Raw genomic sequence first — 72,089 nt, forward strand, 5'->3', positions numbered from 1 at the left:
GGCTCCAAGTACCACTCTACAGCTCTGAGAGAGGTTCTTACCGCATTGGCTCCAAGTACCACTCTACAGCACTGAGAAGCTCTGAGAGAGGTTCTTACCGCATTGGCTCCCAGTACCACTCTACAGCACTGAGAAGCTCTGAGAGAGGTTCTTACCGCATTGGCTCCCAGTACCACTCTACAGCACTGAGAGAGGTTCTTACCGCATTGGCTCCAAGGAACCATTCTACAGCTCTGAGAAGCTCTGAGAGAGGTTCTTACCCTCATTGGCTTCCAGTACCACTCTACAGCACTGAGAGAGGTTCTTACCCTCATTGGCTCCCAGTACCACTCTACAGCTCTGAGAAGCTCTGAGAGAGGTTCTTACCCTCATTGGCTCCCAGTACCACTCTACAGCTCTGAGAAGCTCTGAGAGAGGTTCTTACCGCATTGGCTTCCAGTACCATTCTACAGCTCTGAGAGAGGTTCTCACCACTGACTGTTCACACACAGGCATTCCAGCCTGGAATGCTCCTCTCTGCTGCAAATAAACCAAAATAGACTTTGTGCCTCTTCGTGTGCCATCGTGGTGCTCCGAATTGTCCCTGAGGGTCAGACTGTCAGGAAAAACTCTGGGCCCTGGCTATGTGGGCACGCTATAATCAGGTTTGGCACTTAACTGGTACTTCATGGCGGTATTTATTTACCTGTTTCGCTTGTATTACTCACTCGATCACGCATCATTCATAATATAATGACGTTGACCTTCAGGCCAATTTCAGGGATTAGGTAATATCTTTCTCTCCCCCAGGGGTGTGTGTGTGTGTGTGTGTGTGTGTGTGTGTGTGTGTGTGTGTCTCTTTCTCTGACCCTGGTGTCATCCTGTGATCTGCTCTGATCTGGGGGCCTGTAAGTCTCGGAGCCCCTAATGGGTTCAGTGGGCTGGTATGCAGCAGGAATCTTTGGATCAAGGTGATTTCACGCTCCTCCACGTTTTCCCAGGGCTCTGCCCAGTCTCTGTTACCTCTGTGCGACTTGGACTGTGTGATAGTGGCTGACACGTGTTATCATTAGACACATGCACACACAGCAGCACTGAGCAAAGGGAGCTTTATCTGTCTGACACCTCCGTTTCCCCCAAGGTTTGGATTATGGCTGCCTGGTATGAGCATGGCAGCCAGGGTTCCATACGGTCTCCAGCTGAGACTCATGCACACCATAACTGAGTTCGTCAGCTTGTTCCCCCATAGGCCTATATTAATTGCATATCTCTCTGACCTGAAAGTGGAATGCAAACTGAATGCATTCATCCCTTTGTTGTAAAACTAATCCAAATAACCTTGACATTCCCATAGAGACAATTCTCCCTCTCTTTCTGCCATTCTGTTCTCACAAAAACCCCGAAGATGCTGCATATTTCATTTAGTTATTTTTGGTAATGATTGTGAAAGAGGACATATGTGTAATCATCCCAGTAAGATGTTGCTTTTTCAGCTCAATGGTTTTTAGTTCCTCTTTCAACGGTATAGGATATTGTTCTATAAACATTGAGTTAGTTGAACTAAAGAAAAGCTTGCAGTTTAATTTGCTAGATCCCAAGCGCTTGATAATTAACACATTAAGTGCCAATTAAGAATAACCTAGTCATATTCGTTAGCCGTAGTAGAAGCAGTAGCCTGGTTAAATATGACAAACTAAGATATAAGAGATACAGAAACCTCACAATGCTACTGTGATCGATTAGGTTCATGTCTGACATTTCTTTAGCCTAATGTTCGATTTCACTGCATCAGCGCATGTGTGAGACCGGAGTTGGGGTGGGGAGAGGGACAAGTTAAACGAGTGAGGTGGCATTCATCCGGTTCCTGCTTCTAGCAACACAGCAAAAGATAGATTGTACAACAAGCGTTTGCTCTATCACTATAGCCTAACCAACTATTGTGCAGAATGAGATATGCTTGCATCATAGCCTACCCTGCGTTTATTCAGACTTCAATAAGCGGCAAGTAGCCTAAAGCCCAGGGCAGAGAGGAAACAGAGGCTATCGAGAGGCAGGACTACGCTGGAATAAACCCTGCAGTCTCACCCATGCTTCCTCTCGAATAGCCTACTTCTCCAGCCGTTTTACACTGTCCCCACTACTGTTTTGACGTTATTTATTTTTTCTGCAAAGGAAAGAACCGAACCATGGAACTTCTTTGCTTCGAGGACAAAGTCGTGCTTGCCCAAATTGACCCCAACATTCTCTATGACGACAGAGTATTGCAAAGTCTGCTAACCATAGAAGACAGGTTTCTACCGCAATGTTCGTATTTTAAATGTGTCCAGAAGGACATTCAGCCACATATGAGGCGAATGGTTGCAGGATGGATGCACGAGGTTTGTGAGCGTTTTTAGCCTACATGTGCATTGGTCAGGTATAGTGCTGTTTTCAAGGCATTTGTGCATTGGTCAGGAATATTGTTTGAAGGCATATCATGTACTTCTCTCACGCTAATAAGTGTGCTGTGTATAATACGATTTGATTTCTCTAATACAAATGAGCCTACAGGGGTCTATGCGTTGTGTAAGAATGTTGCATGTTGAACATAGGAGCATGTTCTAATAACTCTGTAATACGTTTGTCTATTTATTCAGATGGTTTATTAAAGTTTCATAGCATGGTTGTTTTGATAGCTGGCATGTAGCCGAATTTCTACAATTGAATTCACTGAGAAATGACCCATGCAAGGCGTGTGGTGCCTGGGAAGTTCCAGCAGGCTAGCTAAAGTCATCACCATGCGTTTAAGTTAGCTAAATGTCAATATCTTGGATTGTATTGGTTATGGAATAAGTTAAATTAAAGAAGACAATCTAAGCTTCATTTTCATGTTGAATCTATCCAATTAGTCCATTCTAAATAATTATGACAATTTTTTTGAAAATATTAGTTCCAGTTCTTGCTGTCTCAAAATAGCAAGCACGCACAGGCTTCTTTAGTTTTTGCCATTATAAACTTTAATCGAAGACAAATTACTTTCTAAATTTTCGGGAATGGTTTAGGAACGGCTTATGAACATTACGCATACAATTTTCCTGCTGTAGCTAATTTATTTATATTTGTAATTATTTTTTGAAAATATGACGGACGTGGCGAAATGAGCAGCGTGGGTGTTCGGGCACGACTTCCGCTACAGGCTGTAACGAAAGAGCTCTTTGATATAATTTGATATTGTAGCTTTTAATGCGGATCCACTGACTGAATATCGACAACATAGGTCACAATGGTTTTCCCATCATGCAAATGTTGAAATGGGATATTTTCTTGTTTCTGCAGACATTCATGTAAATATTGATAAAATAATTAAAAATAGTAGGCCTAATATAATAATGTTATCTCCCACCAGGTTTGTGAAGAGGAGAAGAGTGAGGAAGACGTTTTCCCCTTGGCTATTAATTATTTGGACAGATTTTTAGCGGTGGCGCCCACTAGAAAGTGTTATTTGCAGCTTCTAGGAGCTGTATGCATGTTCCTTGCAACAAAGTTAAAGGAGAGTCGTCCATTAACTGCTGAAAAGCTGTGCATGTACACAGACAACTCCATCACACCAAGGGATCTGCTGGTAAGAAACTATTGTTTTTTCTTAATGCATGGAAAACTATGCAATTACTTAAAATATCATACATTCATGTATAGCCCAATAATTGTACAATATTCACGTTTTTTCTTCTGCCATATTTAGTTAAATATGTCAGTGTACAGTTCTGGAGACTGATTCATTCCTTGGCCATACAGTGGGCTTATGCATGCATGAGGAGAGTGCCTGATCAGGTCTGAACTAAAGTGGCCTGCGTTGCCACCTAGTGGCAGTTATCCAGTTTGTCTTGTGGTAGAAGGATTTCAACATTTCCAACATTGTGGATTAATCATTTGTAGGAAGGAACAGTAGTGCATAAATCCACAAAGGCTTATATTAATATCCACTGGTTGAGGAAGTTTATATACATTAGTTTCATAATATCCAACTGTGTTTTCTTGACCACTCTCTGTTAATTGAATGATTGGTCTCAGGGGACTGTTATTCCACAGGGGACCCCCCCCCCCCCATCAACCATTTAAAGTCTGTCAGTCCTTAGTATCAGATAAGACAATCCTCCCTACCATTACATCAATATTTCTACAGTAAATGGCATGTCCCACCCATGTTGCTCTAGTGTCCAAATATGAATCACCATAGGAGAGCTATAGGACTGTGTCCTCTTCTCCTCTGCTGTCCAGCTGCTGGGGTTGCATCATCACACCCTTGTGCTCGAGGTTTCCCTGGAAAAAGTGAATGGAAACTTATAGGTAGAGGCTGGTTCCAGATGTGTTTGTGCTGTCTTTCCAATTCCTAAGGTCACAGTAATGCTAACTCATGCTAGACGGCACAAACAGACCTGGGACCAGGCTAAGAAGAGACGTGGTGAAATTGAGATTCTTTGTCGATGAGCCAATGCTGGTGCATCAGCTGGGAGGGGAATTCAGGGGGTTTCTAGCCAGGGCAGCTGTCCAGGAAGTGAGCGCAGCAGTGACAATAGGACAGACCTCCTCCCTGCACATCTTCAGTCAACATTCTCCACGGGCTTACCATAGGTTAATCGTTTGCATGTGTGGCGCTGCACTGGTAGGAAACGCATATAGATTAATGAAGTCTCGCTGTATGGCTGACGCTTGTCCTGGCCTGCCCCTATAATCTGAGAGAGCCACTCAGAGGGGCCTGTCACTGTCCACACTAACAGAGGGGTTTCAGTAAACATGGGCGTTCCCTGCCACAGCCTCCGTCTCGGGTTGAGCCATCATCTCAAAAGAGGAAACCAGTCGCGGGATCAGTTGAATTTGTCACATTGGCTGTTTTGTTCCATTCCTTTTCCCCTTGGGGTGAGGCTGCTTTTAACATGAAAGCTCCCCGCAGCGTGCTAACCAACACGGGCGGTGCAGACCAAAGACGCTAGCTAAGGCTTGTGACAGGAAGGAAGCAACTGTGGCTGTGATGCTGCTGTCTCTGGCTGGAACCAGTGGCGAGGCTCGACACGTCACATGAAAAGCAATGAGAGAACCGTGCAGAGAGAGAGAGTGTCAAGGAAAATGTTGCTCTGGTGTTGAATGATCTCTCCTCTGAATTGAGACAGACTTGTTGGTATGCATGGTATTTCATGGCAAACAGAAGAGTAACAGGATCAACGATCCTCAAACATCCCCTCAATACCCTATAGTGCAACAGAATAAAACCATGAGTAAAAGTCCCATGATGGCAGTGACTGCTCATTACTGCTTATCACTTATTAACCATTTCACATTATTTTACTTTAATAAAGTATTTCAGTTGTGTATATTACACTTGTTTTATTTGAGGACTATTATTTTATTCCAAGTCATCTCATCTCTATAGAGCCGCAGCCTATTCTGTCTGACAAAAATCACTATTTTAGTAGTTATTCAAAGTAAATAAGGCATATTTTTATGACTGCTGATTACCAACAATCTATTTTCAGGTGGATTCCTCGCGAAGCAACAGCTGCTCTCTATATCACCTCATCGTGCATTTATCTCTCTTCCGGAGCAGGCATAAAATAAACCCAGACCGGACAAGTAGATGCGCAATGGATTATGGTCATTGTAGTTAATTACGTCGCTAAACTATGTAGAAATATTGGCCTGACGATGTGCGCATTGAGCTCACAGAAGATTTAAAAAACATTTCATTCTAATAATTGAACCGACTTCAGTCAATTAGTAGTTTAAAAACCTACATTTTGGTTAATCATTTAGCACTAATACCCTATAAAGTGTCATCAGCTTATAAACCCAGCTCATACATTTGTTGACAGAAAGGCTGAGTAAAGTGGTGAATGCATAATAATGATCCACAGGACATTGCAATTCTGCTCATGCTTTGTTTTCTTCCTTCTGTCTCTGTCCTCTAGGAGTGGGAGTTGGTGGTCCTAGGGAAGTTGAAGTGGAACATGGCGGCAGTCATCCCAAACGACTTTGTGGATCACATCCTACACAGACTGCCCCTGCCCAAAGATAAGCTATCTGTGGTCCGCAAGCACACACAGACATTCATCGCCCTGTGTGCCACAGGTAATAACAGGAAATTGCCTCAGGAGACCTTCTGCTTCCTGATAGGATAGTCTCGCCTTTTTCTCGTTCACAATCTGACATTGTGACTCATCGTTGATTTCACTCATCTGACCCGCTACTCTGCAGTCTAAGGGGAGGGACCACAAACACACATCCATCCAATGGCTGCTCTCCACGTTTCTCTTCCCATCACTGGAACACTTCTCGTAGCGTAATGGGGTCATCTTTACATTAGAACGGCTGCTAAAAGCAGATGCAAGCTGTATCGAGAGCACTTTCAGCATATAAGGCATTAATAGTATAGTTAAAGGAGGCTGGGAGAATCCTCTGTGCGTGTAGTGTTTAGGTTAGCCTCTCCCTGTGATGACAGTGGGTGGATGAGTCTCCTCGCCTGCTGTTTGGCTCCCCTTCCATCTCCTCCTCTGTGGACTAGGATGACTTGGGTGCAGCAGCTGGGTTGCTCTCTCTGCGTAATGTTTGTTGACAGAGGCCCTTCCAGGTTTCATAAGTCAGAACTGGCAGCCGGCAGTCTTCCTTCCTCCCCTAGCCTCTGCTGTGGAGCAGGATGGACTCGGATGCCGCTTCAGACCCTTCCTAAACACTAAGGGTGAATCCCAATGGGTTTGTTTCCTTTGTCCTACTGTATTTTTGTTACCTTTATTTAACTAGGCAAGTCAGTTAAGAACAAATTCTTATTTACAATGGCAGCCTAGGAACAGTGGGTTAACTTCCTTGTTCAGGGGCAGAGCGACAAATTTTTACCTTGTCAGCTCGGGGATTCGATCTAGCAACCTTTCAGTTACTGGTCCAATGCTGTAACCACTAGGCTACATGCCCTACCTCCTATGTCCTTGTTCTGATTGAATGGACTGCAGTAATAAGACAGTCCCATCTAGCTGACCTGTAGGCATCTGCTGCTCTCTTCTGTATATTACATCTTTCACGTCAGACAATTATAGAAGGGAGGAAATGCAACTTAGGAAAAAAGTCCACTTTGATATATTGAGATTTACTGCCATGTGTCTCTTTGATCTGATCTGGCCCATAAGTCCTTGTTTACTACAATATGGTATTCAAGCCATAGGCTCCTTCAATGAGGTTCATGCCCTGTGGCTGTTAAGTGCCATTTTAGTGTTGCATTTTTTATTTGGCCGTGTTTCAGCGGTCTCCCCACTATTCATAAGCAGCCCGTTTATATCACAAGCGCAAAACAGCCACAATAAAAAAAGTCTGCTGTGGTTTAGCAATAATGTAAATGTTTGGGGTTTTATGTGCTGCTCTGAATGTTGTTCTCATGACAGGGGAGCTCTCTGGCCTCTGCACAGCTGGCCTCTTGAGGAGGAGACGAGAGTGGTTGGACTACTCCCTGGGGTTGATCCAAAGCTATCAGTCGCATCCTCTTTCTATAAAGAGAGAGAAGGCCACAGCACATAGACCAGGGTCTGTGCTTGGCTGGACTGTGCTTGGGCTAGAGCTGGAGCTGAAGCTAAACCCAGTCCACTTTAGAGCCGTTTCCTTTCCTCCAGGCCTGCTTCCTCCCTCCCCCGCCAGCCGGCAGGGCTATTGTCGCTGAGGGCTCTGGGCCTGGTTGATGGAGGACAAGAGGGAGTAGTTTCTGGAACTCATTGCTCACTGAGTAGGAGGATTCCTGCTATGTTTTCCTAATCACAGCTGAGGCAGAGTGAGGGAAAACACAGGCTCCACCACGGCCATGTTGGACATGTTAGACTGTGGAAAAGTTGGTTTAAGCTCTTTAAGAACTCATATATTAAGAGATTATGAAGATGTTTGAACGTCTTTAAATGCTCAGCTACTTCATTTGGACTACATCTTGACTTGATTGTGCATCTTGTGTGAATGTGTTAGTCTGTGGGAAAGTACAGTTCAACTCAGTTCGTAACTTATATTGTAGATTTTTCCCCTCTAAATGCTTCCTCACTTCCTTTGGACTACTCCTTGACTTGAATGTGCAACTCTGATTCTGATTTGTCACCCCTTGACTGCTGTGAACTCACTGATGTTGTCTCTTATCCTCAGATTTCAGCTTCGCCATGAACCCCCCCTCCATGATCGCTACGGGCAGCGTGGGGGCGGCCGTCTGCGGCCTGCAGCTGGACCAATCAGACCAGGCCCTGAGTCGAGACCGTCTGACTGACCTGCTGGCCAAGATCACCAACACAGAGGTGGTAAGTAGCGTTTATAGCCTGATCCCAGGTCTGTTTTTAATGTTTGGCCAATTCCTTGTTATGTCAATGAATGACAAGGAGTTAGCGAGACGGCACAAACAGATCTGATATCAGGCTAGCTAAGTGCTACATGGCAGACATTTTAGGAGCATGGCGGGAAACTTTTGAAGAGATGGTGATATCAGTGTTGGCGAGCGTATAGCACAAAATACTTCATGTGTTCCAACATTGGGCACCGACACCCTCTTCGGCTGCCGGTTAGACTTAGCTATTCACCAACGTTCCTGGGCTTGGAGCACAGAGATCTTCCCGGTAAACAAGAGCGATGCTACAGTATGCCTGCAGTAGTCGCACATTGAAGCTATTTACTTTTCATGGAGTCAGAGCCTGTGGGTCTTGGCTCGGGACCTAGACTGCAGCTATAAAGAGCGGAGGCGAGGGAATGTCTTCTTGGAACCCAGGGCCCACATTCTTGTGGTAGGACACAGGCAGGCAGTTCCTTTGCATGGCTCCCACTTTAGCTCTTCTCTTATGCCTAATAGAGGCTCCATCTTTCCAGGGGAAATGGCAGATGAGAAACAAACACAGATTTCCTAACTCCTTACGATGACATGCATTGAGAGCTCTCACACCATATATATTAGTGGAGGCTGGTGGGAGGAGCTATAGGAGGATGGGCTAATTGTAATGGCTGGAATGGAATGAAAGGAACGGTATCAAACACATCAAACATATGGAAACCACATGTTTGACTCTGTCCCATTTATTCCATTCCATCCATTATTATAGCTCCTCCCACCAGCCTCCACTGATACATACACACACACACAGTGCTTTCAGAAAGTATTCAGACCCCTTGCCCTTGACTTCTTCCACATTTTGTTAGGTTACAGCCTTATTCTAAAATTGATTAAAAAAAATATTCCTCATCAATCTGCACAAAATATCCCATAATGACAAAGCAAAAACAGGTTTTTAGAAATGTTTGCTAATTTATATATTTAAAAAAAAAACGGAAATATCACATTTACATAAGTATTCAGACCTTTACTCAGTCCTTTTTAAAGCACCTTTGACAGCGATTACAGCCTAGTGTCTTCTTGGGTATGACGCTACAAGCTTGGCCCACCTGTATTTGGGGAGTTTCTCCCATTCTTCTCTGCAGATCCTCTCAAGCTCTGTCAGGTTGGATGGGGAGCGTTGCTGCACAGCTATTTTCAGGTCTCTCCAGAGATGTTCAATCGGGTTCAAGTCCAGGCTCTGGCTAGGCCACTCAAGGACGTTCTGAGACTTGTCCCGAAGCCACTCCTGCGTTGTCTTGGCTGTGTGCTTAGGGTCATTGTCCTGTTGGAAGGTGAACCTTCGCCCCAGTCTGCGGTCCTGAGCACTCTGGAGCAGGTTTTCATCAAGGATCTCTCTGTACTTTGCTCCATTCATCTTTGCCTTGATCCTGACTAGTCTCACAGTCCCTGCCACTGAAAAACATCCCCACAGCATGATGCTGCCACCACCATGCTTCACTGTAGGGATGGTGCAAGGTTTCCTCCAAACGTGACGCTTGGCATTCAAGCTAAAGAGTTGACGCTTGGTTTCATCAGACCAGAGAGTCTTGTTTCTCATGGTCTGAGAGTGTTTAGGTGCCTTTTGGAAAACTCCAAGCATGCTGTCATGTGGCTTTTACTGAGGAGTGGCTTCCATCTGGCCACTCTAGCATAAAGGCCTGATAGGTGGAGTGCTGCAGAGATGGTTGTCCTTCTGGAAGGTTCTCCAATCTCCACAGAGGAACTCTAGAGCTCTGTCAGAGTATCCATTGGGTTCTTGGTCACCTCCCTGACCAAGGCCCTTCTCCCCCGATTGCTCAGTTTGGCCGGGCGGTTAGCTCTAGGAAGAGTCTTGGTGGTTCCAAACTTCTTCCATTTAAGAATGATGGAGGCCACTGTGTTCTTGCGGACCTTCAATGCTGCAGAATTGTTTTGGTAACCTTCCCCAGGTCTGTACCTCAACACAATCCTGTCTCAGAACTCTACAGACAATTCCTTTGATCTCATGGCTTGGTTTTTGCTCTGTAATGCACTGTTAACTGTGGGACCTTTATATAGACAGGTTTGTGCCTTTCTAAATCATGTCCAATCAATTGAATGTACCACAGGTGGAATCCAATCAAATTGTAGAAACATCTAAAGGATGATCAATGGAAACAGGATGCACCTGAGCTCAATTTTGAGTGTCATAGCAAAGGGTCTGAATACTTATCTAGATAACCTGTTTTCGCTTCGTCATTATGGGGTATTGTGTGTAGAATGCTGAGGATTTGTATTTATTTAATCCATTGTAGAATAAGGCTGTAACGTAACAAAATGTGGAAAAAGTCAAGGGGTCTGAATACTTTCTGATGGCACTGTATATGTATATATTCTGTAATGTGAAAATCTATAATTTTACGTCACAGATTAAATCACTGTTTTGTTGTCTAAGATATTTCTTTATTACTGTAAGTCTGCGCTCTCGGCTTACACAAAGGAACCTGAGGCCAGTTCAGCAGCACACAGGGACTCAGGGGCCACAGTCAGTCTAAGACTAGGAACAACCCAGCAGCTCTCGATTGACCTGTGGTTATTATGTGGCCATGGCAACGCTGGCGCTCAGACTGCGGCCCATTTACGTTTTAGTTATCCGTAAGTTTCAAAGGAATGTTGGCCTCTTTGCGAGCTGTGTTCACTCTTTAGGGCCCGCGCTTTCGGCTCCGTAGAGTCAGACCTCCCACGAGAGGACGCACGGAATCAGAGAAATTACTTTTGAGATTCACCCGCTGTGTCCTGAGTGATGAGAAATGTTTCTTTGGTCTCAGGGCTGCTGTGTTCCTCTCAACCCAATGGGCCTTGGTCAAACATGTTGCACTATAAAGGGACTATGTAACCATTTGGAAGTCCAGCCCATTATTGAATTTAGGACTATTAGGAATGTTCTACCCACACCTCACCTGTGTTTAGGAGGATTCAAGGGCCCAATGAGTCACCACTCTCTGCCTGGTGTCTGTGTGCGCTGGTACCCATTGTTCTAGTGACTGACTGGTCGTGAAACAGGCACAACCACTTATCACAAGACTCATAATACCCTCCCGGTATGGCCTGCCATGCATGTGACCAAAGCTGTTCCAATAACAGTCAATGTCGATTGTGTAAATGCATGACAGCGTTAACTGTTCGTCCACAGGTGTCTGGGGTCAATCAAGAGTGTGTGTGTGTGTGTGTGTGTGTGTGTGTGTACAGCACCTAAAGTAGAGGTGTGAGTGTGTTGATGTCTCTGTGTCTGTTGCAGGACTGTCTGAAGGCGTGTCAGGAGCAGATAGAGAGGGTGTTGGCCAGTAGCCTGCAGCAGGAGCAACAGCAGCAGAGGCAGATGGCCGAAGGCAGGCCGGGCAGCAAGGCCATGGAGCAGCAAGACCAATCCAGAACCCCAACAGACGTATCCAGCACCCCAACAGACGTACGCGACGTCAACCTATGAGCTTACCACCACCATCTACAAGAGTGACGCCCACCAGCGAGCTCCCACCAATTACGTCGCTCTGTCAATCTATGGGATCTAACAACATTCGCAATGTCAAGCAATGAGCTGCCAGCACATACGCCAAGTCAACCAATGAACTCCCACCACTAAATGCCATACCAACCTACGAGTTCCCACCCTTGTTAAGTCAACCTGTGAGGTCCCACAAAGTTTGGGATGGCAATCTATGAGCTATCAACAGCATCATGCTGGAATTATCAACTGATAAGAACTTTTACAAACAATATAGAGAATAGGTTTAAAAAATTAAATGGGTGGCTCCCATCTATATTTAGCTGGTCACATATTGACATATGTGCCATATTAAATTAAACAAGCTTTTTTTAGACCCAATGTATTTGAAAACTTGATAGTGCCTTAGGTTTGCAGAAAGGAAACCTGAATAGATTTGCATCATTGAATTATTAAATATAAAAATATTAGTTTTTTTTACTTGATAAAAATACAAAATAGTTTTTCACTAAAAAAAGCTAGCAAAAACATTGTTATTCATATTATTGTATTCTAATTGTTATTCTAGATATTATCATTATTTCAATATAATTTAGTTTTATGATTATTATAATAATTGTTAATCATTAGTAAGCATTTATCAATTTCACAGTGGGTGGGTGTTTCCCTCAATTTCAAATACAGAAAGCCCCTGTAGTACTGTGTGCATTACATTAAGTACTGGTTTGGTTCTGCACAGTGTTCATACACCTTTATTTAGGAGAAGCTAATGTACAGAACGAAGAGAGCTGCATCTCCTGCCTGCTAAACTGTGCATCTGTAGCACTGCTTCCTATTTATGCTCTTATATGCTGGCCAGGGGAGGGCTGGGCCCACTCACACAGAACACAAAGAGAGCGAGAGGGGGTAGAGAGACACAGGTAAGGAGTCCTGAGGGCTTGTATATACTGCCCCCTAAGGGTGAGAGCGAGGACAGAACAGCTATCAGCTGTTAAGGTCTTGATTTCATTGCCAAGTTAATACCAAGCCAATATTTACTTTTCTAATTGAACAAAGCTATTTTTGTTATGTTATTGGGTTGTGTGCTCTGAGAAACTCCTGCATGTTATTAGAAAATGATTGAGAATCATATATATATACCTTTTATACCAGGGAGCACTGTTTAAGTCTGTCAGTAAATTTGGTGTGAAAGCATGTTTTTGTTCTGGATCAGCCAAAGCCAATGCTAGGGAAAAGGAGACTGCATGTTGGAGGGATGGTCTTAGTGTGGAGATGAGAATGAAACTACAGTTGTTTGTTAGTGTCAGCTGGATTGTTTAAAAAGTTTTGTAGAGTTGGAGTGTATGGAACATTTTAGAGCAGTGAAAGTTTGGCAAAAGTGGAGTAGCCTATTGGAGAGTGAGAGGCGATGGCAAAAAAGGGAGGTTTTGAGAATGGAACTAGAGACGGCACGATTGGTGCCATGAAATGAAGGACTGTGAACAGTTCAAATGAGGGGGAAATGGATGAAGACATGGTAGGGAGCTCTCGTGGCACACCAGAACAAGCCTGTTCTTGATTGGAAGGCCTGCAGGCGGTTGTCATTCTGATAGTTCAAGAGTTGATCACGAGGGAGCAGTTTGGTGTGATGGCACATTTCCTGGAAGGGCCTCCTGTTAAATCCAACTAGATATTTAAGTCATGGTCAAAGACTTGGATCAACCTAAATGCACTTTTAAAAACATGTTCCTTAAAAGCTGAAGGGAATGGTGATCAAATGGGGTAGGTGGGTTTTCTAATGTTTCATTTTTTTTAAAATGATTTTTATTTTATTTTAAGTTATTTGATATTCTCTGGGCTGGATTCCCACTTAGGGTGATGCACAAGGACTAGAAAGAATTTCCTGACCAATGAGTAGGATAAGGGTTTACCAACATGGAACCAAATCAATTGCAATGCAAACCTAGGAAAGCTTTAAAAATCACATCTAGACTTGATTCTTTGATTACATCCATTTAACTTGAATTTTATTTTTGCCTGCTTCATATCCAAATCAATATGATGGTCCTAAGAAAGGATTACACAATGTTTTTTCTGGTTCATAGTTTTTTTTGTATTTTGTTTTGCTCCACAGTTCAACTTGTCTTTCAGAAGAAAGAAGAAAGAAAAAAATAACATACCGACTTTAAACCTATAGGCAGAAAACTTTGCTCTTTACTTTTGGCATCCACGTTCACCAATGCAGGAAGTACTTAAAACCTATTTACTTTTTCTCATGAAACGCAATTTGCTATAAACTGAGAAAAGATATGGGTAAGCATTTAAAGTTTTGTTTGTGTTAATTACTTAAATTAATTTCTAAGTGATGAAAGCCAAAATGCATCTGTTTATCTTTATCTTTTTCTTGCTGCTATTAAGCTTTTTGTTTTTCAATCTTAGAATTGTGATATTCACTTGAGTGTGCTGCTAAATTATGAATTTTAAAGTATCCTATTGTTTCCTTGCTTTTTTCCTTGCTGTATGTAAACTGGAGAGCGGTAAAGTGGGACACGTCTTCGACTGGAAGTACCTTCTGCAGTTTTCTCAAATAGCATGTTTTACTCTTTCCATTTATCTGGTGTTCTGTCGTTTCCTTGCTGCATTCTACCATTGAAATGGTGTTGTACCTCAGGTTCATTGGACAATACCTCACAACTCAGCAGTTTTTCAGTGACTTAGTGGAATCAAATCTGACTCTGATGCGTTTTGGTAGGTTCTAGATTTTTTTTCCTGGATGAGAGGCAGGAGATTCATGTGGCACCTCCTCTCTTCAGACAACAGTAGTTCCTTGTCATCCATCAAATTACACTGATCTGTCATTGGCCAAGTAAAGGACCATATACTAGGTATTTCATATCATACCTAGTGCTAAATAAGAGATGGCTATATAAAATGTATTTGGAAAACAAAAATATATATTTTATCTTATTTTTCCTACTTCAACTTAATTAGCACATTTAGGATCAGTGTATTGAATTAAGTGGAATGCATTTTGTGAGGTACCCATTTAGTGAATTTTTTTTATATGATCAAAAAATGTTTGTGTGTAAACCTTCAGTGTGGAAAACTGTGGGATTCCAGTTTGTTTTGACCCCCACCACTGCCAACCACATGTACCTCAGAAGTGTCTGATCCACAACTTCTGTTCAATAAATTTGACCCACAAAAAAGAGCGAAGCATCTTTACTGGCTAGTAGTGTACTTCTGTTCTGTGCTGGTTAAGGGAAGGTTAACCTCGTCCCCATGCTCAAATTGCTGGTGCATAGAGAGCCAGCTGGTGGATGAGATTAAGGGAAGGTGAAATGTGTAGAGTGATTGTGTTGGTGGTGGTGTACTGTGCAGTCAAGTAACTATGCAGGCCCATATGAAGGTAAGTTAAAGCTTGAAGTTGCTAAATGGCTTCTCATTTGATTGAAGATATGCTGCACCAAAAGGCTATTTTGTGTCTGCAGCTATAGGCTTATCTGACCAAGTGGTTGTGGGTTCAAACTTCTTATGGGGTGGGATCCGTACGCCCGGACCAGAGACTCCTTCAAACGTTCTTCTTTGTAATTTTGACATCGAGAGTTGCAGAAACGCGCACACACAAGATGATATTTGAACCTACAAATTCTTGGCTGCATGGTATTGTTTAAACTGTAGAGCCACATACCTTTTCACACTTCTTACAATTCTCTTTGTATATTTTACATAGAGTTTTGGAAATGTACACTAAAGCACAAGTTGTTTGGGTATTATATCTTCTCACTAACAATTGCGGTATTGAATCATCAGAGGTGACATACTAGTAATGAGTTACTACTATATAGCAACTTTCTTTTAGATGATCAAATATACAGAGTGGTAAACAACCTATAATGTTGAAGAAAATATATCCAAATCAAATTGAATAGGCTACATTTATCACATACCATTACACACCAATGGCTGGTAGACAGGCAATCCAATTCGGATAATTTTTCCACAAATTCAGCCCCCCCCCCCCCAAATAGCTGTAGTTCATTGACAGATGTATTGCTTTTTTAATGCTTTGCCTATTCTCTCTGGAATTACATACAAAACTGTTATCTTCACCTCACAAAAGGCATTTAGTGTTCATGAAATTATTATTCTAGACAATGTTCTAAGAATTGTTCAATTGTTCAAAGAATTGTGTTTGATCAGGGAACAATCTTAAGAGTTACATTTGTATTTCTTGTTAACTACAACATTTATTATTCATTTCTCACCTTCTGCAATGCCATTGGTCTGTTAGAATAGACCTCGTGACGTTTTACGTTACGTCCACGTGTCATAGAACTAGGAAGAAACCCGTAAACATTGAGCAAGAAAGGAGGCAGAAAAACTTTTGGCTTAGCCTAAAATGCTTACATTTAGCTTGACCGTTGTTAGACAGTAAGTAAATACCACCACCTTTCTGTTTTGTGTGCTGTATGTATAATATATTTCCTAAAATGTACGTAGGCTTCTGCATTCTTGACAACCCTATTGAACCACTTCAAAGCACAGCTGTCAGTTGCCGACAATATTAGCTAGGAAGCGTGTTGCCTATTCAAATGTGTCATCTAACATTATTATTCTGTGCCAAAGTGGCTGCCTAGCTAAATCCATAGGTTTCTTATTCTGCCACCATATCGAAGCAGTGTCACCCTGAGTGTCCTCTCTCCATAGACTTTATATCTGGTCTATCTCCCATGCAACCTCCTTGAAAGACATGCAAGTGATCAAAGCTATTAACGTTAACTTTTAAGCTATTTGTGCACCTCTAGAATTTATCTGATACTCTGTATCCTCAGAAAAATGCTGTGCATGTAATTTTCTAAATGATTATCTTCTCAATTTCACAGTGGGGAGACACAATACAACAAGGAGAAGTTGCTACAAGGTATGTTGTCATTTGTAAACATTCCAACCTTGACCAGTAATGACCTAACCTCGGGAATCCTGTGTGATTTAAAAACAAAGGCTGTAAGAACCAGCTATAAACCTTTCCTTGTTGTTCATGTATCAACTAGTAGAATCAAAGTTATTGATACTCATCTGTTTCCATGTTCACTTGAGGGGGAATGTCAAAAGTATGGTCATTCACACAAACACTGACTAATACAGTTGAAGTCAGAGGTTTACATACACTTAAGGTTGGAGTCATTAAAACTCATTTTTCAGCGACTCCACAAATTTCTTGTTAACAAACTATTGTTTTGGCAAGTCTGTTAGGACATCTACTTTGTGCATGACACAAGTAATTCTTCCACCAATTGTTTACAGACAGATTATTTCCATTATAATTCACTGTATCACAATTCCAGTGGGTCAGAAGTTTACATACACTAAGTTGACTGTTCCTTTAAACAGCTTGGAAAATTCCAGAAAATGATGTCATGGCTTTAGAAGCTTCTAATAGGCTAATTGACATTATTTTAGTCAATTGGAGGTGTACCTGTGGATGTATTTCAAGTCCTACCTTCAAACTCAGTGCTTCTTTGCTTGACATCATGGGAAAATCAAAAGAAATCAGCCAATACCTCAGAAAAAAAATGGTAGACCTCCACAATTCTGGTTCATCCTTGGGAGCAATTTCCAAACGCCTGAAGGTACCACGCTCATCTGTACAAACAATAGTACGCAAGTATGAACACCATGGGACCACGCAGCCGTCATACCACTCAGGACTTTGGTGTCGAAAAGTGCAAATCAAGACCAGAACAACAGCAAAGGACCTTGTGAAGATGCTTGAGGAAACGCATACAAAAGTATCTGTATCCACAGTAAAACGAGTCCTATATCGACATAACCTGAAAGGCCGCTCAGCGAGGAAGAAGCCACTGCTCCAAATCCTCCATTAAAAAAGCCAGACTACGGTTTGTAAATGCACATGGGGACAAAGATTGTACTTTTTGGAGAAATGTCCTCTGGTCTGTTGAAACAAAAATAAAAATGTTTGGCCATAATGACCATCGGTATGTTTGGAGGAAAAAGGGGGAGGCTTGCAAGCCGAAGAACACTATTCCAACTGTGAAGCACGGGGATGGCAACAACATGTTGTGGGGGTGCTTTGCTGCAGGAGGGACTGGTGCACTTCACAAAATAGATGGCATCATGAGGGAGGGAAATGATGTGGATATATTGAAGCAACATCTCAAGACATCAGTCAGGAAGTTAAAGCTTGGTCGCAAATGGGTCTTCCAAATGGACAGGGACCCCAAGCATACTTTCAAAGTTGTGGAAAAATGGCTTAAGGACTGACCTAAGACAGGGAATTTTTACGAGGATTAAATGTCAGGAATTGTGAAAAAGTGAGTTGAAATGTATTTGGCTAAGGTGTATGTAAACTTCCTACTTCAACTGTACCTGTTGGTCTTGTGCTGTCAGGTCAGGGGGTGGACACTTCCCTGTCGGAGCCAGGGCTCCAGCAGGCAGAGGCTGCAGGAATGTACCTCAGAGAGCTCAGGTTCTCCAACGTGTTTGTCAGTAACCTGCAGCGCGCCAGACAGGTGAGTTTTCCTGAGATGCCACTGGTGTTACATGTGATGTCGTCTTAGGTTACGGTTAGGTGACACTAACCTCGTCCACCCAGCTGGCTCTATGTAGCAATTGAGCCTGGGACCAAGGTTAGGAGACCACCAGAAAGATTAACAATGCACAGCAGATGTAGGATGTAACTTCTATTTAGTTTAGATTCCCAGTGTGCGACTTATAATTGCGGCTACACTGTCACTGCCGTTCAATAGCAGAAAATGGCAGGATATGTTGGCAACTGATGTCAAAGTAAAATCATTCCTTACTACAAGACCTTTTCAGTGGGAAATTTCTCAGATAAGACATTAAAGTCTCTTCAATAATTTCTGGAACAAAACTTCTCCATTGTATATGTTACTGTGAAGGAGGGAAGAGAGCAGACAATATATTAAACCACAGACGTAGACTACAGTATATGAGAAATGTCAGCGGGTAGAACTAAACTCAGCAAAAAAAGAAATGTCCTCTCACTGTCAACTGCGTTTATTTTCAGCAAACTTAACGTGTAAATACTTGTATGAACATAACAAGATTCAACAACTGAGACATAAACTGAACAAGTTCCACAGACATGTGACTAACGGAAATTGAATAATAAAGGGGGGGGGGTCAAAATCAAAAGTAGCACTATCTGGTGTGGCCACCAGCTGCATTAAGTACTGCAGTGCATCTCCTCATGGACTGCACCAGATTTGCCAGTTCTTGCTGTGAGATGTTACCCCACTCTTCCACCAAGGCACCTGCAAGTTCCCAGACATTTCTGGGGGGAAGGGCCCTAGCCCCTCACTCTCTGATCCAACAGGTCCCAGATGTGCTCAATGGGATTGAGATCCAGGCTCTTCGCTGGCCATGGCAGAACACTGACATTCTTGTCTTGCAGGAAATCACGCACAGAATGAGCAGTATGGCTGGTGGAATTATCATGCTGGAGGGTCATGTCAGGATGAGTCTGCAGGAAGGGTACCACATGAGGGAGGAGGATGTCTTCCCTGTAACGCACAGCGTTGAGATTGCCTGCGAAGACAACAAGCTCAGTCTGATGATGCTGTGACACACCGCCCCCAACCATGATGGACCCTCCACCTCCAAGTCGATCCCGCTCCAGAGTACAGGCCTCGGTGTACAGGCCTCGGTGTAACGCTCATTCCTTCGACGATAAACGCGAATCCGACCATCACCCCTGGTGAGACAAAACTGCGACTCGTCGGTGAAGAGCACTTTTTTCCAGTCCTGTCTGGTCCAGCGACGGTGGGTTTGTACCCATAGGCGACATTGTTGCCGGTGATGTCTGGTGAGGACCTGCCTTACAACAGGCCTACAAGCTCAGTCCAGCCTCTCTCAGCTTATTGCGGATAGTCTGAGCACTGATGGAGGGATATTGCGTTCCTGGCGTAACTTGGGCAGTTGTTGTTGCCATCCTGTAGCTGTGATGTTTGGATGTACTGATCCTGTGCAGGTGTTGTTACACGTGGTCTGCCACTGCGAGGACAATCAGCTGTCCGTCCTGTCTCCCTGTAGCGCTGTCTTGGGCATCTCACAGTACAGACATTGCAATTTATTGCCCTGGCCACATCTGCAGTCCTCATGCCTCCTTGCAGCATCCCAAAGGCACGTTCACTCAGATGAGCAGGGACCCTGGGCATCTATCTTTTGGTGTTTTTCAGAGTCAGTAGAAAGGCCTCTTTAGTGTCCTAGGTTTTCATAACTGAACTTAATTGCCTACTGTCTGTAAGCTGTTAGTGTTTCGACGACTGTTCCACAGGTGCATGTTCATTAATTGTTTATGGTTCATTGAACAAGCATGGGAAACAGTGTTATTACCCTTTACAATGAAGATCTGTGAAGTTAATTCGTAAAAATCCAATTATCTTTGAAAGACAGGGTGCTGAAAAAGGGACGTTTTTTTTTTTGCTGAGTTTAGAAGTACAGTAATGAAGGCTATGTTCATTTCTAGCGTAGTAGCTGATTTGGTTGTAGGTGTGGCGATTAAGACAATGCTGTCATTGTTCACACATCCTTATCCTTTGTCAGACTGCAGAAATCATTATGAGGAACAATGTTCACTCCTCGGGCGTTGAAATGGTCTTTGACCCGTTACTCAGAGAGAGGGTAAGTCTTTCATATGCCTCCTATTGCATGTATGTAGTATATATTTGATCCAGCCCAGTCTACCCAGGGACCACAGGGACCTTAGAGTTTGACATACAAATACAATGCATAGAAAATTATCATCAAAGTGGTTCATCAATCATACAGGGTTTTGGGATCGCAGAAGGACGGCCCAAGGAGGATCTGAAGAACATGGCTAACAGAGCCGGCCAGTCGTGTCGAGACTATACTCCTCCTGGAGGGGAGACCTTGGAACAGGTTAGACTGGGATCTGAACATTTTATCAGCTTTCCCTTTGGCCCAGCTAGCCAACAGCTCAGAGCTGGATTCCATGTCCAACAGTGCCATGCAGGGGTTCAACTCGGAACTTCAAGGCAGAAGCTCAACACATCATTAATAGATTTTTTTTATTCTAGGGAGATAAGTATTATTTTAGTCCTTGAAAAATTTAAACGTGTGTCTTTGTCTCCCTCCAGGTAAGGCTGCGATGCAAGAAGTTTCTAAAGTCCCTTTACCAGCACATGGTTGACGACCACGGCTGCTCAGGACAGAGTTCTGCTGCTGTAGGGAGAGAGGCCAGGACCGGTGCAGCTGGCACAGATGGGCCCCTACCTGGTCTGCCTGGCGACGGGATGGAGGGTGTCCCTCTCCATGCCCTGGTGGTGAGCCACGGGGCCTACATCCGCGTGGCTGTGAGACATTTTGTGGAGGACCTGCAGTGCTCTCTGCCCCAGGGCCTGAAGATGTCCAAGGTGTTGTCAGCCTGCCCCAACACAGGCATCAGCCGCTTTGTCCTCACCGTGTCTCCCACTGAGTCTGGCCTGGCGCTCTCTGCTGTCCGCTGTGTTTTCACCAACAGGAAGGACCACCTGACCTCCCGTAACATATGTTACATCACACATTAAAGATGGACAAGGCAACACAAAAGGTTTAGTCACTACTCTGTTCTGTTTAAATGTTATTTACTGTAGCTAACAAACCACTGAAAGTAAAGAATATCTGGCACAGTGACTTGTCTACTATTGATGATATCAGTTGGGGGGAGATTTTAGTAGGGTCATTGAAGAACCCTAATCATCAATTGATTCATTTTTTCTTTTATACACGGTAAATAAATTAAGCAATTTTGCACAGTTTATATCTTCACCTGTTTTAAAGCTTTTTAAGTAACCTCCACGTTATGTAACCATGGTGACGTAGGCTCTTTTATGCATACGTATATTGGAAGTGCCCCAAAGTGGATAGATTTTGAAGACCGGTATCCTATCTACCTTATCTGATGTTCTTGGAGTCACTCTACCAGTCCTTAATGATGACTCATCACACACACTGTCACTCCAACAATGACGTGTAATGCTGACAGGTTTAACAACAGCAGAAATGATGCTGGCGCTGCGATGGCAATTGCACACAAAATTGTACTACCTCAGTTGTTCGTTTGCTTGTGTATTTATTTGGCTAGAGATCGGGGTGGGTTGGCTTGAGAGGTCGGCTGGTGCAGCTTGAATCGGTCTGAAGTTGGGTCCGTATCCCTGTAGTGATATCATGTATCTATTTTACATCATTTTTTGCTCCTTTGTCATTGAGGTTTGTCTGTTTTTCCCGTTCTATTAACAAATGTAATCAGAAATTGATCACGAGAAAGGAATGAATACCCGACCACAGACAAGCACACTGAGAAGTAGAGGACACAAAGTATTATGGGAATACAGGGTAAATGTTTTGCTCTCAATGGACCCTTTTTACAGTAGATCATTGCTCAGTGCAAATTCCGCAGAACTATTGGCAGGATGTCTGTATATCCTGTGTGAGTCAATTTCCCGGTCTTCCAATATTTATCCATGGAATGTTCTATGGAAACTAAACACTTCCTGTATCACAGTCCAATGAAATGAGGACTTGTTTGGAATGTTTTAGTGTGGATAATGTAATGGTTTGTTTCCACTACTAAGTCGATCATGTTGAAGATTTAGTTGTATTGTTTTTGTCATATTATACCAAAGGCAGAAAAGTGTGAGGAATGTCATTATCTTTTAAAGCCTTTACAATTCAACATGGAGTTATCACTTATTGTGGTCCCTGTCCATTATGAGGTAATAAATTATACACTGCAAAAAGTACAGCGTTACAGTATTGATTAATCACAACCAAAGAAAAGGCTTCAATATTGGTGTTTAACATGTTCAATGGCTTTGTATTTCAAGTGTCCAAAGTGGTCACAAGCTTCCTCTGATCTTGCGCAAATGTAATTGTCACTAAAGGTTGCATAAGAGGTAATAGCGTGTGCAAGTCTTGTAGTTTCTTAATGCAAAGCAGGATTTGAACCTGGGGACGTTTGCAGGTTGGGAAATATCAGGTTTAATCACCCGAGGGGCCACTTCCGAGTTACAGGCTTTCTCATGTTTAAAACCTGATAGAAATCACTTTGTTTCAGTGCTCAGGCTGAGCGTGACCGGTCAAAGAACTGGGGCAATTGAAAATAATGCGACAGCTACTGACCTGTGTCTAGATTGTTCCAGAGACAACCATGAGTAATGTTCCGAAGGCACCAGTGGCAGCATAAACATCTGTACTAAATCTGATCCGTCAACATGAATGGGTGGGTTTGCTTAAATCTTATTCAACTTGAGTGTTATTAAAGCTCTTCTTTTGAAAGAATATTGCAATGTGTGAATAAACTGCCTCAAAAATATTGAAAAATATCTAGACTATCATATCAATCTAAAAAAAATGTGCCTTCACTCATGACCGCCACTGAGATTGTTAAGCTCCTCTTAGATGTGACAGCCAGGTCAGTGTGGTTTAACCTCAAAGTAAAACAGGACAAAGATTTGTGGTCACTGTACTGTGTTCCTTTGACTAAAATACCTCCAACATGTTACTTAGTGAGAGTGAAACAAAAATAGAATGTGTAAATGTTTATTTGTAGACAATGATGGTTTGGCAGAAATTAAGATATGCCAATTTTCTCCATAATGAGATGCGTGAGACACTCAACCTTAATGACTGGAAGCTCAAAGTGAATGAATCAATGGTCAACCTGCTTATGCACTTAATGTGACACAGAGCTTACTCACACATTTAGCCTGTACTTTTATGCTTGCGTCATACATAGAAGTCTAGGATGGAGTGGTTGTGAGTATACAGTTCTTCATCCTGAAGTTCTAAAATATTGATCTAAAATAGAATATAAATTAATTAATTGGAAAAAGTAATTTTCTTCATCATAATACATTTTCTGTGACTCTGATCCTCACATACAAAACCTGTAAGTTATGAGAAGGCTTTCAGAATTCCTCTAACAGTTAAGCATCCATATAAATAGTATACTATAAATAACAATAAATGAATGGATTTAAATCAATAAATACTTTCAACTTTCTTGGAATTGGCTTTGTTGCTTGCTTTTGGTGTCCAGCCTCTATAACCTGTCGTATTTGTTCTGATACCCTGTAGAGGGGACCATTCATTTCAGTTTAAAATTAAACGTCTCATTAGAAGAACATGCATTATAACATGCAGGCCTACTGGCATAGTCAACATTTTAGTAGGGCTAATTTTAGATGAAATATGTTTAAGTTTCATATCAATAGTATTTTATTGCAGTCTTCTTGCATTGTATAACGTTTAATAAAGTGACCTCAGCTCAACTGCCTTTAAAAAAAAAAAAAGACAAAGACGCAACATTATCTCGGCTTTCAGCATGATTCTCATAAGAATCCTCCCCGTAAACAGAGCGCAATCAAATACAGAATTTGCGTCCTGGAATCAAAAATCACGGAAACCAAGAGTTACTCACTGTGCTATAGTGAAGAATGGCCGAAATAAAACGTTATAATGTGGTACTTTTTTGGCTACATATTTCATCTTATGACTACATATCAATTACCCTTATGCCCTAATAAGGGTGCCACCGTCCGACATTCACAAGTATAACATCTGTTTAAAACATTGAGGGTTGATTGCAGAACTGCTGGAAAAGACCCAAAGTGAACACATACATAGCTTACATTGATAAACCCAAGCGTACAACTGCGAGTGTCCTGTCCTCTTATCCCATCATTCCATTAATGATACCGGGGCTGGGAGGGGTTTAGAGAATGCACGTTCCACGGGTCGTCGGAGGGAGACTGAGGGGTCTCCCTGGAGATGTTGCGTCCCTCGGGGAATTCAGCCTCCTGGTCCATCTCCAAGGTGTCATCCAGCTCCGGCATAGCCCGGGAGTCCTCATCCTCCTCCGTCTGCCCCAGCATGTTGTACGGATCAGAAGAATCAACCACCCGGTCCCTCTTCTCCCGGTGCAAGAGGCGCTCCAGTGGCACCGTGTTCTTCTCCGATAGGAAGAGGGAGGTTTGCGGTAGATTCTGGCCCACAGTGTACACTTGCTTTATCCCTTCCAAGTTGAGCAGAATACCAGTTCTGCAAGAGTAGTACATGTTGCGGTGGTTTTCCAATAACTTGTGATTAAAAAGACAGTCTTCCTTGTGCCAAACAGTCTATAAACAGATTAATAGATTAATTTACGCAAACAGACCATTTAGAAACGTACATAAATTAACTTCATTTTCAAAGTGTTACTTGAGTGCTAAACACAAGAACACTTCGACCAATGTAAAAATGTGATACTATATTGGCTATGTGTTTGGATAAAAGTGGTCTGAAATCCGTGCGTAAAAGCGCATTTTTGGTAGGCATATGACAGAAAGAGCTCAAATTAGGAAACTTCTCTCACGAGTCTTATTCTAAATGTTAAGAAAACATGTATTTCAGTTCAATGGATAATGAAAATGGGCATTTACTTACAGAGCTGAAAGGGTTTCCCAGGGCATCCATGCACAGGTAGCGGTTACTTTTGATTCCAAGTATCGCCACGCGCTCTCTTGTTTCCGCCTTCAATAAAATCACACCTGTTGACAAAATCAATTGTGTTAGCCTATAGAAGCAGATTAAAGACAAAAACTTAAAACGAAATTTCAATCAAAAGCAAAGGCAAAAATGTAATAAGAACTTACTGTACATTTTTTGTCATCTTTGAATATGTTTTAGTTAGTTCGAAATGTAGTTTTGCGCAAGTGGCCATTTAAACTGATCTCAAGGTAGAAATTGTTCACGTCTGAAGACGTCTGCAGGTGTACGCATCTTCTCGGATTCCGCCAGCTGGATCCCAGGAGAGGTGATGGGTTTGGAAGGGCATCCACAAGTCGAAATCCCTGAAGAACAGCCAGTAAGAGCACAAGGACGGCGTCCCTCATCCCAGATGTCTTGGTTATTTCCATCTTTTACCCAAAGAACACTGAAAATGTATCACAGAGATTTCGGATGTAGCTTTGAATTCTGCAGCAAACTGTTTGCAAACTTCAGCTGATCTGATGGTCCAACGTTTGAGGACGGCTCTATTTAAAGGGACCCAAATGCCACTCCTGCTCACATCCTTTAGCCTACGCAGCGCTCTCTCGGCGGAAGGAAGGGGGTGCATCTCCACCTGACTGTTTGTCTATAGGTATTGGTCACCAAATAACGTAGTAGTCTCATTGAGCAATGTCTGTACAAAAGTGACGTCGTATTTTTTTTCAAACATCAGCACTTTCATAATCATGATCCTTGCACTAATCTTTAAAGCGCATATGTCATCACAGTGTGTGCAATATAACCCTCTGTCCAGTAAGCATATTATAATATACCTATATATTTTTTATAGATACAGAAACATATTCATAATTTCACATTGAAAAACTGACTATAGATAAGTCTATAGATAATCTATACAACCAATTCTCAAGGTTTTCTGTCCCTAATCTATACAACCTATTCCCAACACCTTTCCAATGTTTTGAAAACGTAATTTTATGATAGTAATTGAACATTATGGTACAATCTGTTTGAATTAAATGATAAGACAACATCTTAAACTTAGATAAATATTTGACCATTTAAAAACACAGATCTAATGTAGTGCTGTATTTCTATCTAGTATTTTCTATTTCATTATAAAACATAAATCCATGCCTGAATAATACTAATTAAGCTCCAAATTAACATTACACTGTGTGTATATGTGATGATGACTGGGGGAGCTAGACTTACCCCAGTCTATTGTCCAATAAAACACCTTGTGTAGAAACAACACTGTCGCTTCTTGTTTAGGTTACTTCCTACATGAATTGCACAACCATTGTCCTGTCTTCCTTTTGATTCCTACACATCTGTAATGGAACCACTTCACCATGCAGTCTTAGTTTGTGCAGCAGATGATCTTGCCGAACAGATGTCTATTGCAGGAGCAGATTGCTGCTGATCCCTCCTCCTATTCATTCAGTACCATTTGCAACTTCCTTTTCTGCAACTCTGGAATCAGGTGATGTTCAACAAAGGCTTGGGTTCTGATCAACAGGTCTTGAATGAATGGCTCATCTCGGGGAAGATTGATGACAGAAATGCCTTGCTGTGTCCAGACAACAAAGTTACCCTGCTGACATCCTGTGGCAAGCAGTTGTGTTTGAACTTGAGTGAAGTACTGGTTCTTTCTCTTCAACCAATTGGTTTCCAGGCAAAATGCAGGATCCTCCAGTTGAACTACAGTACCACTCAAAAGTTTGGACACACCTATTCATTCAAGAGTTTTTCTATATATATATTTTTTTCTACATTGTAGAATAATAGTGAAGACATCAAACTATGAAATAACACATATGGAATCATGTAGTAACCAAAAAAGTGTTGAACAAATCAACATATATTTTAAATTTGAGGTTTTTCAAAGAAGCCACCCTTGCCTTGATGACAGCTTTGCACACTCTTGGCATTCTCTCAACCAGCTTCATGAGGTAGTCACCTGGAATGCATTTCAATTAACATATGTGCCTTGTTAAAAGTTAATTTGTGGAATTTCTTTCCTTCTTTGAGCAAATCAATTGTGTTGTGACAAGGTAGACAAGGTATACAGAAGATAGCCCTATTTGGTAAAATATCAAGTCCATATTATGGCAAGAACAGCTCAAATAAACAAAGAGAAACAACAGTCCATCATTACTTTAAAACATGTAGGTCAGTCAATGCGGAACATTTCAAGAACTTTGAAAGTTTCTTCAAGTGAAGTCGCAAAACACATCAAGCGTTATGATGAAACTGGCTCTCATGAGGACCGCCACAGGAAAGGAAGACCCAGAGTTACCTCTGCTGCAAAGGATAAGTTCATTAGAGTTAACTGCACCTCAGATTGCAGCCCAAATAAAGTAACAGACACATCTCAACATCATGTTCAGAGGAGACTGCGTGAATCAGGCCTTCATGGTCGAATTGCTGCAAAGAAACCACTACTAAATAACACCAATAATAAGAAGAGACTTGCTTGGGCCAAGAAACACGAGAAATGGACATTAGACCGGTGGAAATATGTCCTTTGGTCTGATGAGTACAAATTTGAGATTTTTGGTTCCAACCGCCGTGTCTTTGTAAGACGCAGAGTAGGTGAACGGATGATCTCCGCATTTGTGGTTCCCACTGTGAAGCATGGAGAAGGAGGTGTGATGTGTGGGGGTGCTTTGTTGGTGACACTGTCAGTGATGTATTAATAATTCAAGACACACTTAATCAGCATGGCTACCACAGCATTCTGCAGCGATACGCCATCCCATCTGGTTTGCGCTTAGTGGGAATATAATTTGTTTCTCAACAGGACAATGACCCAAAAGAGACCTCCAGGCTGTGTAAGGGCTATTTGACCAAGGAGAGAGACGGAGTGCTGCATCACATGACCCGACCGCAACCCAATTGAGATGGTTTGAGATGAGTTGGACAGTAGAGTGAAGGAAAGCAGCCAACAAGTGCTCAGCATATGTGGGAACCCCTGTCCAGACTATTGGAAAAGCATTCCTCATGAAGCTGGTTGAGAGAATGCTAGAGTGTGCAAAGCTGTCATCAAGGCAAATGGTGGCTACTTTGAAGAATCTCAAATATAAAATATATTTTGATTTGTTAAACACTTTTTGGTTACTACATGATTCCATATGTGTTATTTCACTATAATTCTAAAATGTTTTAAAATAGTAAAAATTAAGAAAACCCTTGAATGAGTAGGTGTGTCCAAACTTTTGACTGGTCCTGTATGTCCATTGGAGGCAAGTCCTTGTATTTGTGGGGACACTTGATCTCGAGTACCGTATACCCATGGCAGTCATCCAGGAAATCCCATCAGGCGACTCGGCTAGGAAGGGTGGGCGTGGTAAACAACAACACCTGAGGGTTTCAGGTGAAAGTTGATGTGCTGTTCTGTCTTCTGTCGACAGCATTCCTTTCTTGTAGTTTCCTCATGCTCAATGTCCCATTTCACATGGGACATGGCACATGGGAAATGCTGACAGTGTCATACTACATGACAGCTGACTCATTGTTGTAGTGAAGGATGTTGTACATATTATTGACCTTGTGCAACAGTCACCCTGTTGAAGGGTAGGGTGTAGGGACTTTCCTTGGGGGAATAACTTCCATCTTTTGTGACTTGGGCCAACCAGTGTCGTACTGATGGGTAATGTTCCCTTAAAGCTGCGCACATGCATGGCCTTGCAGCTCCCCGGGACTGCCGCACAGAAGAAATATCAGCCTGCGCAGAGAAGTATGAGATTGAACTTCAATACATTTTCAGAGCAGTATCCCTATATGCAAATAGACCATTGCTATATATGGATCTGTGCCGTTCACTTTGAACTGGACTGTGTTTCCATCATGAGTGGTCAAGAGTAGATGTGCTTGTTTTGAGATCAAAACAATGTGTGCACATTTGTTCATATTGTTTGCTAATAATTTAGTTATTAGCCCAGTTAAAGCTAATTTCTAGTCATCAATGGGTGCGTGGTTGCTTCCTACAAAAGCACAAAACCTATGCATTTCTAGCCCTCTTTGAAGTGAGTCAGGTAAAGCACTTTGGGGCAGTGTTGTACTTTGAGACAGGCTTGAATAAGATAAGTAGCCAATAGGCAGGGGGTAACATAATTTGTCTGATTCTCTGTAATAATTCTATGGGATTATTGCATCAAACACATTTTCAGTCACCTCCTTGTCTGAAGGACAAGTGGATAAACAGTTTAATGTCAAGCCCTGCATGTTTTTTCCAAAAGTCTCATGGAATATAGGCCTACATTGAACACCACACATTGGCTGCTACTCTAGGCTGAATAGCTATTTCCATGTTAAAATGTTGTGGGATGTATTTTCTCCATTGTTTTTAATGGTAGGCCACTCTGGTAGGCCTACATTATGATCAAATAGCCACAGTGGCCTACTTGACCACTGTTAAAACTGTAACTTAAAGTGGGTACAGCCTCAGTGTTCACAGTAAACGCCAGAAGTTGCACAGAATTTTCACAACTTTCAAGTTTGCGTTCAGCAGACCTGAAATTTGCTCGGTGCCCAAATTTTTTTGAGGGAACATTGCCGTTAGGTGTAGTTCATATTCTGACTCAGAGGCCTTGTCTGTATCACCCTCACTCCTGACTAAAACCACTGCTGAGGGCAGAATCTGATGCAGCTGAGCAAGAGCTTCCTGCTGTTCCTCATTGGAGAGGCCGGGTGGATTTTGCCGTTTCCTACATTTGCAGGTGACCTTCTCGCCATGTCTAGGTTTTCCGCTGCATGGCTTGTTACATTTCTCTTCTGATAACCTTTCCACATACACTTAACATCAGTGCATGAGAGCTCTCTATTGGCAGTGGCTTGTGTGCACCCTTCAACAGCAAACAAAACAGCAGCTATGTACCTGCAGCACAAGTGCAGTGGTTTGCCACTGCATAGCCATTTTTCGTGTCTAGACACAGCCAAGGTTTGTATGGCAGTTCACTGACTCTCTGGCCTGGGTCCACTGTGGCTGCCACAAATGTGACTGGGCTTTCTTCAGATAAGTCGTGGCCTGATGATCTTTAGATGACCACACACATAGTAATTGTATTCATCAAGTGATTTGTACTCATGTAAGGCTTCACCGGTGCAGGGACCAGAGGTATTAATTAGGTAATTATATATGGACATACAGTACCAGTCAAAACTTTGGACACACCTACTCATTCAAGGGTTTTCCCTTATTTTTTTTAATATTTTTTTTTACATTGTAGAATAATAGTGAAGACATCAAAACTATGAAATAACACATATGGAATCATGTAGTAACCAAAAAAGTGTTAAACAAATCAAAATATATTTTAGATTTTAGATTCTTCAAAGTAGCCACTCTTCGCCTTGATAACAGCTTTGTACACTCTTGGCATTCTCTCAACCCGCTTCATGAGGTCAGCTTAACCTTTTATAGATTATATTGAATGAACAAGGGGGGAAACATATCACAATTGAAAATTGATTAATGTTTAAATTTAGTATTTGGCTGTTTTGGGCTGCCAGAGCCAGTCTACCGCTGAAAATAACATAAGGTTGTTGGACTTTAAGGAGTAATGGTAACGTTAGGCTCCTTAAAGGACAGATCGAAATGTACTAGGGGGGAGGGGCTGATCCACTCAAGGTGTCATAAAAAAAATGCAAATGCAAAGTTACAAATATTTCCACATGACCCTCCCCTTATACTTTAAAATAAATTGAACACCCCCCCCCCTCATAGAATTACCTCAAAATAATGTTTACGACCACAAATAACAATAACTGTAGCGACTTCGGCATGCTTTTGTGGCAGAGTCGATGCCATGCAGGGCTACGGGCCAGAAGGTTGAGGGTTCGCCGACTACCACAGACGAGCTCACTTTTCCTGCCTGTTTCATTACATTATAATCAGAGCTGGCTGCAGACAATGATCAGCTAGGGGGAAATAAGATTTTCAACAGTTTGATGCCATTTATAATTATATAAAATATACTAAACAAAAATAGAAATGCAGGGCCTCCCGAGTGGCGCGGTGGTCTAAGGCACTGCATCGCAGTGCTAGCTGTGCCACTGGAGATCCTGGAGACCCATGGCAATGCACGCTGACAGGTGTACAGTGCTTCCTCCGACACATTGGTGCGGCTGGCTTCCGGGTTAAGCGGGCATTGTGTCAAGAAGCAGTGCGGCTTGTCTGGGTTGTGTTTCGGAGGACGCACGGCTCTTGACCTTCGCCTCTCCCAAGTCTGTATGGGAGTTGCAAAGATGGGACAAGACTGTAACTATGAAAAAGGGGTCAAATATATAAATGTGACATACAGCAATTTCATTAATTTGCAGTACATAGGAGGAAATCATACATTTATTAGACCCTAATCTATGGATTTCACATGACTGGGAATACAGATATGTATCTGTTGGTCAGAGATACCTTAAAAAAATATGGGCCTCACAATGGGCCTCAGGATCTCATCACAGTATTTTTGTGCATTCAAATTGCCATCGATTAAATGGAACTGTATTCATTGTCTGCAGCTTATGCCTGCCCATACCATAACCCCACCATCACCATGGGGCCCTCTGTTCACAACAGTGACATCAGAAAACCGCTCGCCCACACGACACCATACACGTGGTCTGCAGTTGTTAGGTCGGTTGGACATACTGCCAAATTCTTTAAAATGATGTTGGAGGCGGCTTATGGTAGAGAAATTAAAATACAATTCTGGGAACAGCTCTGGTAGACATTCTTACAGTCAGCATGCCAATTGCACGATCCTTCAAAACTTGTGACATCTGTAGCATTGTGTTGTGTGACAAAACTGCATATTTTAGCATGGCCTTTTTATTGTCCCCAGCACAAGGTGCACCTGTGTAATGCTGTTTAATCAGCTTCTTGATATGGAGGTGGATGGATATGTCAGGTGGATGAATTATCTTGGCAAAAGAGAAATGCTCACTAACAGGGATGTAAACAAATTTGTGCACAAAATTTGAGAGAAGTAAGCTTTTTGTGAGTATGGAAAATGTCTGGGATCTTTTATTTCACCTCATGAAACACTTTACATGTTGCATTTATATTTTTGTTCAGTGTACATAGATACAGACACATTACAGAAATAAAGATGCAAAATAATCAACCTCCGGATGAGTATGAGGGGGGAGTTTAAGTACAATTCTTACAAGCTTGTTAGGCTGGTAGCTTATTCTTTAGATGCTTGGGGCTGCTGGTGAACCATGATGTGCAGATATAATCAAAGTGACACATGACTAGCACACTTGCCAGAGACTTTATGGTGTTTACAGCTAGGTTTCCATCCAGTTGGTAACAGATTTTCATGTGAACATTCAAAAATAATTGAATAGTTTCCTTTATGAGAATTTGGTGCCGGACAACATGACAGGGGAGATTTTAATTTACCGAACATTTGATGAATTTAATGGACATCCATATGCATTCAGATCCAACCTGGCGTAGCCAGCGCCATCAATAAATGAGGGATGTTGGCCAAATAAGCCACATTTACATGTCCTTAAAAACAGCCTATAACAAATGACAAAAACAGAGATTTGAGCACTAAATGTATCAGGACATCGCATGCAAAGTCCTATAAACAAACAAAGACATCGAAGTAGTCAATGATAGGGAATATGGTGAATTGACGTCTAATTTATTTTTGTTTGATTTCTCGGTAGCAATCAGCTTGTTTGACTGTAGCCAGCTTTATGCCCACTGGTGCGATTACTAACCTTTCAAACTGCAACACACAGCAAGTTAAGTTTTAATGTCAAATACACAAGTACAGTGAAATACATTTCTTGCCAGCTCTAAACATAAGAAAAATAACACATGAAAAATCTTATATTGCTGAATATGGGATTTATTGTCATTTATATAATTACAAAGTCCCTAACGTTGTAGATTACTGTCAATATCAAGTAAATTCAGACGATTCAGAAACAAAACAGAGTACGCCTTTTTCTCCACCCAGAACTGCATTTGCTTGCTATTATGACATCATGGGGATCTCAGGTACGCAGTTTTTCCATCCTTAAGTACTAAAATATTTATCTAAAATATAATCCCAAAAAATAAATACATTGAAAAAAGTCATATTTTGTTCATAATCATTTATTTTTCAAGATAAATGTCACAAACACTCACACACAGCCTACTCACAACTAACCTAATGTAGCAGCCATAAAGAAACGCCTGAGCTGAGTCCCCACATCCGGTTTTCTGGGGAAACAGAAGCTATATCCCATCAAAGGCCAACTCAGAATTCCTCTTTAACAGTTAAAGCATCCATATAAATACTAGAAATAACAATAAATGAATAGATTTAAATAAATAAATACTTTCTTTCAACTTTCTTGGGATTGGCTTTGTTGCTTGCTTTTGCTGGCCAGCACCTATCACCAACCTATCCTTTCTATGTGTTCTGATACCCTGTAGGGAGTAGGCCTGCCATTCATTCACGTTTTAAATGAAATGTGTCACTGCAAGAAAATGGCCTAGAACATGTAGGCGTACTGGCATATCCAACATTGTAGTAGGCCTAATTTTATATGGAATATGTTTAAGTTTCATCATTATAATCTGTCCTTGTACTCTTTTAAGTACTGTGTTCGACACTGTTGACCATGATGTCTTCCTGGACAGACTGGAGAGGTGGGTTGGCCTCTCCGGTCCAGTTCTAAATGGGTTTAGGACCTATTTAACTGGTCAAGAGTTCTTTGTCACCCTTGGTGAACATAACTCGGAGAAAATACATATCATGTGGTTCCACAACGTTTGATTTTGGGTCTGATACTGTTCAGTTTATATATGCTACCCCTTGGCAGCGTTATCAGAAAGCCAGTATTGATTTTCACTGCTACGCAGAGGATACACAACTTTACATTTCTGTGTCACCAGAGGATTTTAGCTCCACGTATAAATTATTATTTAAATACTTGGTTGGCTCACATCTTCCTCCAGCTAAATCAAGAGAAGAATGAGGTACTTATTGTTGGAGCCAAAGCCCAGAGAGAGAATCTAGCCACACATTTTAATTCACGGGCAATAAAGATAAAACAACCAGGTAAAAAAAAAAATATGTGTTATTTCAGATTCTGAACTAAATTTCAAATCACACATTAGGAATGTGAACCAAATAGGTTTTTACCACGTGAGGAACATTGCCAAGGTGTGGCCGTTTCTCACTCAGGCTGATAGAGACTCATCCATGCTTTATTTCAAGCAGGCTTGACTACTGTAATGCTCTCCTGTCTGGTCTACTCAAGAAAGCCATTGGTCAACTGCAAAACAGTCAGAATGCTGCAGCACAGGTACTGACCAAGACCAGACGGAGAGCACACATTACACCGGTTTTAAAGGTCTCTGCACTGGCTGTCTGTGAGTTTTAGAATTCATTTTAAGACTCTTCTATTGGTTTTTAAATCTATCCACGATTGTGCACCTCAATACATGTCAGACATACTTTTATGTTAGGTCCCTCAGGTCCAATGGCACTGACCTTTTAACTATCCCAAAGCCTAGGACCAAGAGGCATGGAGAGGCGTGCCAGACAACCTGAGGGGGGCCGAAACTGTGGACATATTTAAAAGAGATCAACTGTGGACATATATAAAAGAGATCTTAAAACACATATTTTAGCTTTGCTTTTGGTTGGGGTCCTTTTTTGTTGTTCAGTTTGTGTCATCTTTTGTTTTTTTTATCTCATGTTTGTTGTTTAGTAAATATTTCAGCTTCTATTTTCATAGTTTTTTTTACAGTGTTTTTCCTGTAAAGCACATTGTGTTGCGTTCCATGTCTGAAATGTGCTGTATAAATAAACCTTGATTTGATTTGATAACCCGAGTATTTTCTTGTAGGCTTCTTACATTGTAAAACATTTAATAAAGTGACTTCAGCTCAACTTACTTTTTTCTTCGAAGAAGACGCACAAATATTTCGGGTTTCAGCATGATTCTCATAAGAATCCATCCCGTAAACAGAGTGCACTCATGTGCAGAATTTGCGTCCTAGAATTAAAAAGCACGGAAACCAACAGTTACATACTCACTAGCTACTGTGCTATAGTGAAAAATGAACAAAATACAATTTTCCGTCTTATGACTATATACAAATGACTAATATGCTCTAATAAGCCTGTCACGGTCAGAGTTTCACAGGTGTAAGAGTTGGGGTTTGTTTCCAGACCAGCTGGAAAAGATCCAACGTGAACGCGCACACAACTTATATTCTTAAAACCAGGTGTACAACGGCAAGTGTCCTGTCCTCTTATCCCACCATTGCATTCATGATACGGGGACTGGGAGGGGGGTTTAGGGAATGCACGTTCCACGGGTCGTCGGAGGGAGACTGAGGGGTCTCCCGGGAGATGTTGCGTCCCTCGGGGAGTTCAGCCTCCTGGTCCATCTCCAAGGTGTCATCCAGCTCCGGCATAGCCCGGGAGTCCTCATCCTCCTCCGTTTGACCCAGCATGTTGTACGGATCAGAAGGGTCAACCACCCGGTTTCTCTTCTCCCGGTGCAAGAGGCGCTCCAGTGGCACCGTGTTCTTCTCCGACAGGAAGAGGGAGGTTTGCGGTAGATTCTGGCCCACAGTGTACACTTGCTTTATTCCTTCCAAGTTGAGCAGAATACCAGTTCTGCAAGAGTAGTACACGTCGCGGTGGTTTTCCAATAACTTGTGGTTAAAAAGACAGTCTTCCTTGTGGCAAACGGTCTGTAAACAGATACATTTACGTAAAAACTGCAATTTAGAAACGTATATCCATTAACTTAATTGTTTAAGTGTTGCTTGAGTGCTAAACACAAGAACATTTTGACCAGTGTAAAACAAAACAAAAAGGGACAAGTTATAGGCTGTGTGTTTGGACAAAAGTGGTCTGAAATCCGTGCGTAAAAGCGCATTTTTGGTTTATGTCAGGAAGGGTTCAAATTAGGAAAAAGTGACATTCAATTATCTCACGAGTCTTATTCTAAATGTTAAGAAAACATGTATTTCAGTTCAATGGATAATGAAAATGGGCATTTACTTACAGAGCTGAAAGGGTTTCCCAGGGCATCCATGCACAGGTAGCGGTTACTTTTGACTCCAAGTATCGCCACGCGCTCTCTTGTTTCCGCCTTCAATAAAATCACACCTGTTGACAAAATCAATTGTGTTAGCCTATAGAAGCAGATTAAAGACAAAAACTTAAAACCAAATTTCAATCAAAAAGAAACGGCAAAAATGTAATATGAACTTACTGTATGAGCTTCGAAGTGTAGTTTTGCGCACGTGGCCATTTAAACTGATCTCAAGGTAGAAATTGTTCACGTCTGAAGACGTCTGCAGGTGTACGTATCTTCTCGGATTCCCCCAGTTGGATCCCAGGAGAGGTGATGGGTTTGGAAGGGCATCCACAAGTCGAAATCCCTGAAGAACAGCCAGTAAGAGCACCAAGACGGCGTCCCTCATCCCAGATGTCTTGGTTATTTCCATCTTTTACCCAAAGAACACTGAAAATGTATCACAGAGATTTCGGATGTAGCTTTGAATTCTGCAGCAAACTGTTTGCAAACTTCAGCTGATCTGATGGTCCAACGTTTGAGGACGGCTCTATTTAAAGGGACCCAAATGCCACTCCTGCTCACATCCTTTAGCCTACGCAGCGTTCGCCCCCAACGCAGATGTGGGTCTTTCTCTCCGCGGAAGGAAGGGGGTGCATCTCCACCTGACTGTTTGTCAATAGGTATTGGTCACCAAATAACGTAGTAGTCTCATTGAGCAATGTCTGTACTGTGACGTCTTTTTTTTCACGCAAAAAAACGTTCACAATCAGGATCCTTGGACTCACGTACCCTCTGTCATCTCAGTGTGTGAAATATACCCCTCTCTCCAGTAAGCATATTATAATTACCTATATATTTTTTTAGAGGTATAGAAAAAAAACAATGAGTCAAGGTTAAGCCCTTTACTGGGTCCAGTTTTACCCATTTTATAAGGCTAAAGATAATCTATACAACCAATTCCCAAGGTTTCCTGTCCCTAATCTATACAACCTATTCCCAACACCCTTCTAATGTTTTGAAAACGTAATTTTATGATAGTAATTGAACATTATGGTACAATCTGTTTGAATTAAATGATAAGACAGCATCTTAAACTTAGATAAATATTTGACCATTTAAAAACACAGATCTAATGTAGTGCTGTATTTCTATCTAACATTTTCTATTTCATTATAAAAACATAAATCCATGCCTGAATAATACTAATTAAGCTCCAAATTAACATTACACTGTGTGTATATGTGACGATGAGTGGCCCCCTTAAATAAAGTATGGTCGTTGGTGCCAAGTGCCCATCACAAACAATTCCACCATTACAGAGTTTGACCAGCAGAGGGAAGCACAAGGTAATCTATGCCACAATATGGACGGCACAGGGGGTCCTAGTGTCGGACCAAATAAAAATAAAATGACCATAACTATGAGTCATACAATGAGTCATAACTATCTTATTTCATATATGTAGCCTATAGCACTTACAAATTCATTTAATTATTCTGTTTATATGTTTTATGTACTTGGTCTTTTTAAGCACCTGACTAAATGAATTTCCCACTGGTGGGACAATAAAGTTGATCTAATCTAATCTTCAGACATGATGATTTCATGTTAGACACTTTTCCAAGCATAAACTACTGCAGGTTTGCCTTTGTTGTTGGTGCTTCAACATAAGAAGTGTCAACATTCTATAAGGGGGTTCAGGGGTCACATTTTGCAGAGCAGTGCCCCTGAACCTTAAAATAGTAGATCGCCTTAAGTATTGCAATAGGCTGTCGAGGGCATAGTGCACTGGTCAGTGTGCATTACACACTATATGTTTGGTAAGTCACTCATCTTTGTGAGTGAGGTGCTAGGAGGAAATCAAGTTGATCTCATCCTAGGTGACGTGTACATGATTCTCTGTCATGTTTAACAAACCCATACAGCCCCGGGCTCAATAAGAAACCAAGAAAACAACAAGTATAAAACAAACGTTTATTGGTATCTCAGGAATACAGTAGAATGCTGTGCACAGCACATACGTACAAAAATAAAAGGAAAAACATTTTCAATATATTATTATTCTTACGTAGCCTCATCAGTTTTTCAGAAATAAATGATTGCAGAAGTCTACTATTTTACAATCGTCATAACAAATTAAAACTAAGGCAGAAGGTGAGGTATATGTTAACAGAGAGAAGGGGCATAGGTGGAAGCTCACTCCCCTTAGTGCAGGGGTACAAAACCAAGAGAAAGAAAGTTTTGCCGAAACACACAAGGGATACACATGCAGACACACTCCCAATCAGGCTTGGTGGGCTTCAGACAGCTTTTAGAGTTAGCGGAGCATGATAACAGGATGCCTTCTCTGCTGAAGTTCATTGACACATTTCACAAATCATTTTCAAAAAGAACTAGAATTTATTGCGGTCGTATGTTTTGGTCAAGTCTGATAGGGAACAGAATATCAACCTGTAATCTTTAGGCTTCCAGCTTTTAGTTGCCTCACTATCCCATTACCATGCTCAGACATTGGAAAGACAGCATTTTATAAGCTACTTTAAGATAGCAAAATTTCACTTTTCACAAGCAGCACTACTTTCAATATTTTCAAGATCTCTGATAAGGTGCACCTTTGACATCTTGTTGACTTTGAGGGAGGGCGTGCAAGACTCTTACACACACACACACACACACACACACACACACACACACACACACACACACACACACACACACACACACACACACACACACACACAGGTATGTTGACATGAGGATTTAGCTGTTCAATGAACTCACATTGAACTTATTAAATACATATTTGCCTCACTTTTATCAGAACAATGTATCTGATTATTTTTCGTTTTTACTTTTACCAATGTCAATAAGTATCCCAGAACGTTTTCATGTAATACCACATGCAGTCACAGCGGCAATACGTCTTTAGTCTGATCTCTGACATCACTCTTTAACCAATAGACAAACAACAGGATTTACTTCCAGTACATAGATTCTCATTACAACAAGTTAGGAAAAGGAGATTTGATCCAGGCCACTATACCGTGTGACAGATTCATTGTATGTCCATAATAATCCATCCTAGTACGTTCCTGTCGTACACCACTAGTAAGTGTACAGGTAGGTAGGTGCTGCCCTTTAGAGAAAGCTTCCATCAATCCTGAAAATAACCTCAACGGACTCTTGTAAACTGTGGAAATCATTTAACAGTTACTCTGCAATATGAAACTCCCCTGCAATACTCCAATGTGCCACTAAAATCTTTAAATAACCGTTCCAAGACCTCTCTGTAAAGACTGCGAAAGTGTAAGGGAAGGGTTGTTTTAGACAGGATTGGAAGCTCTTGTCCACAGTCTTTTGGCATGAGAGCCTTGGTTCTCAGGCAGAGCCAGGTGATTCCTGAAGAGCAGTTAGTTGGTTGACGTCACAATGGCCCACAAGGTCTGCTGTAGAGACACAGAGAACTGGGAGGATAGAGAATTGCAGTGACTTTGCTCTTTGTCTCAAGTACTGCATCAAGTCTGCAGAGGTCCCCCTCCCTGGAAGTATTCGGATGTAGGCTACGCACAAGTGTGTGAGGAAAGGGGTGTGAGAGGAGCAAAAATGATATCTGCATTCACATTAATGCAGGGCAGACGCATCAAACCAAAAGAAATTAAAGACATAACTCAAACAACGGTAGATCTCAGACACATGCATTCTCAGCCAGGCAATCAGATATGAAAAGTGACAATGACAGGTGTATATATAATTTTTTAAAGCTACAGTCTATGATTCGAACAACAAAACGCTGCCTAGCCCCTAGTTTTTATAGTTTTAACCAATTTTTAATCCACAGTATTTGTTTACAATTACATTGTTCACAAACAGTGGAATAAACCAAGCTTATATTTTGGGTTATGATGGGGTAAGACTGTTTAACCAAGGTCATGAGGCATTTCTAAGTTATATTCTTTAAGAATAAATGGCTATAAAGCCTCATTACATTACATTTAATGTCCAAAAATGGATGCACCAATCACAGACTATAGCTTTAAAGCCACGCTTATAAGAGCAATTAAGGACAAGATGGAAGTCTTGGAGGCCACTGATGGTCTTTCTATGGAGACCATTCAAACAGTGCATAAAGAATTCCATAAATAAAGAATCAACCCAGCACAGCCCTGTATGTCCCTTTAAAACCGATCAACTAGCTTTACATCAAATTCATTGCAAATTCATTAAATAGAGAGATAATACTATCAAATAGAGACAAACATTGATTTGATGGGAGGTGACCCAAATAGCAGACCACCCTAGACACAGAGTCAGGGTCAACACTGGTCCATGACTCTGACCGTGAACTAAAAAAGGACTAATGCAGGAGAGGAAGCTCCTGGGTAACTGCTGGAATCCCAAGGTCCCTCCAGCCCCATGGGTTTTCACAGGGTTATCTGACGACCAGGGTGGAACTGGTTAAAGGGGAGTATTTGGGGAGCAGCCAGTCATCCTGGCCAAGACACATTCTTGCAGGGGATTCAACAAACAGAGACAGCAGGCCGCATCCCATAAGTCTTTCCTAGGTTAAAATAGTCCTGCTCCTCCTCGGCTCCACCAAAGAGAACATTCCCAGAGGGTGACTTGGGGTCGGGTAGAATGAGAAGCCTCAGTTTTCAAGTAAGCAGCCGCAGAGGAAAGAACACTATCAACTATGAGGCACTGCACTGTCCTTCAGTCCGGTGCTACACATTGACTCTAGGAACTGAGCCTCCCGTAATTACATTTAAAACCATCCAATTACAGCTTCCAACAACTTTCTGCCACGGCAATGTTGCTGCAGAGCACACTGATCTGGGATTTCACCAAACACATTAACAAACAACTAAATAAATAATCATGTATGGGAACGATTCTCACCAACATAAAATACATCAGGCACCATCATGGATGGTCACTGTGCAACCTGAACTACGCCACTTGTTCCTGGTTCTTTTTCCTGTTTCACATTTGTCAATATTTACATCATTTTTCATTGGCTTAATAGACATGTTTATGTATGGCGATGCACAAAAGCTTGCAGTTTTACATTTCACACACTTACCCAAAGCCAAACGCTAAAGCTTTTGGGTATGTCAGCAGTATCCCAGTTTGTGAGCAGATACATGTTTTATTGTGCGTTCTTATGCTAGTCCCTTTTTCAGTTCATTTCAAGCCATGAAATAAAATAGTTCTGAGACAAAGGAGGTTTGAATCCAGTCTGTAACACATAACTGCCCCACCATGTTTAAATGACCTTGCGGAGAGACTGGAGTCTCACATGGGGGTTAAACTTCTACTGTGGGTGGGAACTGAGTTTCTCTACCTCCCCACACTCATGGCTGAGTTCTCCTCTAGTCTTCTCTCTGTGTACCAGAGTGTATATTACTTAATCCATCTAATAACAGAAAAAGAAAATAAACCAGAGATAACCTGCCCCCCCCCCCCCCCGACGCCCTCCTCGGAGTGTCAGCCCTATTTCTGACTACAGTGGGTGTCTCTTACATGCAAGTTTAAGGGGGCCACAAGTGGGAACACCAAGGCACCTTCACATCGTGCAGCAAGAGAAGTGCATTTAAGTAGTCTCGTTCTCAATCCCCCTTTTTGCTTGAAAATAGCAATCTTGAACACAGGGGAGTGAACCAGCAAGTGCTCAAAGGTCTCAGAGAAAGGATAAACTAAACAGGTATTACCTTGAGCATACAGTAACTCCATGCATCTCTTTATCCAGTCAAGTGGTTCTTTGAGGTAATAAAAAGTATCCATTTCACTCCTAAAAGCTAAGGATATTAGTCATCCACCCTAAAGACAGGGTGAAGCTGTCCCAGTATCTGTGAGTTAGAGATGTCTTTAATGCCCAGGAAGCTCAGATTCAAACTCCCATTAGACAGCTATGCAAGTGTTATAATGTCAAAATCCGTTTGTTATGGAGTTTGGCTGAGCAACTATTTTAATTTACTCAAGTCTACAACATCTCAATACATTGGAGGTGCCAAATATGAAAAAAATGTTAGTTGCTTGTAAATGTTTATTTAGTCCTTTTTTGGAAGTACATACCGGCTGTAACGGGATTAAATGACGATAGTTTCTCAGCTGAAAGTATTTTGACATTATAACACTTGCAGATCTGTCTAATGGGAGTTTGATTTGGAGCTTCCTGGGAAGTAGAAAGAAGACGTGTCATACTCATCGTCGACATCTCTAACGCACAGATCCTGGGGCAGGGTGAAGCGAACTTCCATTACGGCACGCACCACAGTAAAGTGAAGACTGGCAAAGCCTTACACTCCTCAATCGATAATGATACGTGATAAGCAGCAAATAATGACATAAGTTCTAATACAAAGGTAGCTATCCAAATATACATATATAAAGATAATAAATACTTGTGTAGTTTTTGCAGTCCTTTTGAAATGGTGTATATGTATATTGTATAATTCTATATTACCTGGGAGAACATCCACATGTGCAAATTAGTGAGTTATTGCCAGCTTTGATCATAATAATCGGGGGAGGAAGTGTGTGACAGTCATGGCGGTGGTGGCCTTGTTGCCTCTCTTTGCGCGGCCATGTTTGCTGAGGGCGATGTAGAAGCCCTTGTAAACCGAAGACTCATAGGCATTATAGTTGTTTGGCAGCAAGGTCTCCTTGAACTTGCACTCGTCCCGGAAGAATTTCTAAAAATGGCAAATGGAGAGACAAGGTCAACAAAAAGCTCAAGTTGGAGGACCACAGGATGAACATTACACGACAAGCGTGCTTTGGCAAAAGCTTAGATGGATGGCATAGTTCCTCTTCCTGCACCAGACCACATGACACAGTTCAGTAGACAAATATTGTTGCCTAACATTTGAGATGGATTATATTTTGCTCATTATTAAAGGGGAAGTGCATTCAAAAACCTGATTTCCAGTTTTTTTTAAATTATATTTCCAAACTATGAAGTTGAAATAACGCTCTGAAATTGTGAAAATTATTTTAGTGTAAGAGCTTTTGGAGAAAAAAAACGCCTGGAATTTCAGCCTGTTAAAATGGGATGGAGTTTTTTGCCCACAGCATGACATTATAATCTGATCTGGTTATTCTGACCAACGACCGGTCATCTTTTATTTGCATATGTATCCTCCTACTGTGAAGGGGTAAACGGGTCAGGCTCTAAAGTCTAGACGATCCTATCCACCAATCAGGGTTGTTTATGTAAATATATTTACATTTGTATCAACCCACCTACATGATCAGACATAATTTCAATGGCAAAAGTGAAATAAATTTTAAAATATATATTTTGAGTTATTTTCCATGAAATAGACATACAGTGATGATTAAAACTGTTAATTAAAAATACTGCATGCTGGCTTTAAATGACCACTTCAAACTTCTAAAACCACATGCCCTAGATTTCTGTTAAGTTCTATAGTAATCTTTTTTTTTATATTTAAAAAAAAATAATTCATGATTCAAGTATTGGGTTTTGTGCCAATCTAACATAAACATACAGACAATAAAATATTTAAAACGTTTTCAAAATAGGGAAGAAACAGGACTGGACTAAATCTGGTTAAAAAGAGTTCATGACAGCGTCATGATGAATCATTGCCTGCTAATTTACAGTGTCTTGTCAAGCTGAACACATTAAATACATTTCAGCAACTTGTAGATCTCCTCCACGGCAATCGATTTGGATGCTTACTGCAGCTAAACACTACTCAGTTCAGTCAGTTTCTAAACCCAGAGGCCCAACATCGCGAGACTTCCGGAAACCCTTGAGAAGTCAATGAGAGAAGTGAAAAATTCTTCCTTAGTTGTTCATTTCCTCGAAATCTGACACTTACATGTTGTAATTTTTGTCAAAAACAACTTTATATCAAAGGAGTGCCTTTGATTGGTGGCCTGCACATGCGCAGTTCGACACCGAACGACCATTAGTACCGATGATGTGTTTCTGCGCATGAGTTTAGCTAGCCAACGTTGCCATGACATCACCTACAAGCGTGATAGGGGATTTCTATTGGAGATGCAGTTTCTAAATACTGTAAAACTTAAATTAATAGCCAGAGCGGTTTATTTGCTTCAATCACCGAACACAACTGGCGCATACATTATAACACTTGCAGATCTGTCTAATGGGAGTTTGAATTGGAGGCTCCCATTTGAGCAAGGCATCTATTGCTCAATAAAATGTTGAAAAGAGTACCACACTTTATTATGACCAGTATGACCAGTATAAACATTATAATAACACATCCATTGCAGATCAGACTTGCAATCGCTTCAGCTTCAGCATCATTCTCTCACTCTTTGTATCCACTGTAATTGAGGCTACCATGTCAAACCACACTGCAGTCTCATCCATGGCAATACTGTTGCTCTCCTGTATCTTCTATTGCGCAATCTTTACCATTTGCACTGAAGTTCACTTGTAAACAATGCATTTAGATCCATCGTTTATTTGAAACAGGCGTTTATTTGCTGAAATGTGCGACGATGCCCGGCTATTAAAAGGAACAGGCGGCTATTTGAGACTGCATTTAATTGAAGTTTTACGATATCTTCATACTCAACCATCTTTGACTGCAGGACAAAAGCAGGGTGCAGTTTTATAGGCTAAAATGTCAGAGCCTAATGCTTGCCAATTCAGACCAATTTACAACAGTAGGCAAACACTATGGTGCAATATTTTCATTCAACAATGGGCCATAAAATCAATCTTAATATCATCAATGCTAAAACTCCTTCTCTTTAGATTAGTAGGCCTACCTTAAAAGTTTATTGATTCCAATAAATAACTTCAGACATTCAAATGCCAGAAAAGCAATCAGATGATTGGTAGACTATTAGGCTAATGTTAACTAACGAGTTCAATAAGCATCGTTAATATCGTCTTATTCAACAGATCATATTTCAATAAGAATTCTATGTTGGTTATCGTTTCCCAAACCCCTTTCCATTATTCTACACTGGCTACAGAAAGACCGTACTGAAACAAGTTATACCCTGGGCAATTGGGAATTATGAATCATTTATAATGGATTCATTCCGTGCGTCATGAATGCTCCCATCAGTGAGGTAAGATTTGATTCACAGAGAACAAAATAATGCAGAGGCTCTACTTAACAAAACCAATTATTGATCAAATATAATTTGTAATAACATATTAACAAAGAATTTAGCTCATCTCAAACACATTGCGTTTTCCTCCATCTCTGTTAGAAACAGCATGCCCAGCAATAGGGAAATACAGTTGCGCACACCTACCGTTCCATACAACCTTCCTCTGCTGTTCATTGCGACAAACAGCTCACTTCTCACCCCATACATACTTAGCACTCCTAGCTCCACCGTAGAGATCTCTATTAGACCTAGTCAAACAAAGCATGGTGTTATACAGAGGAACCTTGTCAAATTGGCAGTGTATCAATGCGTTTGATTATGGGGGAACAAAGACGTGCATAATACAGTGGTGGGTGTAACCTTGTAGGTGGCTACTCTGCGTGCATCGTCTTTGTTCTGTATCATTTGGGGAGCAACGCTGTTCATTTCCTATTGCCCAAATAAATATCTATCATAACTGCACTTTCTGACGTGCATGGCAATCCTTTTCTGGGCCACAGAAGGAGCCAGTGTAAAAATAAGTTGGCGTCTATATTGGTCCAAGCATTCATGTCATGTTTTGGCCTGGGAAGATATTTAGCACTGACTGATACAAGGTTTTTTAATAGATTTGTCTTTGCTTTGAGAGACATTCAACGTTGTCGACCCCAATGATTAAATATCATGCAAGACCGACAAGGAGCTCTCAAGTCGCCTTTACTTGGGACCGCTCATATTATATGTTCTCTATTGAATTACATTTCAGGATGCGACTCACTGTACTGGTTCTCATTGTGTACACCGTTTATCCTGCCGTCAGGGAGGATCTGCAGGTGAAATCCAATGCCCACGTTGCAGTAAAGTCGCCGCACTCTCTTGATGCCCAGCAAATAGTCACTCTCCCAGTTCATGTCCGATTTCGCCCCAGAGATTCCCAGAACAGAGCGGGAAAAGAGGGTCTCCCACCTTTGCTCCAATAAAGTTGCATTAGTCCTGCTTGGAATCGGATATGATGACACAATCCCCAATAGAGACCCCAAGAGAACAATTGCAGTCAACGTCCAGTGCGTGCTTGCCTCGTTGCACATACCGATGAAGAACCTTTGCGCAATGGCCATCCAGTTTACCTTCGGGGCACGTGGTCAAAGTTAATGGGCCTAAAAATACCTCTCTTCTTGTTTTTCTTCCTTCGGCATGGTGGCAAAGGCTTATTTTTGGAAGGCAGGTCAGGTCTTCTGGCATGAAATGACAGCCCGAAAGAGGAGTAGAAAAAGGAGAGAGCGTGACAGAGCTTGAGGTGGTGGTGCTGATCATCTTTTGCAGCTCCGCGCCTCTCTCGATAGGCAACGCTGGCTGTGGAGAATACCACACTCACCAAAAACCTATGTCACCTTGCCAGGCACTCGCATCCTTATATGACATCACTCTGACTTCATTGCTGCCCGTCGAAGTGAGCGAGGGGAGAGAGGGAGAGGAAGAAAAAGTTGCAACCCAGCAAGTGTATGCAGCAAGCGCTGAGCTGCAAATCTGATGAGAGTATGTGCAGCCGCTATCACCTCACATGTGAGATGGGGCAGGGGGAGAGGAGTTTCATTGGGTAGAGTTGAGCAATCATGGGATGCAATGAGTACTTTGACGGAGCCCAAATTGGGACGCTGGTCATATGTCTGACAGGCTGCTTCCTTATTTAGAATGAAGGTGTAAAAACAGTCCAGTAGTCACCGGAGAGCAATGGCAATCCTGTCCGCCACTTCCTTCGCTGTTTGTTCAGGAAGTTTACACAACAACATATTTCGGAATGCCTGGAAATATTTCTTATTATTATTTCGGAATGCCTGGAACCTTTATTATATAGAGAATGCACCGATTAAAAAAGGATAACCCATATTAACATGTCACAGGAATGTGAGTGATCTTTCCGTCTCCGGGTTCCTTTACTCCCCACACTTTGGGATACTGGAAAACGCGGTGTTATTGTCAGCCTTGAACAGACTACATAATACATATGCCGCGGGGAATGCCCATACGTCAGAGAGTACCATGCTACGTGGTTCCCCAACTGCTCTGGGTGCCAAGGAGCACACGTCAAGTCATACCGTGGCAACCACTAAGAGGGGCGCTGTTGCTGATACACAAACAACAGTTATATGAAATCATTGCTTTGCTTTGGCAACATTTTCAATTTGAAAAGACAAAGCATTTTGTCTGCTACATCACATTTTTTATATCTATACATTTCTTAAAATCAGAATGTAGACCAGTTTCCATGAGAAACAAGATCTTAGCTTATAACATTGTATTAACGTGTTATTACATAGCAAATATTGCATTGTATTTGTATAGGTCTACAGGAATGGAGTTGAGTAGCCTGATTTTTGTTCTTCCAGAAGTGGATATGGACTGTTCTTCTATTTGTGAAATAACATAAAACGCTCCATTACTATACAATAAGCAATGACTGTTGTTAATGTTGTAACTTCCAAAAATGATTGCTATACAAATTCTAATTGGGACAGTTGTAGTGGGGTACCAAAGAGTCAGAGCATTCCAATATTTTTCACAATTATACAGTTTAAGTGATCTACAGTTCAAGTGAAAGGGGAACAGTAGAATAGGCAAGCATGGCAGAGAGTTTATTCAGCAGGCCCTCAGTCTGCACAGAGGCCAACAAACAGTTACAGAGGCCAACAAACCATTACAGAGGCCAACAAACAGTTACAGAGGCCAACAAACCGTTACAGAGGACAACAAACCGTTACAGAGGCCAACAAACAGTTACAGAAGCCAACAAACCGTTACAGAAGCCAACAAACCGTTACAGAGGCTAACAAACAGTTACAGAGGCCAACAAACCGTTACGGAGGACAACAAACAGTTACAGAGGACAACAAACCGTTACGGAGCCCAACAAACAGTTACAGAGGCCAACAAACCGTTACGAAGGCCAACAAACAGTTACAAAGGCCAACAAACCGTTACAGAGGCCAACAAACCGTTACAGAGGCCAACAAACCATTACAGAGGCCAACAAACAGTTACAGAGGCCAACAAACAGTTACGGAGGCCAACAAACAGTTACAGAGGCCAACAAACCATTACGGAGACCAACAAACAGTTACAGAGGCCAACAAACAGTTACAGAGGCCAACAAACCATTACAGAGGCCAACAAACAGTTACAGAGGCCAACAAACAGTTACAGAGGCCAACAAACAGTTACGGAGGCCAACAAACAGTTACAGAGGCCAACAAACAGTTACAGAGGCCAACAAACCATTACAGAGGCCAACAAACAGTTACAGAGGCCAACAAACCGTTACAGAGGACAACAAACAGTTACAGAGGCCAACAAACAGTTACAGAAGCCATCAAACCGTTACAGAAGCCAACAAACCGTTACAGAGGCCAACAAACAGTTACAGAGGCCAACAAACCGTTACGGAGGACAACAAACAGTTACAGAGGCCAACAAACCGTTACGGAGCCCAACAAACAGTTACAGAGGCCAACAAACCATTACGGAGGCCAACAAACAGTTACAGAGGCCAACAAACAGTTACAGAGGCCAACAAACCATTACAGAGGCCAACAAACAGTTACAGAGGCCAACAAACCGTTACAGAGGACAACAAACAGTTACAGAGGCCAACAAACAGTTACAGAGGCCAACAAACTGTTACGGAGGACAACAAACAGTTACAGAGGCCAACAAACCGTTACGGAGCCCAACAAACAGTTACAGAGGCCAACAAACCGTTACGGAGGCCAACAAACCGTTACAGAGGCCAACAAACCGTTACAGAGGCCAACAAACCGTTACAGAGGCCAACAAACAGTTACAGAGGCCAACAAACAGTTACGGAGGCCAACAAACAGTTACAGAGGCCAACAAACCATTACGGAGAACAACAAACAGTTACAGAGACCAACAAACAGTTACAGAGGCCAACAAACCATTACAGAGGCCAACAAACAGTTACAGAGGCCAAGAAATCATTACAGAGGACGTCAAATCGTTACAGAGGCCAACAAACAGTTACGGAGGCCAACAAACCGTTACAAAGGCCAACAAACAGTTACGGAGGCCAACAAACAGTTACAGAGTCCAACAAACAGTTACAGAGGCCAACAAACAGTTACGGAGGCCAACAAACCGTTACAGAGGACAACAAACAGTTACGGAGGCCAACAAACCGTTACAGAGGACAACAAACAGTTACAGAGGCCAACAAACAGTTACGGAGGCCAACAAACAGTTACAGAGGCCAACAAACCATTACGGAGAACAACAAACAGTTACAGAGGCCAACAAACAGTTACAGAGTCCAACAAACAGTTACAGAGGCCAACACACCGTTACAGAAGCCAACAAACCGTTACAGAAGCCAACAAACAGTTACAGAGGCCAACAAACAGTTACAGAAGCAAACAAACCGTTACAGAAGCCAACAAACCGTTACAGAGGCTAACAAACAGTTACAGAGGCCAACAAACAGTTACGGAGGCCAACAAACAGTTACAGAGGCCAACAAACCATTACAGAGGACAACAAACAGTTACAGAGGCCAACAAACCGTTACAGAAGCCAACAAACCGTTACAGAAGCCAACAAACCATTACAGAGGCTAACAAACAGTTACAGAGGCCAACAAACCGTTACGGAGGCCAACAAACAGTTACAGAGGCCAACAAACAGTTACAGAAGCCAACAAACCGTTACAGAAGCCAACAAACCGTTACAGAGGACAACAAACAGTTACAGAGGCCAACAAACAGTTACAGAAGCCAACAAACCGTTACAGAAGCCAACAAACCGTTACAGAGGCTAACAAACAGTTACAGAGGCCAACAAACCGTTACGGAGGACAACAAACAGTTACAGAGTCCAACAAACCGTTACAGAGGCCAACAAACAGTTAAAGAGGCCATGAAATCATTACAGAGGACATCAAATCGTTACAGAGGCCAACAAACCGTTACAGAAGCCAACAAACCGTTACGGAGCCCAACAAACAGTTACAGAGGCCAACAAACCGTTACGGAGGCCAACAAACAGTTACAGAGGCCAACAAACCGTTACAGAGGCCAACAAACAGTTAAAGAGTCCAAGAAATCATTACAGAGGACATCAAATCGTTACAGAGGCCAACAAATCGTTACAGAGGCCAACAAACCGTTACAGAGGCCAACAAACAGTTACGGAGGCCAACAAACCGTTACAGAGGACAACAAACAGTTACAGAGGCCAACAAACAGTTACGGAGGCCAACAAACCGTAACGCAGGCCAACAAACCATTACGGAGACCAACAAACAGTTACAGAGGCTAACAAACAGTTACAGAGGCCAACAAACCGTTACGGAGGCCAACAAACAGTTACAGAGGCCAACAAACCGTTACAGAGGACAACAAACAGTTACAGAGGCCAACAAACAGTTACGGAGGCCAACAAACAGTTACAGAGGCCAACAAACAGTTACGGAGGCCAACAAACAGTTACAGAGGCCAACAAACCATTACGGAGACCAACAAACAGTTACAGAGGCCAACAAACAGTTACAGAGTCCAACAAACAGTTACAGAGGCCAACAAACCGTTACATAAGCCAACAAACCGTTACAGAAGCCAACAAACAGTTACAGAGGCCAACAAACAGTTACAGAAGCCAACAAACCGTTACAGAAGCCTACAAACAGTTACAGAGGCTAACAAACAGTTACAGAGGCCAACAAACCGTTACGTAGGCCAACAAACAGTTACAGAGGCCAACAAACCGTTACAGAGGACACAAACAGTTACAGAGGCCAACAAACAGTTACAGAGGCCAACAAACCGTTACAGAGGCTAACAAACAGTTACAGAGGCCAACAAACCGTTACGGAGGCCAACAAACAGTTACAGAGGCCAACAAACCGTTACAGAGGACAACAAACAGTTACAGAGGCCAACAAACCGTTACGGAGACCAACAAACAGTTACAGAAGCCAACAAACCGTTACAGAGGCCAACAAACAGTTACAGAGGGCCAACAAACAGTTACAGAGGCCAACAAACAGTTACAGAGGCCAACAAACCATTACAGAGGCCAACAAACAGTTACAGAGGCCAAGAAATTGTTACAGAGGACATTAAATCGTTACAGAGGCCAACAAACAGTTACAGAAGCCAACAAACAGTTACAGAGGCCAACAAACCGTTACAGAGGCCAACAAACCGTTACAGAGGCCAACAAACCAGTTACAGATGCCAACAAACAGTTACAGAGGCCAACAAACCATTACAGAGGACAACAAACAGTTACAGAGGCCAAGAAATTGTTACAGAGGACATTAAATCGTTACAGAGGCCAACAAACAGTTACAGAAGCCAACAAACAGTTACAGAGGCCAACAAACCATTACAGAGGTCAACAAACCGTTACAGAGGCCAACAAATCGTTACAGAGGCCAACAAACAGTTACGGATGCCAACAAACAGTTACGGAGGCCAACAAACAGTTACGGAGGCCAACAAACAGTTACGGAGGCCAACAAACAGTTACGGAGGCCAACAAACAGTTACAGAAGCCAACAAACCGTTACACAGGCCAACAAACAGTTGCTGTTGATGTGCCTCTGGGGAGGGCGCTTGACCCTGGGTGTTCCTGTGGGTTGTTCTGGATGGGAGTGTCTGCTAGATGATTAGAATGTAATATACATTTTGAATGGCTTCATTCCAGGTAGATTGTATGTTTGAAAATTCAACAACACCAAAAAAAACTGTTACATAGGCGCTTTGCAATCTTTACTCATTAATCTATATGAGCTGCCTGCGCACAGCACTGTTCAGTGACCGTGGTGCTGAATCAGCGATTTTCAGTTTTCTTTCTGCTGATTGCTGTGTTGTCCATGGTTCCGAATGTTTGGCTGCACTGTTCCGTTTAGTTCGTACTGATCGAGATACTGTCCATGGTGCTGAATGTTTGACCGTACTGTTCTGTTTAGTTCGTGCTGATCGGGGTAGGCCTACTGTCCATGGTGCTGAATGTTTGGGCTCGCGCTGTTCTGTTTACTTCGTGTTGATTGGGGCTCTGTCGGTGGTGTTGAATGTTTGAGTGTGCGCTGTTCTGTTTACTTCAACGCTGATCGGAGTACTGTCCATGGTGCTGAATGTTTGAGCTTGCGCTGTTCTGTTTATTTCATGCTGAGTCGTGGCTCTGTCTATGGTGCTGAATGTTTGTGCGCCGCGGTATTAGGGGGTATTAATATGCAGTGATGCATCGCTTAGCCACGCTAGCTTTGTCCAGAGTGGCTCGCCATGTGGTTTCTAGCAAGCAGACAACATGCTAGGTAGTGCTCGGTATCAACAGCCAATCCAGTAGGGGCTTGAAGCTATAGTGAGCTTCGATTGGTCAATAACCCGGCAGTATTGCTGAGTACTTGCATAAAGTTCAGTTTTCCCCAACTTAAGTCCCGCCTTGGTCACGCTCCCTCGCCCACTTCGCTTCTCATCACTTTTCTTCCATTGAAATGGAATGACTTCCGTTGTCTCATCGCCCCACATCGTCTTCATTTAACACGGGTCGTTAGTGCACAACAATGGTCGTCACTATCTGGCCAAGAAGCCCCTGGTTTCTTAAAGTCTGATTTTTAACCTAACCCTAAGCAAATTCTTTACCCATACATTTTGACGATATTGCCAAATTTGACTTTGCAGCTTGGCCATAGTGGAAACCCACAACAATGGATTCCTGCAAGCTAGTTAGATGTCTTCATTGTACCTGCTGCTTCTACAATTGAAGTTACAACATCAGTAAACCATGCTGAAAAGCACATTTATTGTATGCCTACAGCATTTAACTTGCTGGGCAAGCTGAAAGTCCTGCAGACAGCATCTGAATAGGCAAAAGGAAGATGTCATTGACAAAGTAAACCTTAAATCAATTTTGGGAAGGCTATGTTAATGAGAACCATGCTGAGGCCCTGACTGTGACGCTGCTGAGCTCTCAGACACAGACATGGACCACAGAGAGCTTTCAATAGTCTGATTAAAGTGCAGCTCAAACTGCTGTGTGTAATGACATAGCCTAACAGATAGTGATTTTAGTGTAGACCTTGCTATACCACCATCATCATCATCAGTTTACCACCATATGTCCAGTCCTGACAATACTGCAGGGATACTTGATGATAATGTATATACCTAATATTGGCCATCGTATCTGTATCCTCTGTACAAAAAAATCATGGCAAAAAAAATTGATTATTTGCTTTTGTCCAGAATTTCCGTATCAAGTGCATCTGCACTGACAAAATGTAGGGGTTTCTTTAGCAGAAATATAAGAGATCCACTGGCAGATCTGAAGTGCACAGCCATTATGGGTTGTTTAATGGTATTGGGACATCCTAAAAATAATGTTCTGGAGCAAAGTTAATATTTCAAATGCTTAGGGGGGTTACCCAATGGCCACGTTAATCTTGTTAATCTGATGAACGACCCCTAGACACCTCTGCATTTTGAACCGTGACAATACTTTCAAAGCCTCAGTACAGACCATGAGGAGATGATGCTATGGGAGGAAAACGAATGGGTATCAACCAGGAACATTGCCATTTCCTAGAGCATGTTCTGACATACTTTCCATTAGCATTTAGAATGGATTATATCACACAGCGAGATTAAAAGACAACACGTCTAGATGCATGAACCCTTGACAGAGACAACTGTACTTGACCCATTAACAGCTGGGTTACTATCCACAGCAATCTGACTAGAAAGATACAATTAAACACAGCTGCCTGCAGCACAAGAAGGAAACAGTAACAGGTCAACAGCAACTGCCGTTGTCTAACAAACTGGGTCTCAAATGTGTGTTTGCTTTCATTTATAATAATATACAACCAATTTCAGAAAAACTAAGGATACCATCGAAAAGAGACATTCTCTACTCTGAGAAGAAGGAACCCCCTCTATGGAGTTCATATCATCGTTTCTCTTCCTCCCTCCCCATCAAATTTCTAAGACCTTACAGTTTGTTTGATATGTAGAATATCACGGAGTCGGCAGGATTATTCAACACTGAGGGTGAAAGAGAGATTTACAGTACTATAAATTATTGATAAGCAAACTCAGCCTAGGCCTACTACTAATCTGGCACAACGGCACATAATATCAAGATGTGATTTAGCCTTCTGTAAGGTTAACAGCTAGATCAAAATGCATTAATTGACTTGCCTTGACCTCAAACATGAATAATGTGTGTTAGTGCGTGTGTGCGTGTGTGTGCGTGTGTGTGTGTAATGATTATATACGGAACAAAGAAACAGGCAGTTACCCAGAGGGAAATGTGCCAGAGAGGTTTCTTTTGTTATTGGCAGTTCAGCTGTCTCCATACCAATTATATGGTCCTCTATTCAACACACACACACACACAGACACACACACACACACACACAGACACACAGAACGGCCTGAAGGGTATAGCCATTCATAGAGGCTTTGTGTACAAGTGCAAGTAACTGGATATACTGGGATATCAAGCTCTTTCAATTAGGCATTTATTAACGTGCGGTTAGATGATATTGAAACAACAGCTGGGGAGACCCAGTATGCATTGGAAGAGAATTGTTCAAGGATGACATCAGAACCACTAGCATACCCCTAGCAGTGTATTCAGCACAGATATCTTCAACCAACTAGCCCAACCAGCACTGTTAGTGTAGCCGATATGATACAGCATTCTTTAAACATAGGATACTATGAGAAACATTCTGTTGAAAGTCAATACAGTACTTTAAAATTGTTGCACGATTGCATGTCTGCTCATCTATCAATTATCCCTTTCAGTACTAACATTCCTGACCATTACATTTTAGGAATTGACATTCCACTGGGCACAGATGTAATTTCAGCGTCTAGTTTTGATTTAGATTTGGTTATGTTGTCAACTAATGAGAGTTGAACGTGAAATGAACAGAAATGTGACCATATCATTAGATATAGGCTAAAAGTTGGTTGAAAAAAAGACGAAATTCCCTTACGTTGATGATTTTTGGCAAATCCAATCTTTTTTCCACATTGATTCAATGTCATAACCTAGATTATTTTATTGTTGAAATTACTTGGAAACAACGTTGATTCAACCTGTTTTTGCCCAGTGGGATGAGAAATTCACATTTGAACTTGTGACTAGCAGTAACTAGCAGTAACTATGCTGCACGAGCTCATTCAGATTAAAAAGCTGAATTTCCATCTCACTGAAAGCGAGCAATAAAACTCACAAAAACAAAGTGGACAAGCATTCACTTCAGTGATATGGTGACAATTAAGAAACCCAGTAATCAATATGGGATAGACTTGAAATGAAAAGCATTGGATTTCATTTGGAAGGAATATAGGCCAGTCAAGTCAAAGGGGACTGGATACAATGTGGGGACTGGGGACTATTTTCTTGCTGATGCAGCTGATCCATAATTCATCAGCAGAAAAAGAAGCAGTATGACTTTGCCGTTTGGCGTTTTCTACGACAGCAGGAGCTGGCAGTGTTGTATTTATTTATTAATTCTTTTTGATGGAGCATGTGCTTGTACACTTCAGCGAGCAGGCCTTTCTAATCGACCTGGCCCGGGTATCCTGGAAGGATATTGACCTCATCCCGTCAGTAGAGGATGCCTGGTTGCTCTTTAAAAGTGCTTTCCTCACCATCTTAAATAAGCATGCCCCTTTCAAAAAATGTAGAACTAAGAACAGATATAGCCCTTGGTTCTCTCCAGACCTGACTGCCCTTGGTCAGCACAAAAACATCCTGTGGATCGAATAGCCCGCGCGATATGCAACTTTTCAGGGAAGTCAGGAACCAATGTACACAGGCAGTTAGGAAAGCAAAGGCTAGTTTTTTCAAACAGAAATTTTCATCCTGTAGCACTAATTCCAAAAAGGTTTGGGACACTGTAAAGTTCATGGAGAATAAGAGCACCTCTTCCCAGCTGCCCACTGCACTGAGGCTAGGAAACACTGTCACCACCGATTAATCTACGATAATCAATAATTTCAATAAGCATTTTTCTACGGCTGGCCATGATTTCCACCTGGCTACCCCTACCCCAGCCAACAGCTCTGCACCCCCTGCAGCAACATGATCAAAGTTGCAACCCCCCCCCCCCCCCCCTCGCTTCTCCTTCACCCAAATCCAGACAGCTGATGTTCTGAAAGAGCTGCAAAATCTGGATCCCTACAAATCAGCCGGGCTAGACAATCTGGACCCTCTCTTTCTAAAATTACCCGCCGAAATTGTTGCAACCCCTATGACTAGCCTGTTCAACCTCTCTTTCGTATCGTCTGAGATCCCGAAAGATTGGAAAGCTGCCGCGGTCATCCCCCTCTTCAAAGGGGGAGACACTCTATGTTAACTCGAAATGACACAACGACAAGGTTCCAGTTTAACAAAGTTTACTATAGCGTATGAACACACTACAAGGTAGCCATTCCACTCTAGGCTAGGTCCATCAACGACAAGACTCCCTGCGCAGGCGCACTCTTGACTGAGTGATAGCCCCGTAATAACAGAAATATAGGGATACTTAAAACATGAACTTAACACTCTAGACCCAAACTATTATAGAGCTGTATCCATCCTGCCCTGCATTTCTAAAATCTTCGAAAGCCAAGTTAACAAACAGATCACCGACCACTTCAAATCCCACCGTACCTTCTCCACTATGCAATCTGGTTTCTGAGTTGGTCATGGGTGCACCTCAGCCACGCTCAAGGTCCTAAAAGATATCATAACCACCATTGATAAAAGACTGTACTATGCAGGCGTCTTCATCGACCTGGCCAAGGCTTTCGACTCTGTCAATCACCGCATTCTTATCGGCAGACTCAATAGCTTTGGTTTCTCAAATGAATGCCTTGCCTGGTTCACCAACTACTTCTCAGATAGAGTTCAGTGTGTCAAATCAGAGGGCCTGGTGTCCAGAACTCTGGTAGTCTCTATGGGGGTGCCACAGGGTTCAATTCTCGGCCGACTTTTCTCTGTATATATCAATAATGTCACTCTTTCTGCTGGTGATTCTCTGATCCACCTCTACGCAGATGACACCATTCTGTATATATCTGGCCCTTCTTTGGACACTGTGTTAACAAACCTCCAAACGAGCTTCAATGCCATACAACTCTCCAACTGCTTTTAAATGCTAGTAAAACTAAATGCATGCTCTTCAACCGATCGCTGCCCGCACCCGTCCGCCCGACTAGCATCACTACTTTGGACGGTTCTGACTTAGTATATGTGGACAACTAGAAATACCTAGGTGTCTGGTTAGACTGAAAACTCTCCTTCCAGACTCACATTAAGCATCTCCAATCCAAAATTAAATATAGAATCGGCTTCCTATTTCGCAACAAAGCCTCCTTCACTCATGCTGCCAAACATACCCTTATAAAACTGACCATCCTACCGATCCTCGACTTCAGCGATGTCATTTACAAAATAGCCTCCAACACTCTACTCAGCAAACTGGATGTAGTTATCACAGTGCCATCCGTTTCGTCACCAAAGCCCCATATACTACCCACCACTGCGACCTGTATGCTCTCGTTGGCTGGCCCTCGCTACATATTCGTAGCCAAACCCACTGGCCCCAGGTCATCTATTAGTCTTTGCTCAGTAAAGCCCCGCCTTATCTCAGCTCACTGGTCACCATAGCAACACCCACCCGTAGCACGCGCTCCAGCAGGTATATTTCACTGGTCATCCCCAAAGCCAACACTTCCTTTGGCCGCCTTTCCTTCCAGTTCTCTGCTGCCAATGATTGGAACGAATTGCAAAAATCACTGAAGCTGGAGACTTATATCTCCCTCTAACTTTAAGCATCAGCTGTCAGAGCAGTTTACCGATCACTGTACCTGTGCACAGTAAATCTGTAAATAGCACAGCCAACTACCTCATCCCCATATTGTTATTTATCTTCTTGCTCTTTTGCACCCCAGTATCTCTAATTGCACATCATCATCTGCACATAATCACTCCAGTGTTAATGCTAAATTGTAGTTATTTTGCCTCTATGGCCTATTTATTGCCTTACCTCCCTAATCTTCTACATTTGCACACACTGTACATAGATTTTTCTATTGTGTTATTGACTGTACGTTTGTTTATCCCATGTGTAACTCTGTCTTGTTTTTGTCACACTGCTTTGCTTTATCTTGGCCAGATCGCAGTTGTAAATGAGAACTTGTTCTCAACTGGCCTACCTGGTATAATAAAGGTGAAATAACAAAGTAAATAAGTAAATAAAACATGCATGATACTATGCTCACATACTTATGCATGCCGCTTACTCAGAAAGGTAACTGATAGCCTAAGTTATGTACTGTGGATAACATGTGCATACATAACATTTTGATAGGAATAAACACGTGAAAGAGTCAGAGGTGTATGGGAGAGATTGGGAGTAAGCTACTGAACAGCAGTGAGCACGCCACACAACACAGTAGCCTACATTCACTAGCCTAACAAAAAAACGAAATACACTACTAAACAGACAGGCTGCCACAGAGGGCCCACTGAACGTAATCAATAATAAAACCCTGGTTCAAATGGCATGCTCAGTCCGACCTTTTGGCGGCATTGAATTGGGTAAGTGCAGCTTGGCAGACGGGAGTGTTCAGAGTGGAGAGCAGTTTTCAAGGATACGACCTCTGCAGAGAAAGGAAAAGTGCATCTGGTACACAATTGTCACAGAAATTCTCAAATGGGCATAAGTGTTTAAAGGGAAATGTACCAGGGCAGAGGTGACCTTTCTGCAGGTCCACATTAATCGATGACACAGCAGAAATCATTGGCATTTTACTTGAGTCAAAAATACTATTTAAACAGGAACTGCTAGCATACTTCCAGCAAAATGTTCTGGACTGTCTTAGAAGAGGGCTGTAGTCGGAAGGATATGCTACTTCTCCAGTATCTCCTAAGAGGTTTCTCAGTCTATAAATACAAACACCATGTATGACAACAATGTAACCCAATGTCGATAAATTGTCAGCCATTTTCAATTGTGCGTTTAAGTCCATTCAATACACATTAACCTGTTAGGGCTAGGGGGCAGTATTGACACGGCTGGATAAAAAAGGTACCCGATTTAATCTGGTTACTACTCCTGCCCAGTAACTAGAATATGCATATAATTATTGGCTTTGGATAGAAAACACCCTAAAGTTTCTAAAACTGTTTGAATGGTGTCTGTGAGTATAACAGAACTCATATGGCAGGCCAAAACCTGAGAAGATTCCATGCAGGAAGTGGCCTGTCTGACAATTTCTTGCCCTTCTTGATTACCTCTACCCGTTACAGAGGATCTATGCTGTAAAGTGACACTTCCTACGGCTCCCATGGGCTCTCAGAAGGCGGCAAAAAGCTGAATCGTGGCTTTGCAGGCTCTGGCTGAAAAAAAGTAGCGCGTTTGGATAGTGGCTGGTCACAGTACTGTGAGACTCAGGCTCGTGCCCGTGTCGACCCCATGCCTTGTTTTCTTTCGTCTGTTTACCTAAACGCAGATTCCCGGTCGGAATATTATCGCTTTTTTTACGAGAAAAATGGCATAAAAATGGATTTTAAACAGCGGTTGACATGCTTCGAAGTACGATAATGGAATATTTACACATTTTTTGTCACGAATTGCGCCATGCTCGTGACCCATATTTACACTTCGGATAGTGTCTTGAACGCACGAACAAAACGCCGCTATTTGGATATAACGATGGATTATTTTGGACCAAACCAACATTTATTATTGAAGTAGCAGTCCTGGGAGTGCATTCTGACGAAGATCACCAAAGGTAATCAAACTTTTGTAATAGTAAATCGGAGTTTGGTCAGGGCTAAACTTGGTGGGTGTCTAAATAGCTAGCCGTGATGGCTGGGCTATGTACTCAGAATATTGCAAAATGTGCTTTCACCGAAAAGCTATTTTAAAATCGGACACCTCGATTGCACAAAGGAGTTCTGTATCTATAATTCTTAACATAATTGTTATGTTTTTTGTGAACGTTTATCGTGAGTATTTTAGTAAATTCACCGGAGGTATGCTAGTTCTGAACGTCACATGCTAATGTAAAAAGCTGGTTTTTGATATAAATATGAACTTGATTGAACAAAACATGCATGTATTGTATAACATAATGTCCTAGGTGTGTCATCTGATGAAGATCATCAAAGGTTAGTGCTGCATTTTGCTGTCTTCTGGGTTTTTGTGACATTATATGCTAGCTTGAAAAATGGGTGTCTGATTATTTCTGGCTGGGTACTCTGCTGACATAATCTAATGTTTTGCTTTCGTTGTAAAGCCTTTTTGAAATCGGACAGTTTGGTTAGATTAACGAGAGTCTTGTCTTTAAAATGGTGTAAAATAGTCATATGTTTGAGAAATTGAAGTAATAGCATTTCTAAGGTATTTGAAAATCGCGCCACGGGATTACACTGTCCCACCTAGCCCAGAGAGGTTAAGCAGAATCTGATATGAAGTCTTTAGATACTGTATTTATTTTGATCACAAGGTTGCAAATTCAATGGACAAAATGAATTGGAGAATGTTGACCATGGGAACATTTTCTCCTCATCTGGCTTGAGTGGTGAAAAGCAATTCCTGTCGAGCCACATCACTCATAGGCTAACTAATAGATTGGCTTTCACTCCAAATGACAAGAGGATGCTTCACAACATGGACATTGATTCACCCCATGAGAGGTGAGGGGAACAGCAATGCCTCTTCAATGAGATGTGATCAAACAGATTACCGTAGTAGGCCTTACATGGCAAAATGTTCATGGCATTCCAATCTTCCTGCTACACCACCATGTCTGTGTCAATTTTCAGTTAATCTCACTATTCCCTCATCAATTCGTTTTTAGTCATTATTAGGATCCCCAGTTAGCATCTTCCTGGGTTCCAAACAGGAAAGAACACAACAAATAAAAAACATAATATACTTAAATATAAATAGCACTACATTTACATTGTAATTTAGCCATTCAGCAGACGCTCTCATCCAGAGCGACCCACAGCTATTACATTCATCTTAAGATAGCCAGGTGAGACAACCACATATCACAGCTGTATCCCAAACACATATCACAAACATAATACAATACACAATACAATGCAAATACAATACAAAATGCATAAAAATGTCTGTATCTCTTCACTGTCCCTGTCGTGCTGTAAGGTGTTCTTTTATGTGTTTTTTTGCCAGCTTGAGTTACCTGGGGTGGCAGAGAGTTCCATGTAGTCATGGTTCTATTTAGTACTGTGTGTTTCCCAGCCTTTGTTCTGGACCTGGAGACGGTGAAGACACCTCTGGTTGCATGTCTTGTGTTGTACTTATGAGTGTCTGAACTGTGTGCCAACTGCTTGAACAGATAGTTCGGTACCTTCAACACATCACACCTCACACAAAGACCAATAGTGATGCAGTCAATCTCTCCTCAACTTTGAGCCAGGAGAGATTGACATGCATGTTGTTGACATTCACCCTCCGTGTACATCTAAGTGCTGTACGTGCTGCTCTGTTTTGTACCAACTGCAATTTGGCTATGTCCTTCCTGACCACACAACTGGACAGTAGTCCAGGTGCGATGAAACTAGGGCCTGTAAGACCTGTCTGGTTGACTGAGATATCAAGAAAGCAGAGCAACGCCTTATCATGGACAGACCTCATCCCATTTTAGCAACCATTGTGCCTATATGTTTTGACCATGATAGCTTGCCATCTAGGGTAACACCCAGCAGTTTAGTCTCTTCAACTTGCTTAGTTGCCATTATTCATTAATTGAACCAGACGAGGTTTAGGGTTGAGCGAGTGATTTGTCCCAAAAAGTATGCTTTCAGTTATTTTTAAATATATTTTTTTGACTTTTTAGCCCTTTTTCTCCCCAATTGGTATTTACAGTCTTGTCCCATTGCTGCAACTCCCGTATGGACTCGGGAGAGGCGAAGGTCGAGAGCCATGCGTCCTCCGAAAAACGACCCTGCCAAGCTGCACTGCTTCTTGATACACTGCTCGCTTAACTTGGAAGCCAGCAGCACCAATGTGTAGGATGTGTCAGCGTGTATGTGCCTGGCCTGCTACAGGAGTTGCTAGAGCGCGATGGGACAAGGACATCCCGGCCAGCCAAACCCTCCCCTAACCCGGAGGATGCTGGGCCAATTGTGTGCCCCATCTAGGGACTCCCGGTCGCGGCCAGCTGTGACACAGCCCGGGATCGAACCCGGATCTGTAGAGATGCCACAAGACCGCTGCATCACTTGGGAGGCCCGTATACTTTTTGTTTTTGAGATATTTAATACCAGCCTATTGCTAGTTACCCATTCAAAAACTGACTGTAGCTCTATGTTAAGGGTGTCAGGTATTTATTTTACTGTTGCAGACGATGTGTATAGTGTTGAGTTGTCAGTGTACAGGGACATACAGGCTTTATTCAAGGTCAGTGGAAGGTCATTAGTAAACATAAAAAACTATAATTGTCCAAGCAGGCTGCCCTGCGGTACACCACACTCAACCGAATCTGCATTAGAGAGTCTTCCATTAAAGAAAACCCTCTGTGTTCTATTGGATAGGTATCTATCCATCCATGATAAGGCAGAAGATGTTAATCCATAACACCTAAGTTATTTCAGCAATATGTTATGCTCAATGATACCTAAGTCCCTCCGAAACTCCAAAGTCCCTCCGGTACTGAAGTCCCTCCGAAACAGCTCACATAATCTTCTTATTATAAATGTATTTCAGCCAATCATCAGTCATTTGTGTCAGTGCCGAGCATGTTGAGTGGCCTTCTCTATAAGCATGCTAAAAGTATTTTTTTTGTCTAATGTTGGTGGGGTATATTACTCTGTTTTAATGTTACTCCTTAATCTCTAAGACAAATAAAATAGTTTTTCTTGAGTGTACTTTTAACATAGCTGAAATTTACTTTAAAGTGCAACGTGTAGAAATACAGGTGAAATCAGTTATTGACACAGACATGGTGGAGTAGCAGAACGATTGGAATGCTGTGAACCAAGAGGTTGTGAGCTAAAATCCTAGGTGAGATAATGTTGAATATTAATTACTGTATAAGTTAACATACACAATGTAATCATGTCAACGTGTTTAAATATGAAAGTTGAAAACATTATATGTTAAAAGCACTGTGTGTGATTTTCATATTATGAGACAATTTGAGCTAACACATCATTATACGTTTTTTCATTTTTTTGCCTTTGTTTTTCTCATGTTGGAGCTAAGTTTGAGCCAACTAAAATGTTAAGTTCAGGTTATTTTGCCCGAAAAGTTGAGTAAACAAAAAAAAGGCTGTGGAACCAGTTACTTAATAATATTTGGTTGAAACAGCTGGATCATTTTTTTACAGTGTGGCTTAGTATTTAGTTAAGGGTGGAGGACGGAGGGAGGGAGAGAGATCAGAGGTGTCAGCTGCTGAGTCGGCACCCTATTCCCCTGGCTCCTCTTTCCTTACCCCCAGGAACCCAACACCGAGCCAGCCACCCCAAACCTATCCCGGGAATGTAAGGAATTCTGTGACATTTTCACTCACCGCTTCGCACATTCTCACCCTCACACAACGTAAACTGTGCCACCGGCTTTGAGCGCGGTGTGAGGGTGTGACCACCTAGCCTCCGCAGAGTGATTTGTGATGTAATAGGCATCCATAAAGGTAGTCATGCTGATGGAGACGCTCAGGGATGGCACACCGCTGTAGGTGTGAGTCATCGATACACCGATTCTGTCATTGTGCCAGCAGACCAAAGTTGACATAATCTATGTCTATCACGGCCTCTACAGAACAGACAGGATGTCCGCATTCACTGAACTTATCAAACAAAACTGAGGGGATAACTGTAATGAACTGAATTAAAGTTGACTGTAATCAAGGCCAACTGAAAACGTCTCAAATGTTCAATAATGCTAATCAAGGCCCGCGTCCACAAAGCGTCTCAGAGTAAGAGTGCTGATCTAGGATCAGGTCCTCGCCTGTCTTTGCAATCGTATTTATTGTGATCTAAAAGGCTAAATTGATCCTAGAGCAAATCAAATCAAATTGTATTAGTCACATGTGCCGAATACAACAGGTTACAGTGAAATGCTTACTTACGAGCCCCTAACCAACAATGCAGTTTAAAAAATAATAATATGAATAACAATAAGAAATAAAAGTAACAAGTAATTAAAGAGCAGCAGTAAAAAAGAACAATATATACAGGGGGGTACTGGTACAGAGTCATTGTGCCGAGGCACCAGTTAGTTGAGGTAGTATGTTCATGTAGGTAGAGTTATTAAAGTGACTATGCATAGATGATAACAACTATGTAGCAGTGGTGTAAGGGGGGGGGGGGGGGGGGGGGGGGGTAATGCAAATAGTCTGGGTAGCCATTTGATTAGCTGTTCAGGAGTCTTATGGCTTGGGGGTAGAAGCTGTTCACAAGCCTCTTGGACCTAGACTTGGCGCTCCGGTACCGCTTGCCGTGCGGTAGCAGAGAAAACAGTATATGACTAGGGTGGCTGGAGTCTTTGATAATTTGTAAAGCCTTCCTCTGACACGGCCTGGTATAGAGGTCCTGGATGGCAGGAAGCTTAGCCCCAGTGATGTACTGGGCCGTATGCACTAACCTCTGTAGTGCCTTGCGGTCGGAGACTGAGCAGTTGCCATACCAGGCAGTGATGCAACCAGCCAGGATGCTCTCGATGGTGCAGCTGTAGAACCTTTTGAGGATCTGAGGACCCATGCCAAATATTTTCAGTCTCCTGAGGGGGAATAGGTTTTATCGTGCCCTCTTCACGACTGTCTTGGTGTGCTTGGACTATGTTAGTTTATTGGTGATGTGGACACCAATGAACTTGAAGCTTTCCGCACTCCTACGCTGAGAGGCATTGTGGATACGGGCCCTTGTCTTTATCTAAATCTAATAGTGTTTTACCATTTAATTTTAGTTCGGAAAGCTAATTTATTAGATAAAAATCTGTGTTTCTTTTGGTGACATTCTTAAAATTCAGTTCAAGCTCTTGAAAGTCCCCATATTACAACTAGTCGAATTCATACTCCACCTTGTTGTCCAGATAGAACTCATTGGATTTTTATTTTTTAAACAGTAGTAAGCATATTTGTTAGGAAGCACTGTTGGATCACAGTCAAAGGGCAATGCTTGACATTGATGAAAAAGGCTTGGCGTAGCACTGTGAAATTAGTTTCCATTCTGGGCTGTGTGAGTCACTGTTGTGAACATCGCCATCTGGTGTGGAACAGTTGGAAAGACAACACACCCTGTCCAACAGATAATAATTCACTGCATTGCAGCATTCATTGGGCCACCACCAGCACACGGCTTGACTGAGCATCAACTGTCTTTTTTTTTTAAAGGACATAAAAAAACATTTTTTAAGAACTGTACATCTGCATTGTTTTCACAGACAACCTTTCCTTAATTGGAGCACGAACATAAGCAGATTTACTTTATCAAGCCAATGCATCATGCATTGTTTTAGTGATAGGACACTGTGTCAGCCCCTGCATTGCAGGCAGTGAGTCTCAGTGGAATAGAAAACAGGAAAAAACTGCCCAGGAGCATCTACAAGAGGGAGCTACATTAGGCCTAAATCTTTTTAATACGGCAGTTTAATTGCTGTAACTGTTGTTCCCTCCCTAAAGAGAACTAATTAGTGTTAATTTATTTCTTCCATTTGCTATTACATGGAGAAGTTGTAGAAATTTTACAAATGAAATGGATTGTGAATAATTAATTGAGAAGGGTGGGACTGGAGTCATCCCATGTGCAGCAACAAAATGCCTTGATTACACCGGAAGCGACGAGTGCTGTGTATGTGGGTTTGAGGGGACTCTGATTGGTCTGAAAGCTGGGCTTGTCTCTCTACGTCAGCACAGAGAAGGAGGGTGTGCGGGTAAGGATGACAGGGAGGGTCTGATACAGACAGCTGCACAGTGAACACACACGCAATACACCTAGCGCTACATGAATCACAGAAAAACTGTGTTTATAGAGTCATTTACAGATTTTAACGAGAAACAAAACACACATATTGTACAAAGAATATGAAATCAGTTTACAAGTTGTCTCGTCCGCCAGCCGGCTCTCTCTACAGTAAGAATTAGCCTGGGTGGGGACAAGGTTATTTAGAAAGTAATACAATACGACTTGTACGTCATCTCCTCTAGTTAAATGTTCATAAGCATTTTCCATGCGGCCAGTTACATAGTTACATACAGTTGACTCCTACATAGGAATGCTGGCTATTGAGATGGGATTGTTAGTGCTTGTGTCTTTCAGCCAGACACTTCCCTTGGGGAAGAAGTCGTCCTAATGAGGCTGATCCCGGGTGCCCTTCTAGTGCCACGCCGGAGTGTAGAAAACTATGCTGTTTTAAAGATGCTATTTTGAATGGTGTCAGAGTGTAAGACTGGCAGCACTGAATACTGTGAGGCCCTTCAGATGCTGTTTATATCCCCTGAGTCTGTCAACACTTGTAATCATACTGCAGATGCCTGACCCAGGGGCTCACACTGGCAACAACCCCTCACATCCCCTTCCCCAGAACTCCAGTTCCTACATTCCTCCCCAAGAATGATTCAGCATATGAATGATATAACAGAATTGATATTTATTCATATGCACTATTCTGATTGTGCTCCATCATCAAATATACAACTCTGTATTTTTGTTATATTCTATTCTGGAGTGTTTGAGGACTGAGTTCTGTGCAAAGGTTACAGAATAATATGCCATTGATGATGTGCTATACAGCTGCAACTGAATTTGGATGTTTTCAATATACTTCCTGTACAAAACATTTACAATTTGGATACAATGTTTCACCTTGTCGGCTAGGCTATATCACAGATATTTACACACAAGGCCAGCTCAGTTCTGGGACCGGAATATGCCTACCTCACTCAGAGAAGCACTGATGAAATTGAGTCTGTGGTGAGTCCCTTTGTGATTGTTTTTCTACCGCCTCACATCCCCCCAGCAATTAGCATTGTGGCTGCCTGGTGAGTGCATAAATAAAGTAACTGAAAGCGTACACTTATGAGGAGGAGTCTTAGACAACAAACTCCGGAACACACTGATCGAGTGACTGGTCTGGCCCACTTTGGTCCGCCTGAGGGCTGGAGCGGTGGCTGCTGTGGTCAGAACTGTTTGGCGCCCAAAGACATCAGACCTAAGGCCATTTCTGAGTTACAACAACACCACGCTGACACAACCTCAGTACCGGCGGATATCCGAAACACTTATGAACCAGACAATCCATATTTAGCAGAGGGTTGTGTGTGTATATATACAGCGCCACCTATAGAGTACAAATTACACTATCCGGTCTTGTAGTACTGAATTAATTGGTAAACAATCAATTAAATTCAACGATTTCAATATTCAATCCAAGATATTGGTGTGATTGCTGTGCGATCATCAGGGTTGTGCCTCCGTAAAAAAACAAGCATCCCTTTGGACAAGCATCCTTTTGGACAAGCATCCTTTTGGACAAGCATCCTTTTGCAAATTATTTAGCGAAACTTAACTTAAAAAAGTTGAAATGCCTTAAACTTGTGATTTCCAAGGATATTCTTAATGTGAATACTAAAAAATACATGCACTGGATGCATGCGGTAGATAAACGTGGGTAGTAGATGAATGCGGTAGATAAACGTGGGTAGTGGATGCATGCGGTAGATAAACGCGGGTAGTGGACGCATGCGGTAGATAAACGCGGGTAGTGGATGCATGCGGAAGATAACCGCAGGTAGTGCCCCTGTGAAAGCATCTTCCTGTTGTCTGAGCCTCTATTAAAGGAGACAAGTCAAACAACGAAAATCTGTGTGGCCAAACCAAACCCATGTAATGTAGGGTTGAATGAGACTATCTAGCAACAGACCTATATATTTAAATATATGTTTTTTAGGGGATTTTTAAAAATGTATTCCAATGTAAAGAACGTAAATAACAACATCAAATGCTGCGGAACTTCCATATAAGGACAGCCTGTCTATACTAGGAGACCCACTCAAACTGACAGTCATTAGTCTTGTGCATAATGATAGGAGTTATGTTAGCGGTTTAAAGAGAAAAAACTTGTCCAATTCCAATCTTTAATACTACATGTTCACAGTAAGTAGCACACAGATGACCACACTGCTGCCGTGCCAAGTAGGATAAACACTCAGTCCTAAGACTGAATGAGTGAATTATTTGTTGAATTTGTCAGCAAATGCCCTACCCCTAGTAGATGATTTACATGGTGGTTACTCCAGCACTAAGCAGGTAATTACATTGTCACGTGTAATTAGCCAACCTTGTCACAGAGTGTTCTGAATGGGTAATTACACTGGAAATCTATTGATTAGATATTCACTCTTTACTTAAACTGTAATTCATTGTGTTTAATACCCATAACCTCCAGGTATTGATTAAATGGTAAATGTAGTGCAATATAGTGTATTTATTTGCAAAACCCATTAGCTGCCTGCCTTAGCAAAAACAACAGTGATGTTTACTCTTACTGCCCAAAATATTATGATTGACTTTGTTTGGGTACATATAGTGGTCAGGGAGTGGCCTATTTCCCCCTTCCTGTAGCGAGTTAAAAAGAGCTAGAAGTCTGTATGGATAAGTGCCAATGCAAATTTCTGATGGGTATGTCCTAGATCAGTTTAGTATAGTCTTGTCTCTCTATCCTCAGACTGTCTGGTCTGTGGCATATGACACCAGCTAGCAACGTTTTACATTACATTCTGTATGCTATTGAAACACCTTTACCTATTTTAGTCTGAAATGTAGGCAGTGTTGTAGGAGTAGAGGAATGTGACCGCAAGCCCTTTAGCCTGGCTGCAAAAGCATTCCGTCCTAAGTCTGAGTCCAGGGACATGGACCATCACTAGAAAGGTCCACTGCGTGACAAACCACACCCGACTGTCTGCCACCCACCCACAAACTGGAAAATGACAACCCTCCAAAGTGGTGCTTGTTCAGAAGTCTCGTTATAAGAGAAAATGAGTGAGTTGTGATTGCTTCCAGCCGGCGTGTGGGCGGGCTGGGGACGTGTCACGTTCACGTCACTCACCAGGTCACCAGGCCATCTGAAACTTATCCAGTAGGACAAGTCACATAGTGCCACCTGCTGGATCACTGGCTTCTGTGGAATTGTGGATGTCACTTAAGTCTGGGCCTGCAACAGTGATCGAAGGTATCACTACACAACGTACTGCTCTGGTCATGTGACAAATGCAACTCTAAATGTAAAGAAAATAGTTATGTCTTCTCACCCTAGACCCTGATGTGCATTAGTGGGGGCTGGTGGGATGAGCTATGGGAGAACAGGCTAATTACAATGTCTGGAATGGAATAAAAGGAACAGAGTCCAACATGGGATTTCCATATGTTTGATGTTTTTGATACTGTTCCATTTCTTCCATTCCAGCAATTACAATGAGCCCATTCTCCTACAGCTCCTCCCACCAGCCTGATGTGCATGTTATGAATGATGATCATGATGCAGGAGCTCCCTCTAGTGTCAGTCCTTCAACAAATGCAAAATAAATTGTACAAATTCAAATTATTTCACAACAGTTCAAACAAGAAGGGGTAGTAAGCTAACATATTACGTTTTTTAAGATGGTCCTACCATGGATCATTTTGCTGTTTTATTTTTTTATTTTAGGACCCCTTCAGGTATATATATATATATATATATATATATATATATATAAAGACAGCCAAAGAATTAAGGAATAATGCTTTGAAGTGTCTGTCCTATATCTAGGAGATATAAGAAAGCTCAGGAAATATTTTGTTTTTTTGGACATTTATACCTGAAGGGGTCCTAAAATAAAAAAATAAAACAGCAAAATGTCCAAAAAAACTAAATATTTCCTGAGCTTTCTTATATCTCCTAGATATAGGACAGACACTTCAAAGCATTATTCCTTAATTCTTTGGCTGTCTTTTATATATATATATAAAGACAGCCAAAGAATTAAGGAATAATGCTCAGGAAATATTTTGTTTTTTTGGACACATATATTTAACTCCACAGAACTACATCCATACTTCCATTCATTTGTATGGGTTCAAATCCAATCAAATCAAATTGTATTTGTCACGTGCGCTGAATACAACAGTTATAGACCTTACCGTGAAATGCTTACTTACAAGCCCTTAACCAACAGTACAGTTCAAGAGTTAAGAAAATATTTACTAAATAAACTAAAGTAAAAATAAAATAGAAAGTAACACAATAAAATAACAATAACGAGACTATGTACAAGTGCAGAGTCAACGTGCGGTGGTACAGGTTAGTCGAGGTATATTGTACATGTAGGTAGGGGTAAAGGGACTATGCATAGATAATAAACAGCGAGTAGCAGCAGTGTAAAAACTGGGGTTGCCATTTGTCTGGGTTGCCATTTGATTAATTGTTCCAGCAGTCTTATGGCTTGAGGGTAGAAGCTGCCTTTTGGACCTAGACTTGGCGCTCCGGTACCGCTTGCCGTGTGGTAGCAGAGAGAACAGTCTTTGACTTGGGTGACTGGAGTCTTTGACAAGTTTTTGTGCCTTCCTCTGACACCGCCTGGCATATAGGTCCTGGGTGGCAGGAAGCTTGGCCCCAGTGAGGCACTGGGCCATATGCACGACCCTCTGTAATGCCTTACGGTCGGATGTCGAGCATTTGCCATACCAGGCGGTGATGTAACCGGTTAGGATGCTCGCAATGGTGCAACTGTAGAACTTTTTGAAGATCTGGGGACCAATATCTTTTCAGTCTCCTGATGGGGAAAAGGTGTTGTCGTGCCCTCTTCCCGACTGTCTTGATGTGTTTGGACCATGATAGTTTGTTGGTGATATGGACACCAAGGAACTTGAAACTCTTGACCCACTCCACTACAGCCCAGTCGTGTTCTGCCCCCTTTTTCTGTAGTCCACGATCAGCTGCGTTGTCTTGTTCACGTTGAGGGAGAGGTTGTTGTCCTGGCACAACACTGCCAGGTCTCTGACCTCCTCCCAATCGGCTGTCTCATCGTTGTCGGAGATCAGGCCTACCACTGTTGCGCCGTCAGCAAACTTAGTGATGGTGCTGGAGTCGTGCTTGGCCACACAGTCGTGAGTGAACAGGGAGTACAGGAGGGGACTAAGCACGCACCCCTGAGGGGCCCTTGTGTTGAGGATCAGCGTGACAGATGTGTTGTTGCCTACCCATAACACCTGGGGGCGGCCCGTCAGGAATTCCAGTATCCAGTTGCAGAGGGAGGTGTTTAGTCCCAGTGTCCTTAGCTTAGTGATGAGCTTTGTGGGCACTATGGTGTTGAATACTGAGCTGTAGTCAATTAACAGGATTCTCACATACAGTGCATTAGGAAAGTATTCAGACCTCTTCCCTTTTTCCACATTTTGTTACGTTACAGCCTTAACTTTAAGCGTCAGCTGTCAGAGCAGCTTATACAGCCCATCTGTAAATAGCCCATTCAACCAACTACCTACCTCATCCCTATATTTGTTTTTGTTTTTCTGCTCTTTTGCACACCAGTATTTCTACTTGCATATCCTCATCTGCACATATATCACTCCAGTGTAAATTGCTAAATTGTAATTACC

The 72,089-nt window shown here is 42.1% G+C and overlaps 4 protein-coding genes and 1 pseudogene across 4 annotated transcripts; 2 read left to right on the forward strand and 3 right to left on the reverse strand.

The window, feature by feature from the left end:
* Nucleotides 1-1,809: 1,809 nt before the first annotated feature.
* On the forward strand, nt 1,810-14,989 carry LOC106576262 (G1/S-specific cyclin-D2). The gene is made up of 5 exons (XM_014153345.3): nt 1,810-2,357; nt 3,365-3,580; nt 5,922-6,081; nt 8,119-8,267; nt 11,586-14,989. The coding sequence occupies exons 1-5, from the start codon at nt 2,166-2,168 to the stop codon at nt 11,772-11,774; spliced, it is 906 nt and encodes a 301-aa protein (XP_014008820.1). The 5' UTR covers nt 1,810-2,165; the 3' UTR covers nt 11,775-14,989.
* A 1,144-nt stretch (nt 14,990-16,133) lies between these two features.
* On the forward strand, nt 16,134-21,576 carry cl005 (CL005 protein). Its single transcript, NM_001146444.1, is given in 6 exon segments — nt 16,134-16,202; nt 16,655-16,692; nt 18,180-18,301; nt 20,358-20,435; nt 20,583-20,693; nt 20,912-21,576. Coding segments are annotated over 6 exon segments (810 nt in total). The 5' UTR covers nt 16,134-16,170; the 3' UTR covers nt 21,341-21,576.
* Nucleotides 21,577-24,502: 2,926 nt separating this feature from the next.
* LOC106576331 (fibroblast growth factor 23 pseudogene) lies at nt 24,503-25,711 on the reverse strand (annotated as a pseudogene).
* Nucleotides 25,712-35,497: 9,786 nt separating this feature from the next.
* On the reverse strand, nt 35,498-36,856 carry LOC106576344 (fibroblast growth factor 23). Its single transcript, XM_014153467.3, has 3 exons — nt 36,552-36,856; nt 36,342-36,445; nt 35,498-36,024 (listed from the first exon to the last, which is right to left on the reverse strand). The coding sequence occupies exons 1-3, from the start codon at nt 36,784-36,786 to the stop codon at nt 35,578-35,580; spliced, it is 786 nt and encodes a 261-aa protein (XP_014008942.1). The 5' UTR covers nt 36,787-36,856; the 3' UTR covers nt 35,498-35,577.
* A 1,460-nt stretch (nt 36,857-38,316) lies between these two features.
* Nucleotides 38,317-47,083, reverse strand: LOC106576263 (fibroblast growth factor 4B). Its single transcript, XM_014153346.3, has 3 exons — nt 46,240-47,083; nt 45,627-45,730; nt 38,317-43,048 (listed from the first exon to the last, which is right to left on the reverse strand). The coding sequence occupies exons 1-3, from the start codon at nt 46,577-46,579 to the stop codon at nt 42,869-42,871; spliced, it is 624 nt and encodes a 207-aa protein (XP_014008821.1). The 5' UTR covers nt 46,580-47,083; the 3' UTR covers nt 38,317-42,868.
* Between the last annotated feature and the right edge of the window lie 25,006 nt (nt 47,084-72,089).

The sequence above is a fragment of the Salmo salar genome, chromosome 17 (genome assembly GCF_965601325.2).
Source record: "Salmo salar chromosome 17, fSalSal1, whole genome shotgun sequence".
Lineage (NCBI taxonomy): Eukaryota > Metazoa > Chordata > Actinopteri > Salmoniformes > Salmonidae > Salmo > Salmo salar.

Bases quoted from the DNA above. Each gene is read 5' to 3' on its own strand.
- LOC106576262 (XM_014153345.3), top strand. From the start codon at position 2,166: ATGGAACTTCTTTGCTTCGAGGACAAAGTCGTGCTTGCCCAAATTGAC. The intron at 3,581-5,921 runs GTAAGAAACTAT...TCTGTCCTCTAG, and splicing joins TCACACCAAGGGATCTGCTG to GAGTGGGAGTTGGTGGTCCT. The intron at 8,268-11,585 runs GTAAGTAGCGTT...TGTCTGTTGCAG, and splicing joins AGATCACCAACACAGAGGTG to GACTGTCTGAAGGCGTGTCA.
- LOC106576344 (XM_014153467.3), bottom strand. From the start codon at position 36,786: ATGGAAATAACCAAGACATCTGGGATGAGGGACGCCGTCTTGGTGCTC. The intron at 36,446-36,551 runs GTAAGTTCATAT...TTTTGTCAACAG, and splicing joins TACACTTCGAAGCTCATACA to GTGTGATTTTATTGAAGGCG. The intron at 36,025-36,341 runs GTAAGTAAATGC...ATCTGTTTACAG, and splicing joins TGGGAAACCCTTTCAGCTCT to ACCGTTTGCCACAAGGAAGA.
- LOC106576263 (XM_014153346.3), bottom strand. From the start codon at position 46,579: ATGGCCATTGCGCAAAGGTTCTTCATCGGTATGTGCAACGAGGCAAGC. The intron at 45,731-46,239 runs GTGAGTCGCATC...TTGTTTGACTAG, and splicing joins ACACAATGAGAACCAGTACA to GTCTAATAGAGATCTCTACG. The intron at 43,049-45,626 runs GTAGGTGTGCGC...TGCCATTTTTAG, and splicing joins GAGGAAGGTTGTATGGAACG to AAATTCTTCCGGGACGAGTG.